The sequence below is a fragment of the Talpa europaea genome, assembly GCF_964194135.1.
Source record: "Talpa europaea genome assembly, chromosome: 13".
In the NCBI taxonomy this organism is placed as follows: domain Eukaryota; kingdom Metazoa; phylum Chordata; class Mammalia; order Eulipotyphla; family Talpidae; genus Talpa; species Talpa europaea.
This window is the reverse complement of record NC_140080.1, coordinates 12,704,399-12,776,487: the sequence shown is the minus strand read 5'-3', so window position 1 is coordinate 12,776,487 and position 72,089 is coordinate 12,704,399. Positions and strand designations below refer to the sequence as shown.

The 72,089-nt window shown below is 41.0% G+C and overlaps 1 protein-coding gene across 1 annotated transcript; it reads left to right on the top strand.

The window, feature by feature from the left end:
* Window positions 1–13,466: 13,466 nt before the first annotated feature.
* Window positions 13,467–44,836, top strand: QRFPR (pyroglutamylated RFamide peptide receptor; the record flags this gene model as incomplete). Its single annotated transcript, XM_084251727.1, has 6 exons — window positions 13,467–13,806; window positions 35,738–35,896; window positions 37,735–37,796; window positions 41,756–41,991; window positions 43,724–43,821; window positions 44,496–44,836. 6 exons carry the CDS (start codon window positions 13,467–13,469, stop codon window positions 44,834–44,836), a joined length of 1,236 nt encoding a protein of 411 aa, XP_084107853.1.
* Window positions 44,837–72,089: the final 27,253 nt, after the last annotated feature.

The window sequence follows — 72,089 nt, the reverse complement described above, 5'->3', positions numbered from 1 at the left end:
TCCTTCCTCCCTTTTCCTCCCCCTGTAGTGTGTCTCTGGTTTATAGTTGCTTGTTGATTTTGATTTTATTATAATTAGTCTTTTTCCTGGTCCCTTATTTAGGATTTCTAGATTCCTGCTATGAGTGAGACAATCTGGTATTTTACTTTTTCTTTCTGGCTTATTTCACTGAGCATGATCCCTTCCAGCTCCATCCCTGTTGCTGCAAATGGCATGAGTTTATCTTTTTTGATTGCTGAGTAATATTCCATTGTGTATATGTACCACATTGTCTTCATCCAGTCATCTGTTTTGGGGCATTTGGGTTGTTTCCATAGCTTAAACTATTGTAAATAGTGCTGTTGTAAACATAGGGGTGCAGGTGCCCTTTTGAATTAATGATTCTGTGTCCTTTGGGTAAATACACCCCACTGACTGGGAGAAAATATTTGCACACAACACTAATGATAAAGGACTGATCACAAAAATCTAGAAAGAGCTGAAGAGACTCAAAAAAAAAAAAAGTAAATAATCTAGTCAAAAATGGGCAGAAGAGCTAAAAAGGAACTTCTCCAAAGAGAAAATGCAAATGGCCAACAGACATATGAAAAAAAACATTCAACATCACTTGTAATCAGGGAAATGCAAATCAAAACTACAATGAGATACCATCTTACACCAGTGAGAATGGCACATATTAAAAAAAAAAAACTAGCTACAACAAATGTTGGTGAGGATGTGGAGAAAAAGGAACTTTACTGCACTTCTGGTGGGAGTGCAAACTGGTCCAACCACTATGGAAAGCTGTGTGGAGATTCCTCAACTTACTAAAGATGGAGCTTCCACACAATCCAGCAATTCCACTCTTAAAATATGTATTTGTAATTGAAATAATATTGCTTTATGGTGTTAGGTAAGTTTCAGGTATTCATCGTTGAGAACCAAAATCTGTACTACTACACTAAATTCATCACTAAAAGTGTAAATCTATCCTTCCCTTGATATTTTATATATATATATATATATATATATATATATATACAGAAAACCTACCCAGAGAAAACTGTTCCAAAGTTGTCATATAAGGTGTTTATCAATAGTGAAAATCGCTTACAGCAAAATAGTGAGCTATGAAGTTTAACCTTCATACATTCTTTTTTATGCAGTGCCCACTGATTTCCTTTTATCCCCATGCAGACCCCTTTTCTTGCAATTCATTGAAGTGGCTTTTCCCAGGCTGATAGCTACCTGCCTAAGAAACAGGGAAATCAGAAAAAGTTTAGACTTTAGAGGTAGATGGATATGGTTTAAATCCCGGCTATGTCACTCACTAGGATGTGACCTGGGCAGTTAATACACATTCTGACTTCTAGATGACAAGGAGATAACAACCATCAAGAGAGTGTGATAATAGGTGAGGCAATGACAGCTGCCTCAATCTGTGTGCATTCCTATTCTCTTCTCTTCTTGTGATGTCCACAGCTGTACCTTGAAGGGGGACAGTACAAAGTTCAGCAAACCTGGTTTTATATATGCAAACCTATTAGGAAATTCTTATGAATAGTGAAGTTTCTGAAGCCCTGACTTGGATTGGAGAATGAAAATAAAGGAACAACTACACGCAGATTTGTGATACATTGCGAGCTAGGTTAATGACCCACCATATCAGCAGTAAGAACTAGATAAGCCAGGGCTTCCCCGTGAAAGCGGCTGCACATGGTCTCAGTTTCTCTCAGATCTCCAAATGGTGGGTTAATGGCATCCAAACCTAAGTTGTTATTCCCTGCCTCCACAGTGACTCTCGTGTTCATCTTATGAAAAGGGAGAAGAGCAGATTGGAGTTCCTTACTGGAGTCCAGTCCCATGACATGTCCAGCTGCTCCCAGCTCACATGGTAAAAAGGATGATTTGGGGCCTCCCTGGTGGCACAATGGGTTAAGTCTCAACACTATGAAGTTGTCAGCAGCCCGGTCAGGGAGCTACCCAGATGATGCAGCAGACCTCTCCTGTCTCGCCCGCTGCTCCCCTCAGCAGTGTATTTCAGTAGATCTGCCTGTTCTGCTCCCCACTCTGTCTCTGGTGAATCCTCTCACCTCCCCACCTCTGGCCTACATCCCAGTTCTTATACGCATAAATAAAGAAAAGGAAAGAAAAACAGAAAAAGGCTGAGCTGTGCTCAGTTTTATGTAATCGATTTCGAGCCTGTATCCTGTGATGATGCTGTATATGTTTTTTGTGGCTTTAAGAAAATGATCAAATTCTTAACTTGCCTGATTTTTATCCCATTCTACCTCACTATCAAGCCCCACCACTTACTATATACTCAAATATTTCTTATTATAAGAATGAAATGAACTAAGTATTTGAAAGTACAAGCCTTGGATCTGGCACACTGAAGGAGTATTTGCTGGATTTAAAATTGAGTCTTCCTTTATTTTTTAGATACTCATACACACTATTCCTTGAATCACTATCTAGCAAATCAGGGCCAAATGCATCCTGAATTTCCACGCAGGTCATTTACCTTCACAGCCCCACTGAAAAGCTATCAGTGACACACACTTTGGGCTTCAGTCTCTAGGCCCCTGACCTGTGCTTAGCTGATGCTGAACAGTCACTGTTAGTTAATCACTAAGGCATTAAAAAACACTGCTAATCTGTGCTCCCTTTAGGGGTCTCTGATCTTAAGTGGTGAAAGGGAAGAACTTTTAATTGCTCTGCTTTATAGAACCCTCCTCTCAGGCCTGTGCCTTAGGTTAGTGGGTAGTGGGATGAACTAAAGATGAAAAAATAATAATAATCAATTCCAAACAGTAATGAGGTGCTAATTAGATGATAGCTGTTTTTGTTTTTGACAGGCAATAATATTGAAAACATTCTAAGTTTAAATTATTAACCTTAAGACTTCTTATTTTCCTGGAAAATATCTAAATATCTTCTCAGATCATATGGAGAGAGGAACAGGAATATGTAACTATTGCTATACTTACTGTAAAAACTAAGCAAAACCAAGGCATTGAAGCTGCTTTAACATGTTTTTATTAACTATTTAATTTAAAAAAATCCTTAAACAATGTATACCAGTGAATCAGGAAAAAAATAATGAACTTTTCACCAGTGTAGAAAACTGAATTAACATCCCAGCTATGCCCCCATTGGGCTTTAATCTCAATAGAAATTAGTTGATCATAATTATTCAGGGAAAACGGGTTTTAACAGGTTTCATTTAAATATTGCGTCTTTGGATTCTCAAAGTATGCCAAAAAATTAATCAAAAATTTATCAAACCTGAGCCCCTTGCATGAGAAAACTCAAAGATTATGTAATCACTGCAATTATATTCTTTCACCGAGAAGAGAGCACTGTATTTAATTCCACAGCTCCAAGTTACACTGGGGATACAAGTAGAACTCTGATTAATTAATCATTTAGGAATGAAATTTATTCACCCAAAAAGTTTGTTTAATAATAGTTCTATTCAAAAATAATAATTTAAGCAAAGCAAAAACCATAGACCTTAGTAGTCAAATCCCTACTCTAGATTTTAGAGGCCACTTCCAGCTGAACATTCACAAGTTTGAACCAGTCTGTCAGAAATTTTACATTTTATTTTCTACTTGTACATTTTCTTGACTTAAATATTTTAAAATGTTTTTTTTTTAATTTCCTCTACTTTCTATGGTAAAATAGGGAAGGTTCTGATATCATTCACTCAAAGACTGACCTTTATTTCCCTTCTATACCTTTAATTCTCATCCTATACAAAGTTGGACAATTGTAGGCAGTAGGGAGATATCTGGTGGCATAGTAAGAGTCAATGATTCACATTTGAACTGATAGAAATCACTTCCCAGGAAATGCAGGCAATAGAGGTGGGCACTTCCTTTGGTTTTGAAATTTACAGCTTTCCTTCACCACCATAGTCCTGGTCTTCTCTCTTTCTACATTTTCTCTCAGTCTCTTTCCACCTCACTTCTCAGTGGAGAGGCAGTGTGGTGAGGTAAAGGGAGCCTTTGGGCCCACACAAACCTGGACTTGAATCTACATCTTTGCTGGGTTATGGGACTTTATTTTCTGTGTTTAAAACAATTTTCCACTTCAGACAAAGGCATGTGTGTAAAGTCTCTGGCATGTTACGCAGGTTTCCCTCACTATCTGAAAGTAGGTCATTCCTATTTGCTATGATTTGATAGGTTATTTTTTGAGTCTGGGAATATTAAAAATATTTTTCATATAAATTACAGATACTCAATGAATATTCCAGGGATGCAAGACAGTTACATATGCAAATTAATCAACATTATACACCACAATTAAAAAATGAAGAATAAAGCTATACAATATAAAGGACATTTAACAAGTTTCAACACTCATTTATGAAAAAAAAATTGGGGGCCTCCCCTGGTGGCGCAGGCAGTTGAGCACAGTGCTGTGAAGCTGTCTGCAGCCTCTGCAGCCTCGGCCTGCTGGGGAGGGTCCCACATGGCGCGCAGACCTCTCCTGTCTCGCCCGCTGCTCCCCTCAGCAGTGTATTTCGTCAGTCTGCCTGTTTTGCTCCGCACTCTGTCTCTGGTGAATCCTCTCACCCTTCCATGCATCTGGACTGTACCCTGGTTCTTGTATAAATAAATAAATAAATCTTAAAAAAATTGGCATAGGAATACATTAGTATAATATAGGCCACATGTGACAAACAACAGCCAGCATGATGTTCAACAGTGAAAAACTGAAATCTTTTCCTTCAAGATAAGGAAATAGACTAGGATTCCCACTATCACCACTACTATTCAACATTAAATTCAAGTATCAGAAGTTATAGCCAGAACAATAAGTCAAGAAAAGGGTATAAAAGGCATCCAAATAGGAAAGGAAGACGTGAAGTTGTCACTATTTGCAGATGATATTATTTTATACACTGAACACTCCATGAAAAAAAAACCTATTTGAAATAATAAGCAGATACAGTAAAATTACAAGCCACAAAATCAATACACAATATACAATGCAATGATTAGTTGCATTTCTACACACAATGAACCATCAGAAAGAGAAGAAAAAAATCCTATATCCAATTGCACAAAAAAGAATAATATACCTAGAAATAAATTTAGCCAAGTTTGTGAAAGACCTGTGCACTGACAATTATAAGACACTACTGAAAGAAATTGAATACAAAAGACTGGAAAGATAGCACATCCTCATGGATTGGAAAGATTAATTTTGCTTAAAATGACCATTGCACATAAAGCAATATACAGATTTGATAAAATACCTACCAAAATACCAAAGGCATTTTCTGGAATGCTGAAATACTACAAAACCTCATGAACTTTATTTGAAACTACTTAAGTCACACATAGGAAAATGAATCCAGAGAAAAAGGCATAAAAATGGTACCAGAATTCAAACTATACACAAAGTAATATTAATCAAAACAGCATAGGATTGGAACAAAAACAGACACATAAATCAATGGAAGAGATCTGAGATAAAGCTCAACAACAGCAAAAAAAAACCCCTAAAAACTCAATTGAAAAATGGGCGGAGGATCTGAACAAACACTTCTCCAAGGAAGACATAGATATAACAAAAAAACACATGAAAAGATGCCCATTGTCACATATTATTAGGGAAATACAAGTCAAAACAACAATGAGCTATCACCTCATATCTGTGACAATGTCATTATCCAAAATAAAGGAAACAAGTGGTAGAGGTTCCAAAGAGAAACAAACCCTTATACATCACCGTTAAGGATGAAAATTGGTGTAGCCACTATGGATATCAGTATGGAGAGCCCTCAAAAAATTAATAATATCATGTAATCCCACTACCCCACATCTGGATATTTACCTGAATATGTTATCAAAAGGGTTAACTCCAAAAGAGAGATGCACCCTTACATTCACTGTGATACTAGTCACAAAATCCAAGAGTTGAAAATTAGCTAAATGTGTATTAATAGTTGACTAGATAAAGAAAGTGTCATAAATATGTGATGGAATACTATTAAGCTATAAAAAAGATGACACATGAATGGACATAGCGATTATTATGCTTAGTGAACTTAAGTCAGGCTAAGAGAGAGAAGGAATATATTATTTTATTTATATGTAGCACAAACAATAAAAATTAATAAAACAAACTCTTAGATTGTAATAAAATAGTGTTGGGGGGATGGTTGGATAAATCAGTTAAATATAGTGAAGGATGGAAAATATACTTGGGATAGTAAACATAATGTAGTATATAGAGATGTTGATTTATAAGGATGTTTGTCTTGCAGTTTCAGGCTGTGGTTGCGTTCGGGAACTATGGATTTACAGGAAGACTTTCAAAATGAAATAAAATGTAATTTTATAAACCTATGTTAAAATTTTATAAACTTCCCTGAGGTTAAGCCTGTCCTGTGTACGGTAGAGTTCCTAATACAAATCAGAGAGGTCTTCTCAACCTTTGTCTATTGTTGCAAATATGGCCTATAAGCAAGATGCAATGAATTTCTTCAGAAAATTTCCTTCCAAAAGATTGCACAGATTTTCTAGCTACCGGTCTTGCTCACCAACCTCAGGATTTCTGTACCTGCATAACACCCCATGTCTATTTGCAATTTTGTGACTGTGGCATCTCTGCAATCATCAGACTCTGCTGAGCTAATGGGTTATGCAAACATTCTAATCTCCCTTTGGCCAAAAGAACTATTTGTTGCTTAGACTCTGAATTGAAAACTGTTTTCCTATTTCAAGGCACTCTTGCATTTCCGGGGAAATGTAACATCAGTAACTGTTTTGGGAGAAGTGCCTCAGATGTAGCCTTGGGAGAGGATTTCTGTTTAAGCCGGTAGTATGTTGGCTGCACTATCACAGGAAAATCAGCAATTATATGTTACCCTCATCCCAAACCAACCCTCAGGAATAATAAAGGCTTCTGAGTAATACATCTTTCTGGGGAGAATGACTTGCCCCTTGTGACTCACTCAATAAGGCATCTGCTGAATTGATCCCTGGCTCCACCAATTTTGCAATTATATATTGTTTTGCAAGGTTTCTATGGTCATTCTCATTGTACAAAAAGCCATAAAATAAGTATTACAGACTCATTGCTGTCACCTTCCAAATTTGGGTCCCAAAGCTGAATCTTTCCACTGAGTTTCTATATCTGTAGTTAATCAGTTGTCACTAGTGGCTCGATCAGGCTCATTTAGATTTTATTATAAAAATGAATTCAATGAAACCATCACTTAAAATCAAGGGAGTCATTACTTACATTAGTGATTCTACATAATCACATGTTTGGCACATGTAGGGAGCTTTCACAGGATCTGACCCTGCATCCACACCAGTTCCTTCACCATCAGTATCTCAGGGGGTGGATCAGGTTGTCCTACTATTACAGGGCAGGGAGAGGGGCGGCCCAAACCCCGCAAACCTGCCTGCTCTAAATGGGTTCTGTCATTCGCTGCATCAACACAAAACATATGAGACTTTAATGGGAAGGAACCTTAATACAACTAGGAAGCAACACAGGAAAGGCAAAGAATATAGTTTCTAAATCAAGCACCCAAAGTTACCCATGCCCTCGTGGGTAAAACTCCATCCAAATGGGATTGGCCCAGAGCAAGGCCCCAAAGCCTGCCCAAGTCCAAAGCATCTTCCAGTGGGGACCCACAGAAAAGGGTCAGAAACAACCAGACAAGTCTGGAAGGAAAAGAGCAAAATCAAAACCAAGACAAAAACTGCCATGGTCACCTCACCAAGGATCTCTCACCCACTCTGTGTCACCCAGTCCATGACCCAAAGGCAAGTGTAGTTTCTTTATGTGTCTCTCGGCCCATGTGCCTCCTCCAGGTCTCCTTCTGGCTCCATCCTGCTTCCTTCCTTCCTCAGTCTCCTCTCAGCTTCTTCTCTCCCTACTCAGCTCCACCCTCCATTTGGGTAGGGCAGGGAACCTGGAACCTCCCCCTTTCCTGGGGACCACCCTGTTACACTACATCTTCAGGTTCCCTAGTGATTCCCCTGTGGCTGAGTTTGAGGACGATGGATTTACAGGAGGATTTTAAAAATGAAATTATTACTTAATAAGACATACCAGACTACGGAACACTGGTTATATTCTAGCTGCTGCCAGACACTGCTTGTAAGCATTTTATGACTATGAATTAATTTAATCCTCACTATGACCCTATGACATGATTATCTCCTAGTCACAATGGAAACTCAGGGACAGATGGAAATGAAGGACAGAAACTAAGCAACCTGCCCAAAGTCATAGTAAGTCATGCTCTGGCGTCCTTTTGACTCGTAACCTTTACATTATTCTGCCTCCTATTCAGTTTTTGTGTTTTAAATAGATTTGCTACAGCAGGTACTCACAGGCACACCTCTCCATGCTTTACAGACAGAAATGCATTGAGGATAACACCAAATTCCCCCAATAAATGGAAAGCTTAGCAGTAACTGCTTTGTGAAATTCTACTTTTATTGCTCTACTCATAATAAACCTGATGACCCAGGAAGCTCTCTGTTATGCTAGTTGCCTCCCTAACATTCCTACTTACCTTCTTTCAGCTCTCTCAATACAATTTCATCCCAGAAATGAACTACTCAAGAGCTGGCAAGACCCAGGAGTAGTATGGAACTTCTGTGGCTACAAGCAGAGGGGGATTCTCCTGGCTGTATGCTCCCAGAAGAGGGACCTTGGACTGCCTCCTTCTCCTTAGAATCTATTTCCATTTAGCTTGGGATGACCTCAGGGATCCCTGATATGATGTCCCCAAGCTCTGCAGCTGAAGCCACATGATAGCAGCTGCTGCCAACAGAGCCTGTGAGTCCAGACCGCCTTCCCTGAGGGGCGAGAAGCTGTCAATGTGCTTAGTGCCTACTTAGTCCTCAGTCACAGTCTGAGTTTTAGTTGGCTCTTTGGCTTTTAAAAAACAAGTTTTTATTAAAACTTGACATCATAATATCATGACATGACACATACATGTTATGACATAATATCATGATATCATAATATCACATAATTTGACATGACATGACATCATAATATCACATAATTTTCAGGTATGTGTCATCATAAATCAACATCTGCATCCACAACATTAAGTTCACCCCTTAAGGTCTGACTTATACCTGTAACCAAACCTTTCTTCATATCTTAGTTTTAAGGACTGTGTCTGTTCTTGTCTTCTTCACTCTAACTCACACATTCCAGTCTCTGAGACAGGTCTGCACCTGAGATCATGGTTCTTTCTTATTCCCTTTTGCCAATCTGGGGTCTGTAGTCCAAGCCCCTGATTCCAGTCCCGGGCCTGGACTGACAACTGTTCACCAGCAATTGCTGATGCCCATAGCGCCAGGCTTATTACCGGCCATTTCAGAATCCATTTCCCATCTCTCAGGATATTTTCTGCTTTACTATAGATGCTGGCACTTACTCTAGTAGCCTGCTCTGCTCCTGCATTTCTGGTGTGTTTCTGCAATTGGTCTTCTCTCACCTGACCAAGCTAGAATGACACAGGAACCTGAGGTGTGGCAGTTTTCTTTCCAGTGGAGCTGAAGTTTATAATCAATTATTTATATGCATATGAATTTTGTTTTTATTAAGTTGATGCACAGATGTCTAGCTGACTTTCCTCCCCTGTCTCAGGGTGGCTATTCCTATATTAAAGGCACCAGGTCCTTTTTGGTAAAATATTTAAGGCCACATTCAAACAGAGCACCCCAGTAAGTAGGCACACCACGTCTCCTTAGAGCATCATCCTTCCACGCACTCCCTGTCCATCACTGTTTTCACCTTCACCAAACAGCTTCCACCCCAGTCACCCATCCCCTCAACCCCCACACTGCCCCTCAGATCCCTCATCCATCAATTCTAATACCCATCCTTCAGATTGCAGCTGCATTTTAGCCCCCAACCCCAAACCACTTTCTAACTAAATCAGAATTTCCGCAGGTGGGGCCTGAGCACTGGTGGTGTTGAGAGCTCTTGGGAGGATTCCATTGTACCCCTGAGACCTAGAGCCTCTGACTCAGGAAAGTATAGACGTCAATTCTACCTCACTGATGATTTTATTCCCAATATATAACAAGGCACGTGGCATATCTGGGGAACACTGTGTTTGATGAAAAATGGATGGATATCCTGAAGCAGGTTCGTGGCTTTCCCTGAGGCTGTAAGTTAGGATTCTTATCTGTTAAGCTCACCAGACTCAAATTGTGAAAATGTAAAATATTAAACTTACTGGTCTAGAAATTGTAAAATGAATACAATCCTGCTTGGTTCATATCCAGTTACCAACAATCAAAATTTTGAAATTCCTGACCACTATGCTTTTTAAAATTTAAAATGTGGGCCTCCCCTGTGGCACAGTGAGTTGAGTGCCACACTATGAAGCTGTATGAAGCCTTGGCAGCGCTGGTTCGATCCCCAGCCAGGGAGATACCCACATGGCACAGCAGACCTCTCGTGTCTCGCCCGCTGCTCCCCTCAGCAGTATCTTTGGTCCGTCTGCCTGTTCTGCTCCCCAATCTGTCTCTAGTGAATTCTCTCACCCTCCCATGCCTCTGGCATGTACCCCAGCTCTTGTATAAATAAATAAATCTTAAAAAGAAAATTTCCCTTCTTTATAATATTCATTGTGGGAAAATATAGAAAATGCTAATAATTAAAAGAAACTGAGACATATTTGTATTTGCACCACCCGAAAGAACTACTTCTGAACCCTTTATTGTCTTTACATTCTTGATATAATAAATTGAATCATACCTTATTCATTCAGCAATACAGTCTGAAATCTTAGTCTTGTCAATGTATAATTTGTAGATAAGTCAGCTAACTAAATTGTAAACGTTCCCTGAGGGGACCCCAAGACTTTTCTAACCTTGAGCTACAATGTTGCCCTTGGCTGCTGTCATGGTCAAATCCTTCAGTAACATTTAGGTTTCAAAGAATGAACCTTAGAAAACTATGAAATATAGTTACTCTCTGGTGATGATTTATAGGAGCAAAAAAGGAATGTTAATGAAAATGGATGCTCTCCTCAGGGTTTTTCAGTCTGAAAGTCACAGCATTTTTTAAAGCAATACTTGCTTTTGGATTTTGACTGAAGAAAAATCACAGTAAGTCAACATATCACTGCTTTTTCTTTGGTACTGGCCTAAGCTTTTTGTTTTCTGCTTACAGCCGAATTGTAAACTTGGCATCACACTCTCTAGATTATAGTCAAGGAAACTGAGACAGGTTTAGAGACTCATCTTTCTTAGGCAATAAGTCACTATTAATAAGTGACGGAGCAGAGATTCATGGATTTAAGTAGGGTATTCCCTGAGCACAGAGTTAACAACATTTGAAAAAATGTAGTGCTTGACTCTTTCCAACTGGACTGGAGCAACAGGCATCTCTTGGGACATTTGGCATAAATGCCATAGGATGGGAAGGGTTGGGGGGAACAAGAGAAGCCAACTACAAGAAGCTAAAGCATGAGCGGGACCCCCACAGACATCCCCATGAATGGCCACGATACATACACAGAGTTTGCGTACGGGAAGGCGACAAGAATTCTGAGCCTGATATTGGACACGGGGAGCCTCTCCCTGGCATTCAATGTTGCACATGCAGATGAGCATTGCTGATGTCCACAACGCATCCAGCAACGAGCTGGTCCACACCAGGAACCTGCAGATGAACTGTGTCGTGCTCAGTGACAGCACACCGTGGGGACAGCAATAAGAGTCCCATAAAGTGCTGCCCCAGGCCTTAAGATGGGGGGCACACTGACTCCTGAGGGGAAGGAGACCTTAAACAATAAGCCATCAAAGGAAAATATGATGAAAGGAAAAGAAAACCAAAATGCACAGTCCTGTGGAGGGGCAGGTGCCGCTGGGCAAGCTTCTTGCAGCTTTCGGGACCAGGCCAGCACTGACTAACAGGTGACTGGGTTCATTTCCCACAAGACTGTCCCTGCCTCCCTGCCTCAGATGCCAACTGCAAGTCTCAAGATTGTCACTTGTTCTTCTGACCTACCTGCTATACATCAGGGTTTCCACAACCTCCTCCTTGGAGAAACAACCGAAGTGCCTACTACTGCTGAATGGTTAGACAACCATGGTGCCTCCTGGGTAATAAAGGAACTTCAGTGACAGACCTAACAGCTTGGGTGGATCTAAATGGCATTATACTGAATGAAAAAAAAAAATCAGTATCAAAATAGTATACAATAACACCCCTCCCCCCAGCAGAGGATATGCTTCAAGATTCCCCAATGGGGGTCTGAAACCATGACTAGTATCCAGCTATATACTGTCTATACTGCTTTTCCCCATGCATACATGCCTATGGTAAATGGTAAAGTATAAATTAGGCAGAGTAAGAGACTAGAAACAACTGAAACTAAAATAGAACAATTATACGAATATATTATAATAAAAGTTATGAGTGTGGTCTCAACCTCTCCTTCCTTCTCTCCCCCTCCTCTCAGAATATCTTAGTGTATCTATAATTTTCTGAACTCTGTTGACCAACGATAACTAAAATGGGAATTCAAAACTGCAAAAAAAAAAAAGTGGTACAATGTGATGACATTCCCCCACACACCATACACACACACACTCACACAGTATGTCTGTCAAATTCCTGTTTCTGGGGCCTCCCTGGTGGTGCAAGGGGTTAAGATGCAACCTATGAAGCTGTCTGCAACCACTGCAGCACGAGTTCGATCCCCAGCCCGGGAGCTACCCACATGGCGCGGCAGACCTCTCCTGCCTCGCCCGCTGCTCCCCTCAGCAGTGTATTTCAGTCAGTCTGCCTGTTCTGTCCCCTACTCTGTCTCTGTCTCTGGTGCGTCCTCTCACCCTCCCGCGCGCATCTGGCCTGTACCCCGGTTCTTGAATAAATAAATCTTTAAAAAAATAATAATAAAATAAATCCCATTCTGCACTGGCTAGTTGTGGCCAACACTTCCTAAGAGGAGAAACCGTGAGACTGAAAAATCTCAGCACTGTTTCTCACACAAGCGTGACCTAGTGCAAGAGAAAGTCTCCGGACACAAAGAGAGGCAGCCAGAGAGGGATTCCTGTCTCGCCCTGAGGTGCGCAAGGGGCGTCAGCGCCGCCGCTGGGAGGTGAGCCGCGCGCGCGCCCCACCTCCCGGCTCCAGGAGCAGACGGGTGCGGGTACCCCGCGGTCAGAAGACTGGGGAGCGCCCGCGACTGCCGCAGCACTTCGCCTTAGAGACAATCGCGAGAACTTTCTTTGAAGCGCGGACATTTGGGGATGGAGTCCCCCTGGCTTTGGCTTCCCTCCCCTTGAGTGAAGATTTGATCCCCGTGCGGTTTCAGCCTCCCGAACCTCCCGGGGTGCAGTCACCAGCCCTCGGGCGCACCTAGGTCGGGAGCAGCCGCCGGCCGGTCCCCTCGCAGCCGCGCCCCGGTGGTGAGCCGGGCACGGTGCCGGGCCAGGCGGGCGCAGGCGGTGCCCGGAGCGCGCGGCATGCAGTCGCTCAACATAACCCCGGAGCGGTTCTCCCGGCTGCTGCAGGACCACAACCTCACGCGGGAGCAGTTCATCGCTCTGTACCGCCTGCGGCCGCTGGTCTACACCCCGGAGCTGCCAGGGCGCGCCAAGCTGGCCTTCGTGCTCACCGGCATTCTCATCTTCCTCCTGGCGCTCTTTGGCAACGCGCTGGTGGTCTACGTGGTGACCCGCAGCAAGGCCATGCGCACCGTCACCAACATCTTCATCTGCTCGCTGGCGCTCAGCGACCTGCTCATCGCCTTTTTCTGCATCCCTGTCACTATGCTCCAGTACGTCTCCGACCACTGGCTGGGGGGTGAGTCTGTGCGCCCTCCTGCTGCCCCAAGCCCCGGGCTTCCAGGGTCCCGTGCGCGCTCTTTTCTCACTCCCTTATATTTCTCCCACCACTAAATGCATATATTGCCCTTTCTGAGAACTTCCTCACCGCACACACTTGGAAATAAGTTTGGGTTTTTTTGCGCCTTTAGGTTCCGACCAGCGATTTTTTTTTTTCCCCTTGTTGCTCAGAGTCACAGCTTAGGGAAATGCTTAGGAAAGGTCCGGAGCGTAAGGTGGGGCGTCGCAAGGTTTTCCAGGCACTTCAGCTCCCTTTTTCATAAAAGCAGGATTTCCCCCTGTTTTTGAAATGTAAGATAAAAATGTTTCAATGGATAACCTCACCAGCGCCCCCCCCCACCCCCCAGGCTCTCCCCAGCTGTCTCTGTAACTTCCAGATGAGGGTCTGTATCCCGGCACACATAAGGCTTCAAATTCTTCAGCAACAAATATAACACATTCATAGAGGGGAAATTATCTTTCTCTGGTCCCTTTTTAAAAACTGGACTGACAGAGTCATGGAGGAGAGGGACATAGAGAACACAGGTCCTCCTGACCGACAGTGGATTAGAGAATTTCTTTTCCTCTTATAGAAACTGGTGGATGTGGCAGCCAAGCCAGCTGGAGACACTGAGGTGGAGCAGTGTGGGACGCTGGGAAAGAGACACTGCGCTTCCCCAAAGGAGCCTGGTTTTTCCAAAACAGCAAAGAATTCCTTGTAATCTAGGTGGACTAGTGCCATGTATTTTCCCCAGCCCTTCTGGTGTCCCTTGGGAGGAGGCACTGCTTGTACCCCCATTTTGCTGGGTGGGTATTTTTTTGTGACCACATCAATATTCTTGGAAAGCAGTTGGAAATACAGAGAGAAGGAGAGAAATGGATCGTCAAGCTCTGCCATGGTCACTTCTTTGTATTCCTTTTAATCTCATGGAGAATGTTTCTTCCATCTCACCATTTCTGACTTGAGATCTTTAGAAAATTTCCCTGGCATTGCTTTGCTCCATGAATGTGCAGACTTTATTGTTAATGGTTCAAAATGTTAACAGCATAGATTCCCATTTCACCTATAACATCAATATTTCCAAAATGCATTAAACATTTGAGTACACAGCACTGACTTGGAAAGTGACACATAAAGAAAAAAGTTGCAGGCAGTTCTACACATTATAGATTTTCTTATCATTCTGATAAATAATTGTAACTAAAATAACTGATATTATAGAGTTGCCAGGTGCTACTAACTCCATAAAATTAATAGTAAAACTTTTGATCAACATATATAACCTTTTATTTTGAGAGAAAGTCAGGAATTTTCCATTCCAAATGCTTGTGAAGGCTTGTGCATGTTTGTATTGTGTAACTGGATCTCCATTTGTAAAGTGACCATAGTGAAGCAAAGTGGGATCTTATACTGGGAATCAAAGACCTGGGTTACTACTTTGGTTCTAAAACATCTTAATTTAAGGACCTCAGTTTTTTTTTTAAAAAAAAAATAGTAACAGTGATTATAGAAGGTTGGGGTGCAATGAGGTAGATCTGTCCTTGGAGAATGAAGCCCTGGAAAGCTTAGAAGTGACATTCCCCTGAGAACTTAGGTAGGTATTGCAAAAATTTTTCCCAAATTTTGTTTTTTTCCCTAATTCAATGAAAACATTCCATTTAGCTTCTAACTGCTGAAAAAAGGGTGATAATTACTTATATATTTTATAGGTTTAATGTGAGGATACAGCGTGTTCATAAAAGTGCTCTGAAAAAAATTGACCATGAAAATGTATTATTCTACTAAGGAATGTTTAGAGGGAGGTGGTCTATGTTTATCTGGAACCGGATTTGTAGAGATAAATATTCTTATGTAAATCGAGAAAGCAATAGCCAAAATTGCAGTTCCATGAAGAGAGTCAGCAAGAGGTACTAGAGATAGAGACAAACAGAGATCCCTGTACTTCAAGGATCAGATAAATAATTGCAAAACTCCCCTGGCAAATTAGCAAAAGAGAGTTCAATGGGATGCAATCTAACAGCTGAAAATTAATTCACAGTTTTTATTATTTCATGAAGCTCTCGTGGCCTTTCTTTAAGACAAACAGAGCATTTTACCTTGGGAACCCAAAAATAAATATAGCTCATATACGACTTTGTGGGTCTTAGAGAATAGGAAATATTCCCCAAATGAGCAATATTGGGTTTTACAAGAAGATCCACTCCGCTGTGGGGCATGGAAGGGTCAGGAACACTTTACCAAGACAGAGCTGTTGGAGTTGGATCTTGAAAAACAATTTGGACTGCTTCCAGAAGAGAACGGAAGATGGTGTGTGTTTTAGAACCAGGAATCAACCCTAAGTTTGGAAAAAAGAAAGAAGGTGAAATAGTTCAAAAAAACATATGTGAAGCATTTCAATAATATACCATTTATATGTAAAAACTGTTAGGAAATGACACTTGTAAAGGAGGTTAGTGTACCTGGAGAGAATTTATATTAAAAATTATGCAGACTCTAGAATATAAATACCCCTCAGATTCCTTCAGGGTAAGGCAGGAAATGAAAACAAGGCAGGGAGGAGCACCAGTAGGCCTCAGTGGCAGGAGGAAGACTTGGTGCCTCTCCTGCTGGGGGCAGGTTGCCTGCAGGCAGGGCTGGGTGCTGGTGGTATTGTCAGATCTGTTCTTGTGGTCATTGTCATTGCATTTGTTTTTTCAGTAGTTGTTACAGAAAGTTGGGAACACGAATGTTTAGGATGACATTTCATTTAAAATTTATAAATAGGCAATGAGGTGAAGGAAATGTCTCTGTGGGTTTGGCACAAATCATTCCTGGGCGTCAGTCTGTGACTTCTCTACAAAGCCTGTGTCAAACACTGTCACAGTGGTAGGGCTGCAACGACTAGGTTTCTCCTTTTAACACTCAGCTCCCCCTGAGGAAGACCACCACTAAGGAGTCAGAGCTCTCTGTCAGACTAGATTCCAGGTGATTCATTTACACATGAAATGCTGAAAGGCACCACTTCAAATAAAGGCTCCAGACCTGGCTGCACAGAGGATCTCCTGAGGAGCATTGACAAAGGCTCCCTGCCAGCCTTGTCCACAACAGTTACAGGGAACTGTCTGGAGTTGTGATGACCAGCAGGGGTGCTGACCAATGGTACCCACTGTGCACGTGGCTACCCAGGTCCTCATTCAGGGACATATTGGCTTGAAATTGGTCATGGTGGGAATATTTACACTGTGGAAATCAGCAGCTATAACTTGGGTCTTTTTTAAAGAGCCAAAAAAAAACCAAAAAAAAAACAAAAAAACAACCAACCAAACATAAAAAACAACAAAACAAAAAACAAACCTATTGTTTTCCGGCTTAGCACGGAGCATTGACATTGAGTTTCCTCTTGAACCGTGATGCACCATGAATGACAGGTGAGACAAAGTGTATTCAGGGACGTTCAGTTTAGTTTCACCATTACACTCTAGTCTGAAGGAGCCACTATCAGCATCAAGGGTTGCCAAGACCTGAGCATGGAGACCAGCTCAGGCTCCATCCCTTCTGAGGACCTCACATCACCAACCTGAGATGATCTGTTACAGGGCAGCATGAGGGGCACCCCAGGACCCCCAAACCTGCCTGCTCTAACTTGATCCTGCCATCTGTCATATAAAGACAAAACTTATACTCTAATGTATAAGACATTCAATGGAAAGGACCTTTAATACCATTAGTGTGCGATAGAGAGGAGAGAACAGAAAGGACAGAATAGTTTCCACACAAAACATCCAAAGTTACCCATCCCTCGTGAGTAAATGCCCAGACAAACAGGGTTGGCCCAAAGCTGGACCACTGAGGCCCCAAAGCTTGTGGCAGTACAAGGCACCTTCCAGGGGGCACCCATAGGAAAGGGGCAGAAGGGGCCGGGCAAGTCTGGGATGGAAGGAGCAAAATCAAAATCAAAATAAAGGCTGCCATCAACTTCCCCACAGCCTCACCCACATCCGTTTCAAGTGTCTCCTTCCATGTCCCCCAAGTCCCCAGTACAAGTCCAAGGCTGAGCAGCAGGCGCAGCTCCTTCACATGTCTCTCTGCTCCATGTGCCTCCTCCAGGTCTTCTTGATCTCCTTCCTCCGTTCTCCGAGTCTTGACACCAGCTTCTCCTCCCTGCTCAGTTCCACCCTTCCTTGGGTGGGGCAGGGAGACTGGAACCTCCCCTTTCCCTGAGGACTCCCCTGTTACACCTCTACCTTCACCCACCAGCTGACTCACTCCCACATGACTGCCAGAATTTCTTTGCAATATGGAGCTAGCAGGAGGGGGTTCTCTTTCCTCGAGTTTCAAAAATGGCATTTGCTTATGACTTTGCTTTTATTACTAACACAAAGATGGGTTGTATTGCCACAGCAGTTACAAGCCCTGCCTGGGTTCTGTCTGCAGTCTGCTCTCACCCGCTTGGCCATCCTTCAGCAGTGAACTGGCCCATTGAACTTTTGAGGCCATGGAATTGACCAGTCATTATAGCTGCAGCCTGTTTTTCTCAATTTGCCTTTCTTCCTTCTCCTTATTTAAAAAAAATCTCTTCCTCTGAGCCTCCCCTGGTGGCACAGGCGGTTGAACGCTGCACTGCGAAGCTGTCCTTAGCCTCTGCAGTGCAGGTTCAATCCCGGCCTGCTGGTGAGGGTCCCACATAGCGGGACAGACCTCTCCTGTCTTGCCCGCTGCTCCCCTCAGCAGTGTACTTCATCAGTCTGCCTGCTCTGCTCCCCGCTCTGTCTCGGGTGAATCTTCTCACCCTCCTGCGCATCTGGCCTGTACTCTGGTTCTTTTATAAAAATAAGTAAATCTTTTTAAAAAATAATAAAATAAAATCTCTTCCTCTAAACATATATAATGTTCCTCCAAATTCACTGGCTGAACACACCCTGGTGTTTTTTCCAGCTAAAGTCTTGCTTTAGCTGGTATAGTCTTGCTTCCGACCAATGCTCCCAAACACTCTGCCTTCCTCCCTATGTCTCCATAAATGTCTCTTTTCCTTCTTTCTGTTTCTCTCTGTCTCCTTCTTTACGGTCAGCTATTTCATGATTTTTTCACTTCCTCTTATTATTTGATGGTGTGTCTCCAGAAGCTTTGTACGCCGACTGTTTTCTTTCATCATTTATTTTGGCATAAAGGCTACAGACAGTACTCTCATCTCTCTGCTGAGGTTCCTAAAATTAGTATCTCATCATTATCGGAAGGCACCATCTCTCACCTGATCTGAAGATGAGGCATTTACACAGGGATTCTGATCAGCATGCAACAAACATTCCCTCACCCCATCTCAAAAAAAGAAAGAAGCTGCATCCTTGTAGAACAGCCAGGTATCACTTAGAGCAAGAAGGGGAGGAAAATATTCAAAAAAAAAAATAGAGAATGCAGGGGATTTTGTTGATGTCAGGGTTCCTGAGGCGCATGTAATGCAAGTGTTGGGGGATGGGGGTCTGAGTCATATTGGGGGACTGTTTGGGGTCTGGATTGGGCCCAGGCATGGGGGATATTCTAGCAGAATGGGACTGACACTGACTGAGGTAAATGGGGGGATTTATTCTGAAGACTTCCTGGGAAAAGGAGGGAAATCTGTTCTAATTCTAGCATTCATCGGGGGTGTTGGATGAGGAGTGGAGTGATGGCCTTGCTAATAGCCCAGAGGGAGAGGATGGTGTCCCCTGGTACACATAGAACTCTGTGACTCTCCCTGCAGTCCTGCTGTGGGCAGTGAAATGAATTTTCTAATGGTGCCTGGCAAATTGACTAAAAGTAATTCCAAAAAAAGAACTCCAGAAATACCCTAAGTAATGACAGCATCATTGGGAGAAGTGCACATATCACATGTTGACTGATTAAAGTCTCAGTGGTAGTTAGAATTTACTCGATAATCAAAGTGAAGATTCAAGCCCAGGAAATTGCCTGAAAGGTTTTTCTCTGCAAAAATTGTTCCAGCCGTCACAAGTTTATATAGACAGGGATAGTGAGTCGTAGGTGTCAAAAGGTTTAATTATCATTCATAAGGGGGCTTCTGGTTTTTTACCTATAGGCTTATATCTTCCAGTTTCTTAAGTGATCTTGACCTAAAGAAATGTTGATACTACACATGCTCAGAGACAGGACAAATGCTAGGGTTAAAGCACTTGTCTGATTTCCACAGGATGGATTGTGCAGATGTGTGTGTTGGGTCCTCATTGTTCAAAGTTTCTTGACCTGGCTCCTTGGTCTTTGGGGCAGGGTGGGTGGTGGTGGTGGAAAGGCTGCTGTAAGGCAGGCAGCGGACTCCCACATGGTCTTAAAGCCTATGCAGGTGGATTTGCTCTCTTACCTGTTAGGCCGGGGAAGAGGTACCCAGAACATTCATAATATGTTCACACACTTATATTTACCACATTGGAAGACTGATTGCTTAGGTAAGAAAATGTAACAAAATGGTCTGGCTGGTGGCACAAGGGGTTAAGTGTCAGCACTATGAAGCTATCAGCAGCTACTGCTGCATGAATTCAATCCTTCAATCCCCCCAGGGAGCTGACCCACCTGGTGCAGCAGACCTCTCCTGTCTCCTCCACTGCTCCCCTCAGCAGTGCATTTCAGTCAATCTCCCTGTTCTGCTCCCACTCTGTCTCTGGTGAATCCTCTCACCCTCCGCGCCTCTGGCCTGTACCCTAGCCCTTGTATGCATAAACAAATGAAATAAATCTTAAAAAAAAAAAAAATGTAACAATTTTCTCAGCAGCTGATTCGTCTCAGGAATGGGTCTCAATATTGGTAACATAAAGAAATCATCTGTGGGGTATTTTGAATGATGCTTTCTTTGTTTCTATATGCTAAGATACTAATTTGATTGATCTGAGTATAATACCCTGGTATTGGATTTTCAAAAGTTACTCATAGAAAAGATTATTTTCAGCCAAGCTAGAGATTCTCTGATGTTATATGAATGTTGACAGCACCAAGACTTGGGCTCTTACAGAGGCCAAGAGAATTAATAGATGTGGAAAGCTTAAATAGCACAGTTCCCATCATCTGTACCAGTAGAATACAGTTACATTTAAGAGATAGCAACTGGAGTCAGAATGCCTAAGAAATGCAGGATATATATAAAATGAGGCTCCACATGGAGCTTAGACAGAATTCTTTCATTGTGTAAAGCCAATTACATCTTTATTAAAGGCCATAAGGATGCAGTCTATTTGGGGGCTTTTCAAGATGGATTTGGAAAGAAGTAAAAAAATAACAAATGTTGGGATATGACAGATGAGTGGAATGGAATACTCACACACAATGTCATACTACTCCACTACATATTAAAAAAAGGGTGAAATCTTGTCGTTTGCAGCAACATGGATGGAGCTGGAGGGGACTGTGCTAAGCAGTGGAAGTCAAGAGAAATACAAATGATTTCACTTGTGGAGAACATAAGCAAGCAAATCAAAGGCCTGGACAAAATGGAACCATCCAAAGCCTAAAAATCTCACTGCAGAAATGAGTCTACCAGAGGGGCAGGAAAGTGATATCAAAGGGTGGAAGGGTGGGCCTCCCTGGTGGTGCAGGTGGTTGAGCCCCACACTGTGAAGCTGTCTGCAGCCTGTGCAGCGCGGGTTCGATACAGGCCGGACAGCAAGACTCCCACATGGCACGGCAGACCTCTCCTGTCGCACCCGCTGCTCCCCTCAGCAGTGTATTTCGTCAGTCTGCCTGTTCTGTTCCCCACTCTGTCTCCGTTGAATCCGCTCACCCTCCTGCACATCTGGCCTGTACCATGGTTCTTGTATAAATAAATAAATCTTAAAAAAAAAAAAGGGTGGAGGGGCCCAGCAGATTATGGTAGAGGATTGTGGCTGCTTAGGTGGTGGATGGTGACATGCATCTGAAGAGGTGTGAACCTGTACCCTAAATCATAGTGTTGTAAATCAATATTACCTCAATTTCAAAATGATACACTAAAACAAGAGATAAAAACATTGAGATATAAATAAGATATGCAAAGAAACAGTGACTTATTCTTTCTGGAGACTCGAACTGAACCACATACCAGCACACCACAATGAGATTTTCAGCCCTAGTTGTTGGTGTGGGTAGCTGACAAGAAGCAAGGCTCCCGAGCTTTTTTGAAACAGCTTCCTTTTCCTCCTTAACAGATAAAGTTTTGGATAAGATTTCTTATGAAAATATATACTGCATGAAAAACTGAGGTGTTTAAAGACTTCAAGCTGATACACTGTGAAGTATCCGGATTATTAATGGAAGTTGTTCTTTTTTTAAGATTTTTTTATTTATACAAGAACCGGGGTACAGGCCAGATGTACAGGAGGGTGAGAGGATTCACCAGAGACAGAGCGGGGAACAGAACGTGCAGACTGACGAAATACACTGCTGAGGGGAGCAGCAGGTGAGACAGGAGAGGTCTGCCGCGCCCTGTAGGATTCTAGCCGGCCAGCCTGGATCGAACCCGCGCTGCAGAGGCTGTGGACAGCTTCACAGTACTGCGCTCAACCCACTGTGCCACCAAGAAGGCCCCTAAAGGAAGTTGTTTAAATTGTATATTTGATGACAATGAAATAGGACAAACCTGGGGACCAGAGCTCACCTGTGTTCTTAGGGACACAGGATACAATCCAAAAACAGACACATAGGGAGAAACAGTAGCAGGATGAATTTATACAGGGAGTGAGAGGAGGCAGAGCTGAGAGACAGAATTTACAGACGGCCACTGTCTTAGCTCTCATAGTGTCCACTGAGCAGACACTGAGGTGGAAGCTGAGGCTGCACATGGCAAGTTGGTGGCTTCTTCACAGACACCCCCCAACACCCCCAGCACTGTCACATTTCCCTACCAGCCCCTGCTCAGGGGGTGGAGTGAGGATAGTTCCACCTTCTCTCATCCAGGTACCACTCAGTGACCTGGAAGTTGCTCCTCAGTGTTGCTCTGATAAAAAATTTCAAGTCTTTGGATGAGTTGAAAGCAAGTTCTTCGGGTCTGTTTTATCTATTTATTTTGACTATTGTTTAGAAAATATCACTCACACTTATGATAATAATTTTTCTTTTCTGTGATTTTTCAGAAACGTTAGCGTTCCCACAGGAATTTAAAAATGTGAAATTGCTGTAAAATTAAGAGTATTGTGGAGCTTTGTGAAAGCTGTTTAACAGGAATGGTTTAAACTCTTGATGAATAGCAAGCTCGTTAACGTAGAGACATATGAGAGATTACAGAAACAAATCCAAGGGAGAACAACAGCCACGGTGATGTGAAAGGAAGACAGAATACTATGCCGTGAGGCCAGCCACTGAGTGTTCTTTCCCAGAATCAACTATCTACACACTCTGAGAAATCGGTAAAATTGCTAAATTTTCTGAGGAGGTAGGAGGGTGGTAATGGTATTGCCTCTACTTAAGACAATAGCATTTTATAGTTAAATTTAAAATAGGGAAGGATTTAGCAATGAGAAAGTTAAAATTTTTTATTGTGCACTTTGGAGGCACATAAAAACCCTACTTTTATATAGTTATTTGATGTTTTTAGAATATAGCTCCATTTATAGTTATTTGACCAGTGCTGCTTTATTAAGATTCTTGCTTGCAAGGAGAAAGCACAACTTAAGCTAGCTTAAGAAAAAGAGGGATATTCTGTCTTCTGGAACTGAAAGGCTCGGAACTAGGGCTGAATTCAGGCATGCCTGGATCAAGGTGATCCAACCATGACTTCAGAGCTTTGTTATTCTCCCTCTCTGTGTTCAGTTTCATTTATTTCTATACTAGACTTTATTTCTTGGTTGTCCTGTGTCAGGTAGTGAGAAAGATTGACCCCGTGGCACAGGCACACATTTTCTTTAAAACTTAAGTGTCTATCCATAGATGAGTGGCTAGATAAATGTGGTATACATATACAATGGAACACTACTTGGCCATGAAAAGGAATGAAGTTCTGATACTAAGCATTATGCTAAATGAAATAAGCAGGCATGTTTTATATGACAGATTTTTACATGATTATGCTTACATAAACTATCTAAAATAGGCAGATTCATAGAGACTAAATAGCTTAAAGAGCTAGGTTTCTTTAAAAAAAAAAACAGATTTATGGGCCTCTCTGGTGGCACAGGGGGATAAACACCGCACAATGAAGTAATCCGCAGCCTCTGCAGCATGAGTTTGATCCCCGGCCAGCCAGGGAGCAACCCACATGATAAGGCAGACCTCTCCTGTCCCGCCCGCTGCTCCCCTCAGAGTGTATTTCAGTCAGTCTGCCTGTTCTGCTCCCCACTCTGTCTCTGGTGGATCCTTTCACCCCCCACATTTCTGGTCTGTACCCCAGCTCTTGTATGCATAAACAAATAAGTCTTTACAAAAAACAGATTTATTTATTTATGCATACAAGAGCTGGGGTACAGGCCAGAGATGCAGGGGGTGAGAGGACTCACTAGAGACAGAGTGGGGAGCAGAACAGGCAGACTGACTGAAATAGACTGCTGAGGGGAGCAGCGGGAGAGACAGGAGAGGTTTGCTGCACCATGTGGGTTGCTCCCTGGCCGGCCGGAGATCAAACTGCAGAGGCTGTGGATTGCTTCATAGTGCAGTGCTTAACCCCTTGCACCACCAGGAAGACCCACAAAAGAGCTAGATTTCTGTATGATGCAAATGTTCAGAATGGATAGTGGTGATGTCTTCACAACACTAGATATAATTTATGCCACTAAATTATATACTTGAAAATTACAACTTTTATGTTTCTATATATAGTATATATGTGTGTATGTGTTTGGGGGGGTGGGTGTGTGTATTCGCTCATGTTATTGCCCATGGTCTTCCTGTGGGACCAGGGACACAGGGACATGACACCATATAGGACGCCTTCTGTCATCTGTGTAGGTAATAAAACTCATTGGCTCCTCGCTGACTGAAACCCTGTGACAAGTGAACTCGACACCGCACCACAGTGGTGCTCGGGAATGCTACTGCTTAGCAGGAGTTCTGCAGGAAGGAGTGGGGGCGGAGCAGCATATTTCATAGAGTCACCCACACAGTCTGTTGGACATAGTTCCTCCAAGGAGGCTGCAAGCTCTGTGACATGTCCTCGCCTTGATTTCTCTGACATCCTCCCACAGGGCCAAGACTCTGGAGCTAGGTTTTTCAGGATCAAGCTGAACCATGATTCAGAATGACTTCTCAATGCCTGCCTCCCTGGCCTGGGATGGGTGCTGGCATCTCTCTCCTCTCCCACCAGGCTGACATATCCCTTCACAGATCAACCATGTGTTGCTCTTCCCTCTGCACTGCACAGTGACTGCCTTCTAAATGCTCAGCCATGACTGAAAGGCTGGTGGATGGGGCCTGGAAACTTCATCTCAGCAGTTCTCTTTTGGTCTGTGTCACTGAAAATATTTAACAGAAGCTCAATCTCTTGTTTTCTTTCCTATCTTAAAATTAAGGTTTGCTAAGATTAGTTCTGAGGTACCCAAGTAAATGTTTATTGTTTTTAGCTAGCTATGCAAAACTATATTTGTTCTTTCTGTGGCTGAGTTTCTAAGAAAGACATCACCTGGTGTATCAGAAAACTGCAAATTATTAAGGACAAATGGAAATCTCCTTGAAAGATAATATGTTCTCACATTCTGGGAGAAATAGAAGCAATAGAGAGACAGCTTGATGTAGTAAAAATGAACATGTACTTTAGAGTCAGTCAGTTTTGGGTTCTATCAATAATTACTGTCTGTCATCTAAGAGTTACTGTATTAAGTAACAGTTATATTTCCTAGCATTATATCTGCCCCTATGGGGAAAGCAAGCAGAGGTTATAAAAAATGGACCATGATTCTCCCCAGTGGTCAGCAGAAAAGCCAATAAAGATGCAAGTTACACATCATGCTGTATTTCAACAAAAATGCTAACATAATGCCGTTCTTCTATTTTTCCATTGGATTATAATATGAAGCATATAAGAGATACATATTCTTACTTATAAAGCATTTAACCTATAAAACTGGAAAGTTTCTTGTAAAATATGTGTGAAAAATTTACAAAGCTTTTTCCTTGTCAAAATGAATTAACTGCCAATGTTATAGGCTGGCAAACAAGGTGTCCGATGCTGGGATAAATATTTAATTGTGCTTTGTAACCGATTCCTTGTCTGTGAGTTTGGAAAAACCTAGTCCACCTTTCAAACTGCTGTGAGGATGGGTGAGATCATGAGTAACAGGCCTGGCATGATGAAGGCACCAGGAAAGGGAAGCTGATGTGGGATCACAGGGCAAAGTGTTACTATTGAAAATGTTAACTACATTCATGTGTAGAATAAATTGTATAGCTAATAAGGGTGACAGAGTTTTTAAAAACTGTGATAGCAATATTAATAATATCTCAAATATACACAGTATGCATTTATACAGAAGAGTATAAATAGTTCTGTCCATTTATGGCTTGCTTTTGTCCAGGAAATCTTGAATAATTACCAGGAAAATATTTGCCAGTTTAGTTTTGATGGCTAATTGGTATGCGGCATGGTTGTAAATTTTTGGATTACAGTTTAAATTCTGTAGCCATCAGTGTGAAGAGTAATGAATGTATCATCAAACCTATCAGGAAAAAATTTTTTTTTTGAAAAATAAAAGAGCAAGTACATCATGTCCTCAGATTCAAAGAATGGAAAACAGATCGTGCCATTTGATGAGAGAATTGGAAAGCAGTTGGAAGGGGGAGGCATCTTGCTGACAGTGAGGGGAGAAATTTGTAGCCCCATTAAACAAAAACTATTGCATTTAATAAAAAGCCCAAGCTCTTGGATTAGGAAGTGCTGGGGCCAGCATTTGAGCCCGGGAAAACCACATCAGTGCTGGGGTTTTTCACCACAGTGGGTGTTCTGGAAAGGGTGCAACTTCTTTTTTCTTCAATGCATGGTGCTTTATCACTGGCTTCTGCACCAACTGCTGCCTGCAGGGTCAACCTCAAGGTGTCAGCCACAACTTGAGGACCTGGGGACAAATCTCTGAAATGAAAAAGTTGCCATGGCCTTTTCTTCAGAAGACTTCATGAAAATAGACTCTTGCAAATTGACAGTCAGTGGCACTGCCCATCATTCCACTACCACTTGGACCCCTAATTCTGTACAGATTCAGAGAAACCCAGACCACTGAGGTATAGAAGTACCTGTCAACATGTTCCTCAGATTAAATGATGCACCTGGCTTTTCAAACTTCCCTTTACTGCAATAACCACAAACAATAAAGGACTTACTATGAAGAGAATGAATTTTATTGCAACAAAATCTAATCTTAGTCTTAATATGAACTTGATTCAAGCAGTCATGTTCCAGTAGGTTCTGAGGAAGAAACAATGGTAATGCATTTTAAAAGAACAGCCTATTGAATGGGAGGCAATATTTGCACATTATTATACATCTTAAAAGGAACTGAAGGCGCAAGGGGTTAAGATGCAATGTATGAAGCTGTCCACAGCCATTGCAGCACGAGTTCGATCCCTGGCCAGGGAGCTACCCACGTGATGAGGAAGACCTCTCCTGTCTCGCCCGCTGCTCCCCTCAGCAGTGGATTTCAGTCAATCTGCCTGTTCTGTTCCCGTTCTGCCTCTGGTGAATCCTCTCACCCCCCGCATCTCTGGCCTGTACCCCAGCTCTTGTATGCATAAATAAACAAATCTTTAAAATAAAAGGGGGGATACTGAGTCCAAGATCTACAAAGAATTCATATGATGCAACAAAAAGAAAACAAACAATCCAATTAAGCACTGGGCAGAAGGTCTGAATATATGCTTTTCCAAAGAAGACATACAGATGACTGACAGACACATGAAAAATGCTTATCATCAGTCATTATAGGGGAAATGTGAGTCGCACCTATGAAAATGGCCCTTATCAAAAAGGCCAGAAAGAACATGTGTTTGAGAGGATGTGGAGAAACAGGAACCCTCCTATACTGTTGCTGGCAAAGCAAAGTGGCCCAACCTCTGTGGAAAACAGTATGGAGGTTTCTCAAAATATTAGAATTAAATCTACCATATGATCCAGCCACCCCACTCCTAGGCATCAACCCAAAGAAAACAAAACTATTCATTTGAAGGGATAGATGCATTCCTATGCTCATTATAGCACTATTTACAATAGCTAAGTTATGGAAACAGCAGAAGAACTGATGAATAGATTAGGAAAATGTGGTATATAAACACAGCGGAAGAGTACTCAGCCATTAAAAAAAAAAAAGATGAAATTTTACCATTTGGGACAAGATGGCTGGAACTGGAGGAGATTATGCCAAGCAACACATCAGGAGAAAGACAAATGCTGGATGATTTCTCATATATGGAACATAGAAAAACAAGAGAAAGGAACTAACAAAACTATACCGAAACGAACACTACAAATCTACTGCAGAATTGAGGCTCCCTGAGAGCGAGGTTGGGAAGGGGTAGGAGGCCCAAAGGTCCATGTTGGAGGAAGTTGTTCTTTTTTTAAGATTTATGAATCACATACAGTGCTGTCAACCAACATTACCTCAATAAAAATGAACACAATAAGTTTTATTTTTTTAAAGAGATTTGGAAATTATCACAGGTCTACTGCTTAAAACAATTAAATTTTTTCCTTTTCTCATTCTTCACCATTCTCCCTATTTTCTCTCTCTCCTCTCCACGCCCCTCCTTCTCCCTCTCTTTAAATCTCAATTTTATTCATGTAAATCCCCAATCTTAATATCTACATCTAGAGAGTGAAACAGTCCAAAGAAGTAAATACCTTGCAAGCATAGTTAAGGAATGAAGGCTTGGGGGAGAAAGAAACTAGGAACACTCACCCATTAATAAATTTTATCTCAGTTTTATTGGTTTGTCTTCATGTTTCCCAGTTTCTCATAAGCCCTACAGCCCTCACTCTTAATGACTTTTCTCCATAACCTCTGGCTTCACCTCCCATTGAACACTTAGTCATTTCCTTATTCTTAGCCCTAAAAGAAGGAATCCAATTAGCTTAGACTTTGGGTCCAATATGATCCAAGCAGCAAAAATAGCAGAAAGCGAAGGAATCTGATTGGCTAAGATTTGGGGTCCACATGGTCCAGGAAGCAAAGGGCCACGGGGAGTGGGAGGTCACCCCTTCCCCTAGCAGGCCTGGCATATGAAGTAGGTACAGTTTGGGCCTTCCTTTACAATATATCCCTAGAGGTTGCAAAATCCACCAGGCATGCAAGGACTCAGAAAGGTTAGTTAAGTAATCCATTTTTTCAAAATTTATCGATGAAATTCTCAAGATTTTAGAAGAACAGCTCTCTGTGATAGAGTGGCAAAATTATTTCATTAACAATGATGGGAACTTCATGTTAAATAAGTATGAACGTTGCTTAGTAATATATACTGAATTTGGTTTTTATCTTAACTTCATTTGAAATGGTCTTGTAGAAAATAAGCCAAAGAAAAACTTTCTGTGCAGGTAAAGCAACTCTGCCATGTCCCCATTTTTCAGTCTTCTTAGAGAAGGGTACAAAGTAAAAAACAAAAACAAAAACTAAAACAACTTTAAAATGGAAGAGAATCGGGAAACTCCCTAGTTTTCTATTATTGTCAGAATATTTTGATTTCAGATGTTACTGACAGATGGAAAGAAGACTCTATGAGGATAGAATTTGACAATTCTCCATTTACAACCTTATGAAAATCTCTAGCAGAAAAAATTATCATTGGGCCTCCCCTGGTGGCGCAGCGGTTGAGCGCTGGGCTGCGAAGCTGCCCGCAGCCTCTGCAGCACCGGTTCGAAGCGGCGAGGGTCCCACATGGCGCAGCAGACCTCTCCTGCTGCGCCCGCTGCGCCCCTCCACAGTGTATTTCGTCAGTCTGCCTGTTCTGTTCCCCGCTCTGGCTCTGGTGAATTCTCTCACCCTCCCGTGCTTCTGACTGTACCCAGTGCTTGTATAAATAAATAAATCAATCTTAAAAAAAAAAAAGAAAAAATTATTAAGTGAAAGCCAAAACTGTATACTAATCTATCTAGTTCTACATGGTTTTTAGCCATCTTTCAACGTGTTTCAATTGGAGGTAATGGCAATGTAAAGTATTGCTGACAAGCGAAGTTATTTTTTCCTTAAGGTTCCCGAGGTAAAGAAGTAAATGAAATTTAGCTGCTCCACTGGTAACTATAAGGTGCTTTATTTTGAAGCAAATAGTATTGGTGCCTTTTAATTTGAAAAAGGAGCTGCTACTTTGCTAAAACAGTTCTTCCAGCACTAAAGGCCTGTGGGTCATTTAGGACTAACTGGTGGCCCAGTTACCTTGGTAATGTGAATATATAATATCAGCAAATAATATTCTCTTGGAACATGGTGGAAACACTTCAATGTTTTGTGCTCTTTCCTTGCTGCTAATGACTGGCCTTGGGACCTGCAGCATCAGTTTACTTGCAATATTGTTTGAAGCACAGACTTCAGGACCCCATCCCAGACAGACTGAATCAGAATTTGTATTTTAACCAAAAAAACCCCAGCTGGTCCATACACACAAGGACGTGTGAGATCCTCTGGTGTATAATATACTGGTGCTTCTGAAGAAGATGGGATTCTCATCAATGAGAGTCTCAGCAATTAGACTGGCTAATTATTTCTCTCCAACTCTCCATCTGCTCTACTGCAGAGGCAATTACATCAGTAACCAGGACTTAGACCATTCGAGCTTCTATTTTCTAAGTCATCTTTATGTCAAAGATGGAGCAGAATACAAAATCTGAAGAGGTATGAACCTGTACCTCTGAATCATATACAGTGTTACAAACCAACATTACCTCAATAAAAAAAAAAAATGCAATCAACTTTACTTGTTCATTTGCTTTGTTGATGATCAAATTCAGGTGATGTGAATTAAATGGGTGAAAATTTCTTCAGAGTAAATAAGTTTTTATGCAACTGTCTACTCTCATTTTAAGGAATTACAATTTTCCTTATAGTCTTCTGGATTATCAATTGCTTTTTTCTTCTTTCTGTAAACTATGCCTGGATTTTCAGAGTGAAATCTATGGGACATTATTGTCAAAGTACATTACTTGAATATATTTTGATAGTATTTTAAAAAATTTGTTTATTCATTATTTACTTATTCAGTTAATATTTATTATAAAGCTAGTATATGCTTGGCACTGTGTCAAACTCAAGATTCAGGGATGAACAGTACATTTTGTATAAAAGTCTTGAGAGATGTCAGATCTCCAAGAAAATGTAAGTAGTTCTCTATGCCCTGATTTTAACCTGCAGGGGAAAGTAAGAGATGAAGCTAGAGAGAAAAGGAAGATTAAGTACAAGAGTCAGATTAAGATTTCATGTGGGGGCACAGTCATCAATACTCTGAGGGAGTGAACTTCAAACTAGGCCTTCCTACCTGTAAATGATTCTGAACTTTATTTGATGAGGTAGGATTAGCAGTGTAAAAGCAACAGAAAGATAATAGAGTAGGAAATATCAAAAAGCATTAATACTGCAATATTTTGGGTTGTGCACACACGTGTATATATACACTTATTTATACAAGCACAAAGAATTATCTTTAAATTATGTGCGCATGCGCGTACATGTGCGTGTGCTTGTGCGTGTGTGTAATGTAAAGGTATTTCATATTGGGGGTCATGATCAAAACCAGTTCTATAGGAGGAGTTTAGTTAGAACAAGCACAGTGGACCATAAGCAAATTAAACCCTTCAGAAGTCGGCAGTTCTGTGATTCTGGTCCATAGCTACAGAGACAGTGGCAATACTTTGTCTCACAACTCTTAGATTTGGGTGACTAAACTGCAGGAATTGATGATGTGATTTATAAGGAACTCAAAAGTTGAAAAAGTGATTAACCTGCCATTCATTACTAATAAAGTAGAAGTTTTTAATCCATCTTGCAATGGGTGGTTATGAATGGGACTGTGGCAATTGCCAACATCTCGATTATGTTAACAGGCCTAAATGGCTGAGTGAAGAATGACTATTTTATACTTGATTTTCAGCTAGGATCCCTAGTTCTCTGTTTTTGTGACTTCAGTGGAAACAGAATTGTTATTGGAGGGAAAATGCATCTTGTTGTCTTTTGGATAATATACATTTTTTGGACTGTGTTTTAACTACAGAGCTTACTAACCTGTAACTTCATCTCTCAAAGAAATTGCTTGTGAAGAAATTCTGATTTTGACTATATTTAATTTGTTTTCCCCAATCTCCTCCTATAGGATGTGGTTGAGGTGAATAAGGTAAGATCCAGGATGCAGTAAGTTTGCTCACTTGTAGCTGCTTAAGAAACATGTTGGACCAAAAAAATAGAAACTTATAGACTGCATATCAATTGCATGAAGAACAATTTTGTTTTGGTGTAGGAAATTAAGGCAATAATACATCAGATTGTTTGAACAACCATTATTCTACAATTTGGTTGATAAAGGATTCTTTCCTTTATAAAGCTGAAAATATCTATTCATGTTTCTTTTTTTTTTTTTTTTGACCAACCTTGGCATAAATACTTCAGAGTGGTTATCATCATTAGATACTTTCAAGCAATTACAGCTCATTAGACCATTTTCTAAATTAAAGAATGTTTAAATTTTTTTTTGACACATGAATTCCCTGTTTCTTTCACTAAGTCCTTTCTACAAGGATTTTTTTTTTTTTAAAGTCACTATTACAACACAGTGACAGCAAATAATGGTCAAATTGTTCTCAATTTTCAAGTTCCATTTTTTTTTTTTATAGAGGCATGCTTTATTTATTTGTTTGCTGGTTTGTTTGTTTGTTTTGTTTATACATGCACTGGGTACAGTCAGAAGCGCGGGAGGGTGAGAGAATTCACCAGAGCCAGAGCGGGGAGCAGAGCAGGCAGAAGGACCGAAGTACACTGCTGAGGGAAGCAGCGGGCGGCAGGAGAGGTCTGCGCGCCATGTGGGACCCTCCTCCGATGGCCGGGGAGCAGCCGGGGATCGAACCGGCGCCGCAGAGGCCGCGGGCAGCTTCGCAACCCAGCGCTCAACCGCTGCGCCACCGGGGAGGCCCTCAAGTTCCATTTTTAAAGATAAAGATGTCTTGTCTTTATATGAATCATTGAGATCTACACTGTATAACAGGGGTGAGGGTGATGGCAGATATGGGTAACTGAGAGAGTGGGGCCCATTCATGTCCAGAACAGTGAGCTCATATTCTAGATAATAAAGTTGTATAAATAAGTTAAAGATAAAAATGGAAAGCAATAAAATAATTACAACAAAGCATTTGTTCCTAACCCAGTAGGCAGAGAATTACTATAGTTTTTTTATGCCAGAATCAGATGTAATAGAAATGGAAACAGCAGTGGTAGCAAATTGTAATAGTAGGGTTTGGATTGTGTTATCCTAGAGTTAACACACACAGAAGGAATGCTGACCTTAGTATTCTGTTTTAGAAATCCACCCTCTGGAGAAAGGTAACAAAAGAGAAGTATTATCAAATAAGTTTACTTGGTTAGACGCAATAGCTGATTGATAGGTAGCTTGAGAAGGTAAGGTATCTGAAGGAAGTTGGGGGCTCAGAGGATTGGTGTGACGCTGGAAGGATAGAACTGCAACATGTAGGGCCCACATCCAGAGACGTGCATCAGTAACTGAACAGTGGTCTGTTAACACTGGTGGCCTGGTGACTGCATGACCTAATCTGGTGAGCACGTGACTGTACCACCTCAAGCCGCCCTTCCACCTTCATTGCACTCTTAACATTGGAGAGGAGCACAGACAGGTTTCTGCTATCCCTTCCCTATTAGGAGCTCTTACCTAACCTAACATGGGGGAGAGTTTATGCACCAGAGGAGATTGTGTTTCTATTTGGGAATGCAGGTGGATGGTGGACAATCAAAATATGACAGCCATTCTAGGCAGGTTCTGAGAAACTCAATTCTGATATTAAAAATCATGTACTCTCATTAGGGCAAAAGGGAAGCACATCCCAAGAAAACAGTATAGAATTCCCTATACAGGGAATTTTGGGATTATCTCAGTTTCCTGTTGCCATTTATGGGAAGAAGTGTCCCAAAGGACACGTTCTTGCAAAATAGCTGAGACCTCTACAGTTCACAGAGGGCAGGCTCTCATAAAAGGAGCCACCTGAAGAGTTCAACAGAGAGATTACCAGAACAGAGTGGTGAAAAAGAATGGTGGAGTTCTTGACAGACATTCATTGAAGGGCAGAGAAAAAGCAAACTCTTCAATGTCTACTTTGCTTCAGGCTTCTAGACCTTGAAAAATGACCTCAAATTACAAGGGGCAAAGATAGTCAAATGTAAATAAGATCTAAGATAAATGAACAGCTAGCACAAGAGCATCTACCTATTTTTAAAAGAACTCAAATCTTCAGCCTAGACAAATGACATGCCATAATATTGAAGAATATTGGAGACATGATCAAGGAAACACGGAGAGTGATGTCCAGAGAGCTGGCTGGAGAAATGTCAGAAGGGATGAGTAATTGGCATATGCTACTGGATTCATTAAAAGGCTAAGGTGACATGTAACGGAACTACAGCTTGGTGCAAAAGTCTCAGGTGGATTATTACACAGATGATTTGTGAGCATGTGGACAAGAAAACTGCCACATCGTGCATTGAGATAAGTAAGGGTGATGTAGTGGGAAGAACTGAGTCAGTGACGCTGTGTAGACCTGAGCAAATCACCTAGATCGTCTGAGCTATAGTAGCTCTAGCTGGGAAATAAGTTTAGAGAACTGGATGTCCTTTAGTGGGCTGTTTAGCCACAAAAAAAATCTATAGGAACAAATGTACCAAATTTAGCTCAATTCTTTTAATCAGACTGTCTGATGAAAATAGCTGCCAATACGAAACTATACCTTCTGTGGTTAGTAGTTCAGCAACACTCACATCAATCTCTGACTGATGGGTTGGGATTGATCCATTTTTTACACATGATGAAATTGAAGTTCACAGTGGCTAATAAATGAGATCAATCAGGATCACGGTGTAGATCCTGACTGATATCAGGGAATAAGCTGGCAAATCTCCCATACTATTATGATGGACAAGATGATTTCTTGTCTTTAGAAGAGAGAACACTACAACGGGTTAACACTAAATGGGATAACAATACAAAACCCAGGACAGAGAAGGTGAGGAGAGGATTCTGCTTTTAGAGAGCACTTGCAATGGCTTGTATTCCCTGAGCTTATGATTCTGTGATAGTTTAGAGTAATTAATTTTGGGGGAAAATAATTTGGCAGTAATGAGCAAGATGGATTCAAGAGCCGAGATGTCACAACAGGGGTTATAAATACAAATGGCCAAGGGCCAGAAGAGAGTACAAACATTTTTAATATTGGCAATGCATTCAAATATTTTAAAACATTATGTAAACCAAAGGCAGCTTGTTTGCAGGCCAATTTTTGCCTAGGGGGTACCAGTTGGAGATCTCTGTCGTACCGAAAGTGAATCAGTTAAGAATGTGGGGAGTTTTGGACAGGACATCAGAGGTAGATAAAAGATAAAAGAGGACATCTGGAAGTCTTTGATGAGAATCATCCTTCTGCTGTGATTTGACAGGCGACCAAAAGGGAAGGCAGGGGGAGAAAAATTACTCATTTAGAACCTAGGAGATTACTTTACATTGACTTTGCTCTTTTTCAAGCAAGGTCACACTTACTTTTTTTTTTTCCTATTATCATCAGTCAGAGACTTACTTGCTCTCTCATTGTCTTATTATGCATAATTATATATGATTTAGGAATTTCGTATCCATTTCCAGAGAGAAAATACCAGCCCAGGCAACCTCTCTCAATTATGTTGTATTTATTACATAATTATAGTCCTAAGACTTTTGAACAGAAGCCCAGAATTACCCCCAATAATTATGACAAAGAGACAGCTCCAACCCGAATTCTCTTTTGCTGGCTAAGAGCTCCTGTTTCCTGCTCTAGGTGCCTTCGTTTGCAAGCTGGTGCCATTCGTGCAGTCCACCGCTATCGTGACTGAGATTCTCACCATGACCTGCATCGCCGTGGAGAGGCACCAGGGACTTGTGCATCCCTTTAAAATGAAGCGTCAATACACCCACCGAAGAGCCTTCACCATGCTCGGTGAGGCCACTGGCGAGACCACAGTGCTGATGCCATCCTTCAATGCAACACAAAGAGAATTTCTTCCCAAAGTACCAGATTTATTCACTAGAGGAGTAGATTCTCACGTAGCTCCTCGGCACTAGGGTGTAATGTGAAGGTTTCAGGCCTCTCCCTTTGTCACCCTCTGCGCATCTCTCCTTTAGGCCTATCTCAGTACAGAGTCTCTCACTGCAGGCTAACCTCTGCAGCTGAAGTCTTATCCTCTCAGGCATTACTTCAATAGATCTGAGGCAAGCTCTCATGGCAATGCCATCCTAACAGTCATTAGATTAATAAATTCATCCTGAGGGAGGAAGTCTAGAAGCTCTGATGTCCTTGTTAGGGCAGGGACAGTCTGATAGCAGGCAGGAAAGATGTTTGGAAGGTGGAGTGCACAACAGCAGAGACCAGTAACCCATGAGGACAGTGGGTACCATGTGTTGGAGATGCCTGGGAAAGATACGTTCCACCCATTTCATGGCTGTGCCTCAGGCAGTCCCAAATCCTCAGCCTGCTCTCGCTTTTCCTGAGCGAGTGATGAGGAGCAGACGTCTAGAGACAAACAGTAGACTTGAAGCCATGTCCCTAAGTCTAGCACAGTCTACCAGAAGTGTTTCTCCTTCCCAGCATAGTGAGGAAGCCATGACAACCTCATGTGCAACACGGTGGTTTGGATGTAGTGCGGCTAAGAAATCAGAGGCACAGGAGCCCCCCCCCCCAGTGGGATAATCAAAGAGCAAAACTGACTGATGTCCCATTTGAGTGGAATGAGCAAATATTTATTCCTGCAGAAAGAATTTAGCCAGCCAGGGATAGAATCATCGAATGAACCCCTGAAGGCTTTGCCATGCCAAACTCATTTTAAATAGTTTGAAATAAATCAATAGGGGAAAAGAAAAAACTTCATTAGATTCAGTTAGTTAGTTTCAAATTTATGTCATATCCTCCCCACAATGAATTCAAAGACTTCCCAGCTTTTAATAATTGATAACACTCTAACATCTGAATAGCTGAACTGAGCGTTTGAGTGTGGAAGAGGGGAGAGCAAGGAATACACAGAGGAGAGGAGTTATCAAAAAGGAACGAGAAGTAGAAGGAGTCTCAACCTTTGAAAGCAAAGTTAAAGAAGGTTTTAAATCAAGGAGGTTCATCTCCCCATGGGGATTCAAGCACTGTTGCCTAAAGCCTCTCCCCCTAGTTCTGGGACACTGGGAACCGCTGTGCCCACATGCCCTGGGCCTCCTCCTGGCTGAGACTGCCTTGCGCTAGACCTCGGCCTTCTAGAATTCCTGCCGGAAGCGGCCACAGATTATAGTGGTAATGTACACCTAATCCCCATGTTGCTATCCCCAAACAGGCAGTGGATCTAGGAGGCCTGGCAATGAATTAAGTCAATCAGATGCGATTTCTCCAAAATTTCTATGAAAGATTGGAGAAGTGATTGGATGTAAGACAACAACTGGATGATAACGAGGTGGGGGCAGGGAGAACTTACTCATGAATCCTAGCACTCCCTTGAAACACTGAATTGTAAGGACCTCATGGATCAGGTAAAGTGATTTGGGTTTTTATTTTTCAGAAATAGAACCGCAGTAAAGAGTCTTAAACACTTAAAATGTGTTTTGGGAAGACTATTCAGCAGCGACTACGACGATAGTGATGGGCTAGAAGGGAGATCATGTGAGGGGCCACCGCACTGCCCCTGGGCAGAGACGACACTGTGCATTCAGCACAGGGAGTCTTGCTGGGGACATGATTGAGCATGGGTGTACTGTGCAGCACTGAGTTGAATGCTGATGATTTTAATGTGCTTCCAGGTGTGGTCTGGCTGGTGGCAATCATCGTAGGCTCACCTATGTGGCATGTACAACGACTTGAGGTACTTTTGGGATGGGGATTGATAATCATATTGTTGAAATGTCTTTCCAACTCTCTTCGTTATAGTAATTTCCTTCCTGCAGAAGCATTACAGCATATTTGTACCATTTCAGTTATTTCACTGAGATTTGCAAGTACTATACAGGATTTTGTTTTAGATTATTTCCTGTTTTATCTAGCACTTTCTTTTTTTAATATTTTATTTTATATAATTCTTACATCATTTTTCATTTTTGCACAATGCATGCATTTTCATTTGGTTATATTCCCCATACAATTGCACCCCACCCTTATTTTGACCCTAATTCTTTCTCTCCCTGCCACTCCCCACCCCATAGTGTGTCTCTGGTTTATAGTTGCTTGTTGCTTGTTGATTTTTACTTTGTATTAATTAGTCTTTTTCCTGGTCCCTTATTTAGGTTTTCTAAATTCCTGCTATGAGTGAGACCATCCGGTATTTTTCTTTTTCTTTCTGACTTATTTCGCCAAACATGATCCCTTCTAGCTCCATCCATGTTGCTGCAAACTCATCTAGCACTTTTTTAATCTTATATTACGACTTAACGATTAAAGTATCAGGTTTACTTTCCACACTTTCTGCCAGTGAACATGACTTTTCCTAGTATCCTCGGGGGTCTTGTTATGATTTAAGGTTCCAGTGGCTGTTCCAGAATTTTATTTTTAGACTCATAAAATAAAAACTGTAGTTGACTATCTACTTATTAGTTGAGTCTCTCATTTAGGTTCTTTCTTAACTTTCTATTAATCAGTAAATTAAAATTCCAATTGTAAACACATGAGGGGCTCGTGTCACCCAGCCCAGCTTCTCACACCTTTCTCAAGGGGCACAGCCCACTTCACTGACCCGCAGTGATGGGACTGTGCATTTCAATGACCTGGTTCCCCACATGGGCACGTGTGAACATGTCTTGCAGAGGAGATGATGCCTAGACAGCAGTCTCCAAAGACAGTTGGGTTGGGGGGTGCTTACACACCACCTGTGATAATTTTTAAAACCATATATCCTTTTTATACCTTTTAAAAATGACAAAGGCAAGTGCAAAACTACTGCCATTCAATGTCCATTGGCAAGGCTGTCCAGTGAACCCCGAGGCGAGGCCACATTCAGAAAGTGGCTGACTTTTTGGCTGCTGCTATATTGAATGGGCTGCACTGCAGATCAGAGCAGACAGTGACTCCATTCTATCCTGTTCTACCTATAAAAATGCAATCTGAATACTTCCCAGTCCTCTGATGACATCCTTTGGATGAAGTCTTGAATGGGCCTCCACCAGTCATTCAGATAATAAAATTCATCTGGTCACATTCAGTCACAAGAACAGTACTAGGGATGCCATTGCCAGCTGCTGCAACATGAGTTCGATCCCCAGCCAGGGAGCTACCCACGTGGTGCAGCAGACCTCCCCTGACTCACCCGCTGCTCCCCTCAGCAGTGTATTTCAGTCAGTCTGCCTGTTCTGTTCCCCTCTCTGTCTCTGTAAATCCTCTGAGTCCCCTCCCCACCACATACCTCTGGTCTATACCCCCATTCTTGTACGCATAAATAAATGAATCTTTAAAAAAATTAGAACAGTATTAGTTCCATTATTAAAATGTCCAGTCCAGCATCACAACCCCATACATCAATAATCCCAATTTAAAACATCCCTTTCCCCAGGTTATGACATCTGTAGATCTAGAATCCTACAATGCAGAGGGGGCACATGACCCTCTTACCTCTGCCTCCTTGCCTTGGGATGCTCTCATGCCTGATCAGTTGGCTGTCTCTGACTCAGTTGCCCTCTCTGACTGATGTCATCAGACTCATTCTTTACCTTAAGGGTTTTCCAAAGACATCAATACTACCATGAAAGCTTCCAACTGCTACTCCCTTCACCTGCCTCTCATGCAGGTCCTTTAGGATCCAGAAACAACTGCCGGTGGCCAGCAACTTTTTCTGAGGGCCTCTTACCTCCAGCAGGAAACCCGTACTCAGGGACCCCTTTCCTAAGGACCCAACACAGTTTCAACTTATCGGGTCCACTTTTGTTTGTCATAGAACACAAGGAGATTTGTCTATTTTTAAAAATAAATGTATTTTATCATATGCTCTGAATATATTTTAAATATTTAACTTGCTTAGTTTGTAGAAAATGCACATAATCTAATTGGCAAAGCCCATTGTAAATTAGACAGACCAGCCAAATCAGATCTGCTTTTTAGGTAAGATTTCATTTTTGAAATCAAGTGAATACAGTGATACGTATTCCATGCCACCTTCCCTCACTTAAATTCTATTAGCGAGAGTGTATACCACGGTCTGAGTTTATCACCTGGATGACACCACCGTTTCTCACTAATGTTCTCCTTTGTTCTCACTGGGCTCTTTCTCAGAAGTGATATATTTTACAATTTTCAGGGAATCGAAGCAATGAGACAGTTAAACCAGTCATCACTTCTGCCTCTCACTGTTTGAAAAATGTGCATTCAGAACATCTCAACATCTGTCAAAATACCTTTCTTTTTTTAATGCCAAGCTTTGCCCTGGATGGCAGTACACGTAATATAATGAAAAGCACAAAGTCCTATCGTGGAGTGGGTGTGTTGATCAGGGGCTTTGCTAACATCAGAACTTGAATCATCTCTTTTTCTGGTGCCCATAGTAAGAGTTGAGTTGGGTGAGGGGTGGGATTTGTGTCCAGTAGGCAGGGATCATGAAAAAGGACCAAGGAATGGGGCCAAGCATTACACCTGAACCTCTGGCATCCTTTTAGGCAGTGGAAGTTCGGAGACATGCACATTTGGAAAGAGAAGGGCTAAACTCAGCTTCCATCAAACCATCCAAACATGCCCTCAGGAAGCCTCAGCTTGTCCCCAAAGCAAGTTGAACCCTCCTGGGGGCTACCAGGCTAGCTCTGTGCTCTAGGACATGCCCATATATGGCCCTGTGGTTGTCTTGCAAGCTTTATGACACAGTCTAAATGACATTGATGTCTTGTCCTCAGACTTGAATATTCATACCTTTGATGAATATATTAAAAAAGTTCTCACCCACTCCCCCCCCCCATGCCATTGGTCTTGAAGATTGGTGATAAAATTTTCCAGGAACGAAGACAGAAATATGTCTATGAGCTAACAATGCTTCATCCAGAAAGCTCTAGAACAACTAAAGTGACAATTGTTTTCATAAATTATCTATTTTTTATTGATACTATTCAGATAAATAAAATTTTAAATATATTTTAAATGTTTGGTTTCTTATCAGCTTTTTCTATTAACATTATTATTAAATATTTGAATTCATGAGTCTGTCAGAAAGAATATTAATAAGTAGACATTGGCTTGCTGTAAAATGTGTAACTGCAAGGTTTAGAACTGAGCTTGGAAATGTAGATTGGCAAAAATTTAAATCATAATTTCTCCTTAGTTTCAGAATCTAAAAGTTACCAACCAGCTGCGTTTTAAAAATCTTTGCAGTAGTCTGATTGCACTTGGCAATATCTGGAACAAAATACAGGTTTTCAGGACTTATCAGGTAGAAGAAGTCTGATGCCTTGTCAAAATTTGTCTCCTCAGCAACTGAGGAAGCAAAATAATGTAATACTAAACTAACTGGCTGGCTTATGATACAAAACTTTTTTTTTTCATTGCTCATTTTTTGGGTCCTGGTTCCAATTGAGAATTTATGATGCTATGTAAAAAGTTGAGAAAGACAAAAAATGAAAATAGGCTACAGACCTTAATTCCATTTAAAATAGAAAAGAAATTATGCAACAAATTTAAGCAGTGAAGTAGAAAAACCACATTTTGCAACAGAATAACGATTACATTGTATCTGACTTAAACTATGTAACCATATTAAATATGTAAGAATTTGAAAAATGGTGCATTACTTGGAAGTTTTCTGGTCTTTTCATGCTGACTACGGGCTCTTCTAACTGAATTATTTTTATTTTAAAGATTAAGTATGACTTCTTATATGAAAAAGAACATATCTGCTGCTTGGAAGAATGGACCAGCCCCGTGCACCAGAAAATCTACACCACCTGCATCCTTGTCATCCTCTTCCTCCTGCCTCTAACGTTGATGCTTATCCTGTACAGTAAAATCGGTTATGAACTCTGGATAAAGAAAAGAGTGGGAGATGGTTCGGTGCTTCGAGCTATTCACGGAAAAGAAATGTCAAAAATAACCAGGTTGGTTTAATGAATTATTCACTTCTGTGGGTTTTTTTTTTTTTAAGATTTGTTTATTTATGCATACAAGAACTGGGGTGCAGGCCAGAGCTGGAGGTTGAGAGGATTCACCAGAGACATGATGGGGAGCAGAACAGGCAGACTGACTGAAATACACTGCTGAGGGGAGCAGTGGGCGAGTCAGGAGAGGTCTGCTGAGCCATGTGGGTAGCTCCCTGGCCAGGGATCAAACTCGTGCTGCAGTGGCTGCAGACAGCTTCATAGGTTGTGTCTTAACCCCTCGCGCCACCAGGTAGGCCCATTTACTTCTGTTTAAACTAGTGTTAATTACTTGTGCTGGCAGGGACATTTGCCGGGGATCTCAGAATTCCTGGACAATTAAGTCAGTGTCATGTGAAATTCACATTTAGGCTATGGGCTGGCTTTAAACTTCTGAGCTTTTATGCGTGGACAGGAAGAAAGAGCAAGACCACCAGCTTCCAAATGAAAGGGGAGCCATTAAGAAACTTACTGGGCATTTGGAAAATGGTTACGTCTTTGTGTGTCTGACAGCCACAGAAGGAAGAGGAGGGATGCCTTCCTCTCCCCGACACTCACTAGCTAGACAAGGTGGGCAAGACTCCTTTCTCCCAAGGCCTCAGCTTTCCTCATGTGTACCAGAGATGTAATAACCTTCGTCTTCACTTCCTTTCAGCCGTGCATGATGCTAAACTATGTGGGGTGGCACGTAGGAAGAGCCTCTGGAAACTACAGCATGCTGTTTAAATTATATTATCGATATGTTTATTTTGATCTAAGTGTTTTAATTTCTGATCAGTGTATTATTAGATATTTTAAAACACAGTTTCCTGCTATGCTATTCGTTTTTATAATCTGCACTGAATAGCTATTAAAAACAAAACCAAAAAAATCTTACAAGAATTCTAATGGCTTCATCATTTCTTTAAGTATGCAGTGACCTCTAGTGCCCAGTTTGGATAAATAAATCATTGCTCTGAACTTCTAGGTGCGGGACTGTCCTCCAGCATCTTTGGACATGTTGGTTTAGCTCTTCCACTTCCTTGGATGAAAGGGTTACTAGGGTGAAATAAGAAATAATGAATAGGACTTTTTTTTTTTACTCAACTTAAAGCACCATGCAAGTGTGTAGATCTTCTGCAGATGTCCATCTTCTTTAGAGGAGTTTCTGGAGAAAACAAATTTGATTCCTGAGCTAATGGCATTATTTAGATACATAAGAAAAGATCACATTTAATTCTATCCTTAGGGTTTACATGGTTCTTAAATATTGATATTTTTCCATCAAAGGCATGAGTGTGCTTCAGTATAAAATGAGTAAGAGCTTAGGCACTGAAGTTAGACTCCTAAGTTTAAGTCCAAACGAGCCCTTATGAATTCAATCTTACTAGCCATCTGACTTGCAAGTTACTTAATGTTCTCAGTGCCTCAGTTTCTGCATCTGTCAAATGGTCCATAGGGAATATTAGTGACATAATCCTTGCTAAGCAGATGGCAGAGTGCTGAACACGCCTTGTTTATGAGCAATACAGGGTGTTACAGCAGAGAATAGCAATAAGGAAGGATGAGAAACAGACAATAACTAACCTATCATGAGCTTCATTAACATTTGAAAAATTATGGTTGAAAGGCTCAAATTCTATCGAACAACTTTGTTATTGATGCTACACATTTGCCGAGTAGCAAGCTAATGCAGTGTGTCCTGACGGTGCAGGAAGAAGCAGCGTGCTGTCATTATGATGGTGACGGTGGTGGCCCTCTTTGCCGTGTGCTGGGCACCTTTCCACATTGTTCACATGATGATTGAATACAGTGAGTACCTGCAGCTCTCGTTGGATGGAAGTTCTAGTTCATTTCCTGCTACAATGGACTCTGAGTCATTGACATTTGTTAATGTTCTCTTGGGAACAAATAGCAAAACACCCAATCATAGATGGCTATGGTTAGATTTTCAATAATAACAGAAGGTAATGACATGCTTTTGAGATCCTAGTCCATGTGATGCCTTCTGTTAAGCCACTTAAACTTGGGGAGGGCTCACATGCCATAAGTGTTTCCTGCTTGCAACTCTGATTGGACCTACTTGAATTTCATAATGAGGATGGTTTCAGCTAAAATGTTGGTGTATTCTCTCTGGTAATCTCAGACGTAGCATGACACTCAAATGACTGTGTTTGTTTTCATTTGAGTGAACCTTTATAGGACAATTCCTGCTTCCAGTTTACACAAAGCTTGGATTCAAGTTGAAATACAACAAGCCCCTAATATGAGCTATGCCTATAATCATATCTTCTCTAAGAATGGAGACATCTTTTTTCACCCCACATGTCAATGACTCTTCCCAAAATGGTATTGAGATTTTTTCACACCTTAAACACTCGTACAAGTGTGAGCATTTTTGGTAAAGATTGTTCAGAAACAGAAATTTTTACTTTTTTGCTCAATGAAAACATGTATGCATTCTAAAGTACTGTTTTCTATCTCAGGTAATTTTGAAAAGAAATATGATGATGTCACAATCAAGATGATCTTCGCAATAGTGCAAATAATTGGATTCTCCAATTCCATCTGTAATCCCATTGTTTATGCATTTCTGAATGAAAACTTCAAAAAAAACTTTTTATCTGCAGTTTGTTACTGCCTAGTCAAAGAAACAGTGTCTCCAACACGACAGCATGGAAACTCAGGAATTTCAATGATGCAGAAGAAAAGAGAATTTTCCCGGAGAGAAAACCGGATAGAGGAGACCAAAGGAGAAACATTCAGTGATGGCAACATTGAAGTCAAATTGTGTGAGCCACCAGTGGAGAGAAAACACCTCAAATGACATCCTGACCCATTTAATTCTGAACTTTCTACAAAGTGGATTCTAATTTACCAGTGTCTTCATTATCACCACACATATATCAATTGTAAGAGAGAATTATTTTAAACAAAGATGACATTTTATCATTTAAAATGATGAAGAAAAGAAACCTTAAATCATTTTCCATAAAAATATGACATCACACACAAAAACACATTATTGAAAACTTAGTAAGCCATCCTTGTAGATTATAAAAGTGGATTTGGAAAAAAATCTCACATATAAATAAATGTTTTGGGCCTCTGGTTTTTATTCCTAAATGGCCACAGTAATGTGACATTCTGTATACTGCTGAATTGGGAGGAGATGAAAAAATAACTTTCAAAAAATTGTATTTCCTTGCAGAGACTGAGTCCTAGGCCTTGCAAATCTTTTCTCCTCTCCTTCCTGGCCCAAGGCCAATCCTGTAACCATACTCCTCAAAGTTCTCCATCTGGCCAAGAAGCATTCTAGCTTGGTAACCCTCTTTGCATTTATTGGAGCTGGAGGCGCTGGAACATCACTTTGTGTCATACACCTGGCTTTGTTCAGTTCACATGGCATTTAGGACATAAAGAATAACCTAGAACCCTGGAACAAACAGGGTCCCAATAATCAATATCAGTTCTACTCAGTGAACTATACTGGATTCCTTGGCTGCTGTTACATTTACAAAACTGTGTTAACTCAGCAAAACCTAAGTGTAAACTATTTTCCAAATTACTATTTAATGAACTGGAAAAAGCAATTAAAAAAAGAGATTTCAAGGTAAAAGAGTATTTAAGAAGTCTAAAAGTATATCTTGTCTCCAAAAAGAATAGGCATTTCAAATACAATAGTTTTTCACTAAATTCCACCAATCTGAATGTGTTCACAAATAACTATGGAATAATTTCTTGTTTAAAGTATTAACATTTTTCCCCTCCCTGCTGCAATCCTATTAGAATAAAAGAATAACAAAATATATAAACACACAGTAGTGATGAAAGAGGGTAGTCACAGCGGATGAGAAATTTCAATAAATTTCTTGAAAATGAAATCTAGATGGTGCTTATCAGCATTATAATCATATAAAAAAACAGCATAGCAAGTCACAGGTAGAAGGAGGGAATTACTCTTTTCAACAGAATTCCAGAGATTCAGGATCTTTTAGATACTCTCTGAATCAGAGAGGAAGAGAAAGTGATGCCCACAAAAGAGAAAGAATTACTGATGATTTCTCTACAGAACACTTAGTCAACTCTAGGACACTGCATCATTCACTTTGTAAACAATGACCCTTGGAAAGTTTACCTCTCAGTCCTTAACACTTCCTCCCTCCAGACACAGGTTTCCTCTTGAAGAGATAGACACTTCTCCAAAGAAGATATACAGATGGCCAACAGGCACATGAAAAAAATGTACATCCACTCTTATTATCAGAGAAATATGCATCAAAACCAAAATAAGATACCATATTACACCAGAGACAATGGTCCATATCAGAAAGATCAGAAAGTTTTGGAGAGGATGTGGAGAAAAATGTACCTAATGCATGCTGCTGGTATGAATGTAGACTGGTCCAGACCCCACAGTAGACAGTATGGAAGTTTCTCAAAATATTAAAAATACATCTGTCCTCTGATCCAGCATTTCTACTCTTATGTGTAAGAGTAGAAATTCTGCCAAAAGAATGAAAAAACACTAATTGGAAGGGATATTTGCATGCCTATGTTCACTGCAGCGCGATTTCTAATACCAACATATGGAAACAATGTAAGTGCCCAAGGACAGATGAGTGGATTAAGAAGTGGTATGTATACACAATAGAATACTGCTCGGTGAAGGAAAATGAAATAATGTCACTTGCAAAACATGAAGAGAATTGGAGGGGATTGTGCTAAAGTAAAATAAAAGTCACAAGGAGGAAGACAAATTTTACTTATATGTGGAATATAAAAGACAAAGCAAAGGAACAAATAGACAAAAACACAGTCTTGAAATGTGAGTACAGAACTGAGTCTCCCAGAAAATGAGGGGTTTGGGGGTGGTATTGTGGTGGAGGACTGTGGGTGCTTTGGTGGTGGGTGCATTGTAGTAACATATACCTGAAGAGGTGTGAACTTGTACCCCTAAATCAAATGCAGTATCAAAAATTAGCATTGCCTTAGTAAACATACTTTTAAAATAATAATTTAGAAATTTTTTAAAAAAAAATTTAAGAACTACATCATTTAGAATGACCACTGGCAGAAACCTGAGTGTTCTAGAATGCCAGAGTGCCCAACTGTGATGACCCATCACCCCAAATCAACCACTTACTACCCTTAGCCCCTGTTCACAGAGCTCTTGGTCAGTTTCCCATTTTTGCATTCTTGAAGGACTCTTTAGACATTTTACAAAACCCTGAAAAATGAAGGTACAAGACTAAGAAAATGAGGTAGATTATTATGCCCTAGAGTAGTAACTAATTCAAGGGAACAAAAGAGCACTTAGAATTGAATTTAATTCATATTCTCCAAGAGATTTAAGATGTTGTTTTTGTAAATTCATAAATAAAGCATGCTACGAAAGGAACAATTAATCTCTGGGAAATTAAAAATAGCTGAAATTAAGAAAAGGTAATTTACTCATCCTTATTTTCCATATAATTAGTAGGAGAAACAATAAAACTTCCTTCAAAAATGCTCTCTGAAGTATGTTTTATGACAAACTTCTTGAGGCTGTGTTTATAATTCAGAGTGCTGTCTGGAGACAGATGGAACATTCAAACTCAGTAATTTGAGGCAAGATGAACAAAGGAACCATTAACAAAGATGTGAGCAGGGTATAGAAAAATGAAAGGGTTAGTGTAGTTCCAGCTGCTGATAGAAAGAAGGCTCTCTTCTCATCCCTGGGCCTGAAGATGAAAGAGGAAGAACAGGAGAAGGAGAAAAACAAGTAATTGAGAGTGAGCAGGCCAGGTTGAGCTTGCTACAGAACAGGAGCCATGATCTTGGGTAGACCAGGTAGCCAGTCCAAACTCCCCCTCAGCAAGGGTGCTATGGTCATAACTACACAGACTTGACTCTTCCTCCTCTCATGTGTCTGTGGTTTGGATCCCCAAATGCAAGGAGCCCCATAGTGTAGGAATGGGCCAGAGAAATGGTTCTGGGTGAGCAAATGTAGAGTATCCAGAGCACGTATGTATGATTAGTTGTGCCCTCATGTTTTGACATGGGTTTACCTGAATAGAAAAGCCTTAAGTTCTAAGTCCATGTCCTAAAATACATCTACGTCTGTAGTTTTCTTTTATGATACCAATGTGGCTGTTTAGGATTTTGATGTCGGGCTGAGATATCTTATTTCTCTCTTAAAATTTGTTCTTTGTCTTAGAGCCTATAAAACTTTACTAACCTGTGTTTAGATAAGTATTTTCTTTCCTTTTGGTACTCTTGGACTATTTTTTTTTAAAGATCTATTTTATTGATACAAGAACTGGGGTACAGGCCAGATGCGAGGGAGGGTGAGAGGATTCACCAGAGACGGAGCAGGGAGCAGAACAGGCAGACTGACGAAATACGCTGCTGAGGGGAGCAGCAGGCAAGACAGGAGAGGTCTGCTTGCCATGTGGGTTGCTCCAAGGCCGGTGGGGATTGAACCGGAACTGCAGAGGCTGCGGACAGCTTCACAGCAGTGTGCTCAACCACCTGCACCACCAGGGAGGCCCCACTCTTAGACTATTTTTAACAGGAGGTTTATATTCTTTATTTTTAGAAAGCTCTTAAATTATTATTTCTTTAAGAATTTTCTGCCTTCTAATTTTTATTTTTCTTTCCAAGATCTCTAGTCCATGGATAAAACATAAAATTCCTACTCTCCATTTCACTTTATTTCTTATTGGTGACCTTTTTCATTTTTTAAAACTTCCTTGATAGCTTCTGGAAGAATTCTGTTATCTGATATCCTTGTTCAGTAATTTTCAGCTTTGATGCTGCCTTTTCATCTCAATATTTGTATTTCAAATTTCATATTTTTCACGCTGAGTATCTCCCCTTGATTTCTTATTGTAAATCTAAGCTTCTTCAGAATCTTAACATTTCTTGAAGGATATTTAATACACTTAAATTTTCCTCATTCTGTTTATTTTGCGTGACTACATTGATTGCTTAGTCTACCACCTTCTTTAATAGCAGCTGTGTTCTTCAGATGTCTCACTCACTTAGCCACTCAAAGTCCTAGAAATCTTGGCTAGTAAAACACAGGAGGGAGGTCTAACAGTGCCTGGTTCCAGGTGCTGGCTTGTGGACTCCAGAAGAGTTTATTGAGAGGGGGGCTGTCTCTCAAGGGGCAGAGTTGCCAGCACCCCAGTTTAGATAACACCATTTTCGTTTGCTTTCTCCCTCAGGCAACACTGACCACCTTAATGCACTGTCAGCTGAACTCCCTTTTTAAATGAAGATGAACTCACCCACACTTTACCTTATCTGGGCATCTATGTATGCCTTATTATTTGTTGAATGATTTCTAGATGCTAGATTTTTCTCTGCAAGACAGTCAACTCTAGGTATTAATGAATTTAGTCCAAAGATTCTGCCACATTCTTGGAGAAAACTAACTGATCATCTCAAAAACAGACACACACTTATAATTTTCTTAATAGCCATTTCCTAAACTTTCTTTTTGTAAAATTTTTTAAGATTTATTTATTTTTTATACAAGCACTGGGGTACAGTCAGAAGCGCGGGAGGGTGAGAGAATTCACCAGAGCCAGAGCGGAGAGCAGAAGAGGCAGACTGACGAAGTGCACTGTGAGAGGAGCAGCGGGCGGCAGGAGAGGTCTGCGCGCCATGTGGGACCCTTGCCTGGTGGCTGGGGTTTCAACAGGTGCTGCAGAGGCTGCAGGCAGCTTTGAAACCCAGCGCTCAATTGCTGCGCCACTAGGGAGGCCCCATTTCCTAAACTTTCAAGTACATAACACCAAAGAATTTATAAAATGTGCAAAGAATAAAATATGCATGCAAAACAATAATTTATACTTTAAAAATCAGCTTTATTAACTGAAAATGTTAAGAAATTACACTACAAATCATGTTAAGATTTCTGCTTTTGATTTCTATCATTAGTCAAGGAGGCAGAATATGCATATAAAATAACTAACACTAGGTAGCAAAAGATGCATCAAATGAGAGATACAGATATTACTTTGGAAATTTAGAGAAGGTCATGTCTCCTGTCAAGGAGACAATAAGGAAATGAGAACTGAAATTTGAATGGTCAGAGGGAACAAAGAACGTCCTCTACAAGGACAGTAGTGCAGATAAAGATTCCTAGAGGTAGTCAGGGAGAGTCTATAGAAATTTAACTAGGACAGTTTTAAAGTAAAGACATCTAGGGCCTCCCCTGGTGGTGCAGTGGTTGGTTGCTGGGCTGCGAATCTGTCTGCAGCCTCTGCAGCGCCGGTTCGATCCCTGGCCCCAGGGCGAGGGTCCCACATGGCACGCAGACCTCTCCTGCTGCCCGCTGCTTCCCTCAGCAGTGTATTTCGTCACTCTGCCTGTTCTGTTCCCTGCTTTGGCTCCGGTGAATTCTCTCATCCTCCGGCACTTCTGACTGTACCCAGTGCTTGCATAAATAAATAAATCTTTAAAAAAAAAAGAAAAAGAAACAAAGATACTAAGTAGAACAAAAAGAAAGAAAGAAAGAAAGAAAGAAAGAAAGAAAGAAAGAAAGAAAGAAAGAAAGAAAGAAAGAAAGAAAGAAAGAAAGAAAGAAAGAAAGACATCTACTATGAGTGGGAACTGAGTTTGAAGAGTTAGAGTGTGTAGAAATACTTCAGAACAGTCAGCTATGGGTCTGCTTCTAGAGAAGATGAATGAAAGGTATCTGTGTAAGCAGGTAGGCCATCTTAAAGTGAGATTTCACAAGTGACTGGTTAACTAAGGCATGGTTTTGTGTCATTTTCTCACAATGGCAAAGAGTAAATGGAATCACCTCGGAATTCATGTCAGCAAAGAAAGTGAACACAAAAAAGAACACTCTTATACCAGGTGTTTTCCTAAAAATGTAAGTTTTTCTATTTTAATAATGGAAAAAATAATATGGAAATAAATACTAAGGAGGAAGAGAACTGATTTGAAGCAGGTAAATGGAGATGTAGGGCTACCCCTCTGTCCTCAGGCATAGATAAAAGAGCAGGAAGAGGCCAGTGGTGTGAATGTGGCACAGATACCATTGGTAGGCAGAGACTACATGGGATTGAGGGTTGTCTGATATCATTGTTCCAGGTGAAAACATAAAGTGGAGGAACCTCTGGACATCACCCTTTCCTCATCAAGCCCTGGGAGCCGAAAGAGGACAATGTCTCTCCCCTTTGAAAGGGGCCATGCTGATTTTAATATTCTTGGAAAATGGACTATCGCTCGGGCTTTCAAAATTCAGTAGGAGAAATGTTAGTTCCTAAAACTGTCCCAGAACTGATGAAAGCTTTGTGCATTCATGGTGACAGATAACATCCTTATCCTAAGCTCGTTTTTCTTTGTCACAAGAGAGAGAGGGTAAAAATACACAGCTGAATCACTTGCAAGATGTTCCATTTACTAGGGAGAAGGTCGAGAGAAAAGCAAGTAAAAGCACCTATTTTATATTCCTGCACCATCTTCCCCTGCTTTTCTTTGTGAAGAGCGTGGACAGAATTGATCTCTCTCCCAACTCTTTGGGCACTTTTGCCCACAGCACCTTCGCTGGCAACTAGTCTTGTTCTGCCTTCTGTCGTTGTCTTAAATCCTATTAGCTTTTGTGTCCTCACATCACGCATATTTTCATATATTCACAGATTTCTGCAAATGTTAAGTGGTGGATGAGCTGCTCACCTGGTCTGGCCCACTTGAACCCCAGAATCAGAATGTCCATGAGTATGTGAACACACGTGGTGGTATTTTTCAACAAGCCATCCCATTTCCTGTGCAGGAAGCCCCAAGGTGGGAAAGAAAAGAACCATCCTGTGTTATGCCATGTTGCTCAACCTCACGGTCTAGCGTGCTGAGGCTTTTTAGTCTGGTTTTGAGACCCTTGTTTCTAGGTTTGGGCACTGTTTCATTTTATTTGCTCTCAATACTTAGTTCTACATTTTACTGCCTTTACTCTGACCCTGCTACGTGGACCATTGAAAGACTGGTATTGCTACGGTTCTTTCTCTTACCTGGCCACACTATTTCCACAAGATTTATGTAACCATCAGTATTTTTCTGCCTGGGGGCAGCAGTAATTGAAACAGTTAAAGCTCTGTATGGGTATCTGTTGTTTGCTGTCTTTGCCATTCCTGAAACTTTCATGTTTTTTCATGGTAGGGACTTCCCTTAGGAAACCCACCCTTCCCCAATTTAAATGACAGCACTTAACTGACATTAGTCCTACGCCTCACTCTGGGAATGTTCTATGGTTAGTCTAAGCCACGGCGACTGATGGGCACTTGGTCCAGGTGTGACCAGTGACAATGAAGTTCCGGGACACCTATGCCAATTGCAGAAGAGATACTTGTCCTGCTGGACTCAGGACTAGAGCTAAGGCCATCTTGTGAATAATGCCCAATGAGGATTTAAGAAAAAACTCTCTACCGAAGAAATGAGGCACACAATGGAAACGGAGAAACCATTCCTTGGATCAAGCTTCACTAAGGTAAATCAGCCCCAAAATATATGTCAATCAATGCAGTCATTCAAAACTTTGTCACTTGCAACTGAGAAATAACTAAGCCATGGAATGAATAAACATCTGTGTGCAGCTCTGTGTGGACACACGTCTTCAAATCATTGAATGAGTATGTTACTGAATGCCTGAAATACACAATGAAAGTGTCCGGCACTGAACAAGAAAACACTACAACACAGATGCACACGGCTGCTGATCATTCTAAATTTTCTTCAAAATTCCCATACTTATTCCTCAAAAAATTATATTTATTTATGTTTTCTATTATTAACCTACTTTATAATGCTGTCACCTGTGTCTACATTGTTGTTTTTATCTTGGAAGTATAGGATCACCCCCCCCTTCCAGTGATGTCACCCTAGTGCTCCCTCCAGCAAAGCACCCACAGTTTTTGACCATCCTCCTGTTCCCCTCTGAATGCATCAGTTCTACAGCCCACTTTCAAGGGCTAGTTTTGAGTTTGGCTTTACCTGACCCTTTGCTGGTCTCTCTTCTATTCCACCTGTAAGTGACACCATCCAGTATGTGTCTTCCTCCTTCTGACTTATCTCACTTAGCATAATCCCTTCCAGCTCCACCCATGTGGCTGCAAATGGCTTGACACCCAACACTGATGTGTGAGGAGCTGGGAGCTAAGCTCCATTGTGGCTCCAGTACCACACAGTGACTCCTGCTGCCATCCAAGCAGGAGATCAGATTACCCATGTTTGTGGCTAAACGCTGGAGAACAGACCTCTATAGTAGCTGCCACAGAAAAGTAAAGGCCTCCCTGACTGTCTTCACAGGTAGCAGCCTGGTTTTTACCCATCCTAGTGCCACTCAAGGTGGCACTGTCGGACACACTCAGGATCTTCAATGCTTTCATTATGGATTTTAGTCACCATAATTTAAGCCACTCTGAAATGTAAACAATCTAGGAAAATAACCATCTCCAGTGGTATCTTTTTAAATGTGTTCTTTATTTCTTTCAGCTTTTATATATTTTACTACTCTTTGTGTTTATATAACTGCTGGTGTTTACATATTTTGCTCCCCGAGTCAAAGTTTACTTCAAATCCCTCACTACATCATCATTACATATTTCTGAGATGAAAAAGCCTTATAGTTTCCAAGAATCTGAAAGAAGAAAACCTACATTTAAAACCTCTGTGATTATGATATAATGGTACAGAAATAAATATTTACTTGATGCCAGAAAGAAAAGAAACAAATTACATGACAAGGGTGAAAAACCATAACCGAAAAACTACAATCTTCACTCAAATCAGTGGGGTTTCAAATAGCCAACTGAGAACCCTGAATGAAGAGTGATTTTACATCAATTTTGCATTGTTCTCTCAACTTAAATCCATTTGTGTTATGGCATAAAAGACTCTTGGGTTTAAAATATAATACTCTGCATCAAGATTCCCAGAACAGGGCCTCCCTAGTGGCGCAGCGGTTGAGCGCTGGGTTGCGAAGCTGCCCGCAGCCTCCCAGTGCAGGTTCGATTCCCGGCTGCTCCCCGGCCACCGGAGGAGGGTCCCGCATGGCGCGCAGACCTCTCCTGCCACCCGCTGCTCCCCTCAGCAGTGTACTTCGGTCCTTCTGCCTGCTCTGCTCCCTGCTCTGGCTCTGGTGAATTCTCTCACCCTCCCGCGCTTCTGACTGTACCCAGTGCATGTATAAACAAAACAAACAAACAATCAAACAAATAAATAAATAAAACATGCCTCTAAAAAAAAAAAAAAAAGATTCCCAGAACACAGTTGAACGAATCTTTTTCTTGTTCTGTTCATTCTAACTGAATACCTACTCTGCTTATCTTATCCCTCTTGTAATACACCTATGTCCAAGTTTAATTAAATGAAATGTTTGGCATTTATGTCTTTTTATTATAACCTTTTCATTGGAATATAATATACATAGAGAAAAGTACACAAATCATCAGCACAGAGCTCAAAGAATGAAAGTGATTGTATTCTTTTTATGCCAATGACCATGATAATTTATTATGGTCATTCTTTCTTAATGAGGGAACTTCCAACACATCCCACTGAAAATGATCATCAAGTAACTCATATATTTAAATATATTGAAACTTAATCCTGTCTAAATCTCGAGAAAGATTAATTACTATTTGAGAACCTTGGAAAAATTAGAAAATATCTGCATTTCAGAGCCACGGAGTGACTGACCTGGCAAGCATTTACGTTGTGCTGGGTCTGAATCCTTCTGCACAGGTAGAGGCTGAAGACTAGTGAGTCAGCTAGGACAGGTAGCCCTGACTTCAAGCCTGCACTCTCTCTATACATCAAGATGCTCAGCAGTTCCTGAATTTGCAGGAATTACATAGAAGAGTTGTGATATGCAGTTGAACATTTTAAAATTTAAACTTCATGTATTAATGTTAATAAGTTCTAAAAAATACTGGGTATATCAAGCTTATGGTTTCTAAGATAAACTTAGGAAAATATTTAGGTTAAAATATTCATTAGCTCTTTTAAAATATTGATGAATATTAGGCTTGACTGCGGCATAAGAATGAGAGAAGCTTGGAAAACACTGCACTACCAGCTACCCTTACTGACCAAAACTGTCACGGAAAATGAAAACAAGGAGAAGAGCAAGGAGGTGAATCACAGAAAGAAGTCTTAGGCTGATATTTTGTGAGGCTGAAGACTGGCTCACTACCCACTCATGTGGCATGGACCTCACTGTACATGATGCAGACACACCACAGAGAAATTGTGGGTTTGGTTCCAGACCACCACAAAAAAACTGAGGACTGCATTAAAGTGAGTCACAATTTTTTGGTTTCTCAGTGCATATAAAAGATATGTTTTCACTATACTGTAGTTTATTCCATGTGTAATAGCATTATGCCCAAAATTAGCACAGACTTTATTTTAAAAATACTTTATTGCTAAAAAAATGCTAAGCATTTGTTGGAGAAAAGCAGAGTCGCCACAATCCCTCAATTTGTAAAAAGAGCAACATCTGCAAGGCACAAAAAAATGAGGCCGATTCACAGAGTGGAAGCTGATGGCTTTAAAGGCTACATTTCCCAGACACCTTCAGAGGTCAGGCTCTGTCGGGATCCAGCGTCGCTTGGGATCTATAGACACATGTACTGTACTTACCTATCCACATCGATACCTGTTGTTCTTTTTTTTTTTTTAAGATCGATTTATTTATTTATTTATTTATTTATTTATTTATTTATTTATGCATACAAGAACTGGGGTATAGGTCAGAGGTGAGGGGGGTAAGAGGATTCACCAGAGACAGAGCGGGGAACTGAACAGGCAGACTGACAAAGTTCACTGCTGAGGGGAACAGAGGGCACAGAAGGAGAGGTCTAAGCACTGTGTGGGACCCTCGCCGGTAGCCGGGGATCCAACCAGCGCTGTAGAGGGCAGCTTTGCAGCCCAGTGCTCAGCCGCTGTGCCACCAGGAAGGCCCAAGTTTCTCTGTAACCATTTAAGGACATGCATGGAACCGTGAGCAGGGCTCCTGTTGCTGCCGGTGCTGTCTCTGCAGAGCAGCCCAGCTTTGTTGGCATTTGCTTTTTGCGGCAGCTGCAGCTGGAGTCAGGAGCCACTCCTCTCCCCCATCAGTAACCTACTTCACTTCTGTGTTATCCTGTCGAGTTAGGGTTAGGTTAAAGGTAGTAAAAACCCTCTAGTCACAGTAGGTGAAAAGAGGCAGTAGTGGGTTGACACCCAGAATTTTTGGAAGGGTTAGAAGAGAGGGCTTTAGGGATTAGGAATAAGGTCTAAATGGCCTGATGATAAGTTTCTTTCTCTGCTGCAATCTGGAAGATGGCCAATCAGGAGGCCACCACCACACCTGCCCGTTCCAGAACCCATCCCGCTTTGTCACCATACATGCCCTATAATAGAGTGTTTCATCTATTATAAATTTCTTTTTTTATTCTGTTTTATATTCCTTCTTTCCCCAGAATTAAATAAAATTGACTATTAATAGTTAAAAAAACACACAAAACAATAGTCCACCTGTTGCATACAGAAACACATATACACAAACACAAAAAAACACATTTCAGGTCAGCCCCATTTTCACACGTTGTTCTGTAGGTGGCGCTATTGCTGCACAGTGGCAGGGCAGAAGCAGCATTGCCTTTAGGAGGACTCGGGGCAGGGTAATTTTAAAGATCATCTGGAAACTCTGGCACATGGTTGGGTCAGAGCTAAGGCTCTTCAAGTTTGCTCTGTGGTGACATGTTGGAGAACTGCCTCTTTGTCCGGAAAGTAAAGGTAAAAACACGTCTGGAGATCGTGGGCCACAAGAGCACGTGTCCCCAAGAGAGAAGCCCTGGGCTTTAACACTTGTGGGGGTTGCTCTTCACTACCCAGTCAGTGCACAACGGTTTGCTCCCTTCAGGGATCACCTGGGATGAGAGAAAAACTTGACAGCCTGCTCAAGACTTAGTCAGCCTGTGGGAACTGGGCGAGAGTTGCCTGGGAGAGAATGACAAGATGCTTTCTCTTTCGCTTTCCCAGATGCCCTTTTACGACCTCCGTAAGAAAACACTGGTTTAGTCTTTCTGACTTTTGCTTTATGGAATAAATCATTCCCTCAAAACTTTCATTTTGAAGAAAAATTAAAGAAGATATGAAAGTAAGCAACAAAGTCAAACAAAATAAAGATAAATTTGGAGACCCAATAACCTAGTCAGAAGCTGACAATGTCCCTGAAGAAAACAGGCTACTGTGCATTCATTCCTTTTAACTCCTGAAATCTTCCAGCAAATCTGAAAATTTCGAAAATCGGTGGAAGACTAGTAATTCTCAGGAAACCCCAGTAACTTAGACATAACACCTATTGTGAAAGTGTGCAATTTCAGTGGTAACACACAAAATTTGGATAATCAGTGGAAGACTAGTAATTCTCAGAAAACCCCAGTAACTTAGACATAACACCTATTGTGAAAGTGTGCAGTAGCACTGGTAACACACTCAGATTGATAAACGGTCCCATCCAACAACATGCTCAGGACATCCACCCAACCACCACCATGGGGGTCGGGTAGGGGTCGCTGACTTTCCAATGCCAGGATCATCTAGCACTTCAAAGAAAGTTTGTGGGGCCTGAGTACATTTTTCAGTAGGTAGAAATTTTCATTCGTTTGTACTTAAAAAAAAAAAAAAGTAGCACAGCCTGAAAGAGTGGTTTTCTGTATTTTAAAACAAAAACTTGACGAGCCCAATCCTGCAGATATGATGATGCAGTTAGGTCTGAAGACTTGACCACCTGTATTTCCTGACATGGAAATGAGTAAGTTTGGAAGTCTGACCGATAGAGAAGGAGTAAGAAAACTGATGTAAGGAAGCTAAAAGAATATGGCTACCCTCACAAGACTTTGATACAATTTTAAAACAGTTGTATTGATAAAATTGGAGATTAACTGAAGGGTGAATTGAAGGTGAGAAATGGAGAGATCTGGATTTTGAAACTCTGGAATCTAAATCCCTTTACTGGTTTCTGATGACACCTTGATAACACTATTTTCTCACGTTCTTTTACAGATCTTAAGAATACCATCATGTTCACCTCCTGGCAACATCTAGTAGAGGAATGGGTGAGGCTTTGGGAGAAAAATAATAATCTTTGTGCTGGCATAATTCTTTATGAGCTGGTCTCTTCGGGTATTGCACATGCTGCAGATTTATATCCATGTCTTGGTGGTGTAAACTTTGCGATAAATTGTGTCATGTGAAATGAGACAGCTATGGGATCTTACACACACCAGAGTAATTTAGTTTTTACAATTTAAATTGACATATAAAGAACAACAATTCCAAGTCATGGTACTGTTATGATAGTGGGAAATAAAGTGGAAATTGCCATAAAGCAGATGTTACATCTAATAGGATATTAAAATAACATGAAAAGCCCAAATTGAAGGTCTGAGTCAAATATTGATAATTCAAGCTTGTATTAAGTAAAAGTCAGTCGATAATCCTTTTATTCTTTACTAAGGATCCTACTTCTTTTGCATCACTAAGTCATACCTTATTAGTGGATTTTGTTTGCTCTATTAGCTTCTTCTGTTATTAATGTTTCTATCATTATTTCAGAGGCAACTCTAGAAATTATAAAATGTGACTGTGACAGCAGTCTATTTTTACTATTTCCCAAATACACTAAGGAGATTATAATTCACCCTTTACTATCTTTTTCACATTGTTGTCTCACCTGCACAAGTTATGAGCTCTTCTTGAGCTTCTGTTCTTATGCCTTTGTTTTCTCATCTAGGACGATTATGAGGAATCCCTTTCAATACACCCTGCATTGATGTTTTACTAGCAATAATTCTCTCAGCTTTGGGTATCTAAAAATATCTGTTTCTTCAATCTTTTGAAGGATATCTTCATTATATATAGAATGTTGGGTTGGAAGATTTTGTTTGGTTTTTCTCTCTCAGTTCTTTAATAATGTCTTTAGCATATAGTTTTGATCAGTGCTGTTTTACTATTTTTTTCCCCTCAAGGTAATGTGGATCCCCCACCCCCAGTTTTAATTTTTCTTTTGTTAGTTTTTAAAATAAGAGCTGAAGGGCCTCCCTGGTGGCGCAGTGGTTGAACGCTGGGCTGCGAAGCCGCCCACAGCCTCTGCAGCACCAGTTCGATTCCTGGCCGCTGGGCGAGGGTCCCACATGGTGTGCAGACCTCTCCTGCCGCCCGCTGCTCCCCTCAGCAGTGTACTTCGTCAGTCTGCCTGTTCTGCTCCCTGCTCTGGCTCTGGTGGATTCTCTCACCCTCCCACGCTTCTGACTGTACCCAATACTTGTATAAATAAATAAATAAATCTTTAAAAAATCAAAAATAAATAAAATAAGAGCTGAAGCTTTATCAGGCTTGAGGTTCATGAAATTCATAAATCAGTAGGCTGTTTTTCGATTTTTCAAAGTTTTGAAAAGCTTTGGTTATTATTTTTTAAAATCATCCTCTTGTTCTAATCTCCTTCCCCTCCTTCAGGACCCAGATAAATAAGTATGTTAGACACTTTAATCATGTCTCACAGCTCTTACATGTTTTGTTTTGTTACTTCCATTTCTGCTTTTTTTCTGTTTCTTGAATATTTCCTATTTACCCATTTTGAGTCTATAGTTTTATCTCATTTGTTCAACCTGCTTTTAAAACTGTTGAAAGATATTTAATTTCAGATTCTGGAGTTTGCATTTCTAGAATGTTTGCTTGATTCTTTTTTATAGACTCTAGCTCTTTATTGTGACCATCCATCTTTTCATCTATTTTGTCCAAATTTCCCTCCACTTTCTTTAACTTACTAATCATGGTCAAATTCTTACCTACTTATCTACTACTTCTGGATCATCTCCAAGTTCGTACCTCCAGGCTACCTTACCTCGTGTCTCTTTTGTCTCCAACACTTTATTGGGCTTTTGAATAATATTTCAGACTTTCTTCTGTTTTCTACACCCTTTATTTTTTGTGAGGTCTGTATTAGAATAAAGCTTTTCCTAGCACTATAATTTTTAATATCAATTTCAGAGAATTAAAAATTATTTCTGTATGCAAACTGCATGTAAACACTAAGACTAGTGTTTTGTGAAACTGCATTTCTATGTTCTGGCCACTACGTGAAAGCACACATGGAACTTAACAATTGTTCTTGCCTAATATTAGTCTGAAAAATGCTGCCTGCAGTGTGTCAGGAGTAGCTTCATTGATTCGTGCCTATATCTCTCTCTGTGAGATTGCTATTATTATTACTAATGCCAAGAAGAGTATCTTCTTTACAGTCCACTTTCAAAATCGGCAAGAAAAGTTTCTAAACTTGTTCTAAAAAAAAAAAAAAAGTTTCTGTTTTAGAAAACTCTAGCTGACACAGAATTCATTTCCTTCTCTAATTCATCAATTCCTCTTCTCTGGTTCCAAGCATTGTCAATTTTTATTATTTAACCACCTTATAGACTAAGGTCAGAATAGTTTTATTTAGCTATGAACTATATTTCCTTCTGAAAAGTAAATATGTTACATGTGTCTTATCCTTAAAGGGCCTCAACCAAACATTGTTTGAAATCCATTTAATTCTACAGCCAAAAAGGGAGATAAATGAAGGACATTTTAGAAAATGCAATCCCTTATTCCATTTTACACTAGCTTCCTATTTTTTTTTAAGTAGGCTCATTTTCTTAGTTTTCTATCAGATTTTTTGAAACCTTTAGGATCAGGAATGACTCATAAAAAAATAAGTTTTTACCATGCAGACACCTGTAATCTACTGGGATCACTATGAACTTTAAGTATTCTTTTGAACCTCCAGAAGAAGATAGTTTTATTTGATCTTTATGACCCTTTCAGTGTTCATATAATAATATAAATTTGGTATAGACGGTGAGCCTGTTAGATTATTAGTAACTGAAAAAGGTGCCTTTTGTGATGTGAGGGCTGGTAAAATCCCAGCCTTTATAGAGCAGATGGACTATTACTCCTATTCTAGAGATAAGGGGATGAAAAAGTTATCTGCCAAATTTTCTCTGCATCAAAATCACCACCACAGATGAAAGGATGAATACATCTTAAATGAAAAAAAAATGGAGGGTGCACTTGAGAAAAAGTACAGACCTTGGTTAAAGACCTGGCTTTGCAAGTTAATTTTCTCTCAAGCTTCAGATTTCTCTTATTAAAATAGGAGTGATAATTTTTTTATATTAAATTGGAATAGAACTGTGAGAAATTCATAAAATATCTCTACCATTGCTCCTTAAGGATTTTTTTCCCTAGAACTTAGTCGAGGCTGGACCCCATAATAAAAATGGATTGGGGTTGTAAGTTTGCTCAGTTGCTTCATTACATCCTCTTCTCATTCCTTTTCCATGTCCCCTTGAACCCAGAGGAATGCAATAAAGTCAGCAGTTTTGTGATTTGCTGAAGAAATGAGTATGGCAATCTCAGTAAATGACAGAACGTTCTTGGGATTTCAGGGTAGAAGTTTTCAATAGACTCTTTCAATTTGAATGTTGCTTAGAACATTCAGACACTCAGTTGGGGGCATTCAGATTGTAGGAAGGTAGCAGCTGAAAGTATCTACTTCTCCAGACCCTCAGGCTAGGACAAGGGTTCCACACTTCTATCTGGCCTATGGGAGATAGGCCATTAATTTAGAGACTGCAAAATTTGGGATCCCTCCCCATTGTGGGTTCCATTTGTAGCTGATCCTTTTTACAACCATACTTTAGAAAAATGTGGGACATCAAGGGGTCTAGGGGCTAGTCAAAAAGTTTGATTCTCCTTTTATTGCTCTGTCAAATGTAATGCCATGCAAATGCACAAGGGGAGAACACTTGTTCTTGATGTCAACACTTCTGAGACCTTAGGTTGTAACACTCACTTGTCAATAGATGAGAGCTCAGATGCTTCATCCCATCAATGACAGAGGCCAATCCATTGTGGGGATAACTGGGTACTGTTCCTCCAAATGGCTGGAATTACAGTTTTTGGTTATCTTTAATAACTTTAGCACTCGGTGAAGCCAGAGCAATACCCCACACAATTTTTCTGTCATATTTGGACTACACAGAGAAAAAAATCAACTTTTTGATTATATGTATATATATGATATATGTATACATTTATATATGATTATGCATGTGCACATGTGTGTGTATGTACATATATATATATATACACACACACACACACATAAAATTTGGGGCAACATTTAAATAAATTTTAAGGAGATTTGCAGGAATTATTTGTTCATGCCCTGCAGGTAATATAAAAAGATTGGTTTGGTTTGGTTTGTTCTGCTTTGCTCTTGAAAAAGCATGGATACCATTGGTACACCTTGTCTGACAACAGATAAAAGTCTGTTGACCCCAACGTTAGAAGGAAAAATGTGATGGCCTTGTAAGAAAGCCTCAGAGCCATGCAGGGGATTTTTCTGAGGGTTTCCAGTACTACCCACACACCGTATTAAACTCTGGTCCCATGCCTTCACATAAAATTCTCACTTAATTCTACACACAATTTTCTTCTGATTAATATTTCCATCATCAGATTTAGACAGACAAAATTTTTAATTAGTAACTTACCTCTCTGCTATCATCTTACAGGGTTTATAGGGAGAGCATTTTACAGCTCCTACTTCCTATCACTCCGCGTATCTACTTTGTGACTAAAATAAGTAATGTGTAATTTCCACATGCAGCAATCCACACTCATAAAGAACATGAACACTGAAGCAGAGACTCATAAGAGTATGTCATTGGAAAACTCACCAAAAAATGCTTAGAACTTATTGGTAGGTAGATGGAGATCTCCCACAAAACTGGTCTCACAATCTCCTTCAGCATGTCTGATGCAGGGTGGCTGTGAGATGAAGTAAGGCATTGCCGATGAAGTGGTTAAGGTAATACCCTCCATTCAGGAAAAGAAAATCAAATTTTGCAACTATTTAGTTACTGTTATCATTATTAATATTAGAGGGCAGAGCTTTTCCAGCACAATGCATAGCCCTATAGCTCTTGATGACACTATAAAGTAGAATTCCTTTGTAAATAAAACATGAGCCATTACTGAAAGGCCATCTCTTCCTAACAATGAATGAATGGTACACAATTACTCAATGACATCAGTTAAGCAAAATCTGTACTCTTATGAATATTTAACTAACATTTTGTTTAGCTGGCATCTATATTCATCATTATATTAAAATAGGCCAAGTGTTTACCTTATGGATCAGTATGCAGTGGCTTGATTGACTATGAAGAGCTACCTGTCAGCCTGCCAGAACACTGCAGGTAAACTGCTCAGTGTTTGTGTGTATGTGTGTGTGTGTGTGTGTGTGTGTGTGTAAGCACGTGAGTGTGTGCACAGTAAAGTGGGGAATAGAGCACGCCACATTGGCATTATTTTATAAAGAAACACCCTTTTCTTATTTTTCTATAAGAAATGAAAGAAATTCAGCAAGACTCAATTCATCAACTCCCTTCTGTCATAAGCCAGATGTGTGCTAGAAATGTGAATGGCCATGACATTCATCCAACAGGTAATGACATGGTCACTTTACAGAGGCATGGAGAGGTAAGGTAGTTGGATTTTTGCCACACAAGTATAGATCATTTACTCGGGACCCAAAACTAGGAAGCCTGTGTAAGTTATTATCTAAATCAGGACACTTTAGAGAGAAAATGAGGCTCTAATCATAAAGACAACAGGAGCACAGCATGATGTGGGACAGTGCCCTGTAATTGGGGTGTAGGGTCACTGCAGTCATAACCCTGCACAGGAGCTTGGGAAAGTGTTGGAGAACAGGCAATGCATTCCATTTCCTTGTAACAGGTCTCATCTAATATTTAGGTGATAATCAATGACATTAGCTGGATATGTACATTCTACTACACAGATAGTAAACCTTACAGAGTAGCAGCCAAACTTGGCTTCTTCTCAAGATGTCCTCATGAAAAACCCTAGCAGGAGTCCCGAGATTCCAGATGACTTCTCTAGGACATGAGTTCATCATCAATTCAGAAATACCAGTTTTCTCCATAAACTAAGCCTTCCTAATGCCAGCTCTTGTCTCTCTGAGTGGCAGGTGGCTGAGCATGGATCCTCAACAATAGGCAGATCCAAGACTCAGGTCCCCTCACTTGACACGTGAGGCCAAGGCTAGTAAGTTGTTGAACAGTTGGTCGGGGCAGAACTAGTATGAAAATTCAGTTCTCTTGGCTTCTGCTCAACACGGCGGAGGAGGTTGAGTGAGAAGTGTGTTAGCGAACATTTGCAATTTCAAAAGTGGGAAATGGTGAGATGCATAAAGAAAAAAAATGGTTTTTCAAATTTGGAAAATGAAGTTACAGGAAGGCTTAGAAGTAGAAGAAGAAGAAAGCATGTAATTAGAAAGGACAAGGACCTTGGCTGGATGGGGCAGGGAGGGGTGGAAATTAGGGGGACAAATTGAGGAAAAGCTCTACAGGCTACCACCCTGTGTCTCTTGCCACCAGTTGGGGTAATTCTTGCCAGACATCCTGGTCACCTGGATTATTTCTTTGACAACGGTATTTTAAAGGAACTTTTCTGACTCTCTTCACTTCTCCACATCTACAATGTTTTCTTTTGTGAAATCTTAGATATGTTTCAGACCAAGGCAGGCCAGTTAGCGCCAATGGTTGGAGCCTGGTGCTAATGTCTTGCAGTTTAGTCAAAATGATTTGTCTCGGTATTTATTAATGAGGGCGTGGGGTTACAGTGTAAATTCCCATCTACTTCTGAACTGCATGTGTAAATTACCCTGAACGAAAATTTCTGGTTTGTGGACACAGATGGCACTTCATGCAGGCAAGCGTGTTGCTTACATAGGTTTCACCTGTAATGAGATATTAGCAATATCTCATTTGGCTGTAATGAGATATTAGCAATAGTCCTCTGTTTTTCTGGAATAGTCTCTTACTTACACTGAACCCTTTGAAGGCTGGAGTTAGACTTTATTAACCTCTGCAGGTACATTATCTATCACAGGTCTGAGTGCTCAGGAAAAGTTTTCTAATCCAGTAGCAATAAGTGAGTGAAGAGCAATCACTAATGGCAAAGTGATGTTGCATTGCCTGGAGCATCGGGATGAAAGGAGAACTCGGTACTTATTGGAATGAGGAAGGCAAAGAAATATGGCATATAAAGTTTGACACATACAAGAAGTCCTGACAAAGTGTGATAACTAGGCAATTACTGGGACATTTCTGCCCCACCAAATAATTTTCCAAACCTGTGAGCTTCTCTCATGACTCAACTCCTCGATAATTTGTAAAAACCAAATACAGAAATGAAAACAATATAGGTCTGTATTTAATCTATTTCCTTGGCCTTGTTTCACTCTTCGACCAACCAAAGTCATATGAAAACTACATGAAGGAGGTAAAAATTTAATAAAACAAAATTTTAGATAAAAATCTAAAAGGAAAACATACCCTGATAATGTAACTAAGTTGACTGGGGTTTCTATTTTCATAATGCATAGGTCAAAAGTTGTAGCAACAGGGAACATGTCACTAAACAGGAATTAAACCACAGCCCTGAAAGTTCCCCAAGTCCCAGACCTGGGGACTTGGGGCGGACTGCACGCAGTGTGACGTCAGGGCCGGGAACCCAGCTCCATCACTCCAACAGGCATCTCCTAACCACAGGCTCAGCCCCATAAATGATAGCTGGAACACTGGCTCCTACCAGAGACTTCTGAAAGGCTTTGCATTGTTTTAATTGACTTCACAACAGTAGTAGTAACAATGGTGTTCTCCCGGATACAGCTAACTCCTTTACAAAAAAGGGGTTGCAATTGTATGGAGAATATAAAAATAAAATTTATTTTAAAAAATAAATTAAAAAAAAACAAATTAGATCAGATTATTGCAAATGCTAGTTTAAAAAATTTACTGTACAGAAAAATGTTTGTTTCAGCTAAAAACTAAACTGGTTTTAAATTCTATTAATATGTTGTATTATGTTTTCAAAGCTTGGCTGTTATCTGTGAAACTTGAGAATAATAACACAGACAAGTTGGTGATAACAAAAAAAAAGGATGCATCTGGGAGGGAGGGAAGGAAATGCAGAGATCAAGAAATGAGAACAGTCAATCATGAGGGACCCCCCACTACCTTCAGTGGGGGCACAACAATCCCCTCCAGCAGGTAGAGGTTTTCTGAGATCGATTCCATTACTGCAAAGAATCATTCACTTTAAGAAAGCATAGGAAATGCCCTGTGGGTATTTTCAGAAAAGAACTATAGAAACACAGGTTTACTTGGATGTTTCATCAAAACTTAGTTTCTACCTTTTCCAGAACTCATCTGACCTTCCTTCTGAACTCTGACCCATCTGGGCCATGGAGAAAATCACTCCAACTAGGTACACCAAGTTGGTATTGTAACTATTACACAGCAGTTACTACGAACACAAATACCCTCTGAGTAATACTTGGTCTTTCAGAAAATGCCTCCTCTCCAACCCCAGTGACGTCAGAGATGTCACCGACAGGCAAACTCCCCTCACTGTAAGCTGGGAACACAGAGCTTGCATCACCTTAGAGCAACAGAGAAGTGGGGTTACTGGAGTCTCTGCACAGGTCCTTGTAGACCCCTTAGCAGTTCTGGTTTCCACACAGCATCTCATTCTCCTGAGTCCTGCACAACCTTCTGGCACCAAATTTAACTTTGAGAGAAAACTGTTCTCAGGTCCCCTCCAAGCTCACTTGGTTCTACCTTGGGTCTTACTGATTCCATATCTGTTCCTGAGGCTAAACACAGCTCCTAATTGACACTGTCTGTGGTCCTGGATCCAGGGGCATTTTGCCTGCACTGTTGTGGCCCTCCTTTGACAACGAGGTGGGCCTAGATGCGGTCTACTTTCCACGTCCAGAGGGAATGTGAGATGTTTTGAAAAACATTTATATCACACAGAATTTGAGGGGGACTCTGAAAATTATATTCAGACCCCCTCAACTCTAACCTTGTGGCCACCCAGGGCTATGGGTCCCCAAGCAAGAAAGATACAAAAGTCTCTCTGCTTCTTGTTGCTGGTGGTGATGGTTGTGGTGGTGACAGAGATGATGGTGGTGATGGTTGTGGTGTGGTGGCAGTGTGGTGGTGTGTGTGTGTAGTGCATTGTTCTCAAATTATTTAGACTGCTTTCTACATCCAGGACTGTTGCTCGGGACGGGGCATCTGAAGGTGGTGTATCCCTAACTGTTTCCAGTTTTCTACGCCCATCTTCTCTCCCAAATCAGCAAAACGGGAAGAGGTGGGTTTTCCTATTTTTCTTCCTCTCAGCTAAGGGATGTTCCTACAGAAAACTTAAGGTTCAGGGCCTCCCTGGGGGCATAGCGGTTAAGCGCTGGGTTGCGAAGCTGCCCACAGCCTCTGCAGCACCGGTTCGACATGGCGTGCAGACCTCTCTTGCTGCCCGCTGCTCCCCTCAGCAGTGTACTTCGTCAGTCTGCCTATTCTGCTCTCCGCTCTGGCTCTGGTGAATTCCCTCACCCTCCGGCGCTTCTGACTGTACCCAGTGCATGTATAAATAAAAAATATCTTAAAAATAATTAAAATAAAATAAAATTATTTTAAAAAAGTAAAAAAAAAAGTAAAAAAAAAAGAAAACTTAAGGTTCAGCTCTATCAAGTCAGAATTTTGTTATGTCTAATACAGAAGTAAGAATTTTGATGAAGAATTGCTTCAGCACTCTTGTCTTGCTATAGCCTGAAGAAAACCATCTTTAAGATGCAAGAGAGCTCTCAGATTCTTGGAGGACCAGCTCTTTCCTTCCCCTGCAAACCTCAGAACTCAGCTTAGGGGGTAGGAGGCTTCAGAGGGAGCAGGAAGTGAAATGCATCAGTCTATTTACCCAAACACATGGTCGCCATCCTAGGATATGAGGTGGCTGCCAGGGTCTGTTCTGTTCCCTCTTCTATGGCCCAGGCCATGTGCTGTGCTGTTTCTAAAGCCTGCAGACTACCTCCTCTTTTCCTGCTTTCCCAGGGAGTCTGGCAGACTTCCATAAAACCTAACCTCATCGTTGGGTGAGGAGATAAACATGGGACTGGAAGAATCAATGATTATGCCATTTTCCAGAGACAACTCAGAAGCATGTACCTGTGACTAACCTGGGGAAGGCACACACCACAGTTCTCACAGCGCTTCCTCCACAGGGGGGCAAGCTCATGCTTTGTCTTGTATGCAAGTGAAAACAGTCCTCAGACGTTTCTTATCTTCTTCAACAACCCAGGAGTATGATACTGTAAACTCATTTCTCATGTTCAGAAATTCCAGTGTCTCTCTGCAGCTTGACAGAGGCAAGCGGTATATAAATGACAAAAATATTAATAGTCATTCTTCTAACTAACTGTGGGGAAGGTGGTTCAGTGTCTGCTGGTGAAGCGCTGAATGTCGGACCCTCCCGTGTGACGAGCCGTTTGACACAGAATCCTGGTTCTATATATTTTTCCCACAACAGCTTTACCATGTATCTCATGACTAATATAAAATCCATAATTGAGACAAAAACTGCATTTAAATGTCATGCCTTTAAAATTGGAACAGTCCCTGCTAGGTATGGCTGGCTTGTCCTCATGGGATTTTATCTATTGCTTTCTGGCATTTTCTAGTCTGAGTCTTGTGCGATTGTGATGCATTAAAGTCTAAATGAGAAAATACGAGAAAGAATCACAACCAACAGGCCTTTTAAAAGGAGGTCTAGATGAGGAGGTCTAGCAGCCACCAATCGCCTTGTACCTCCAGTCTGTCAGGTCACCTTAGGGAGCGCACAGAGGGAGGGTTGCCAGAAGGGAGAGTTGAGAATATGCTGAATGGCCAAGACACGTAACTTTCCCTTGACCTATGAATCAGATTCAGAGAGTCTTTTGATTTTAAGTCATCTGGTTTGTTTGGTTATGTTTTGCTTTTTGGAGATGTGGCTCACCATCTGGGGTGTGGGGTTTAAAGAAGGGGTAGAATCATTTGCATAAGGACATTTCCTGGAAGGAAAGGAGAGAGACCCATTCCCCAGCCTCTAGCCCCTGCAATCATAGAAAAAGTCTATGGTGAAATGAGGAAGCCCTACCTGGAACCTGAACTCAGAAAACCTGAACCAGTTTTAGTATTTAAAAGGAAGCAGGAAAAATCTGAGTGCCCAAAAGGTGGGTTTGGGGACTGATTCTGGAATAGCTCAAGGCTTGTCTAAGATGGGCAGCCCCTCTGGACTTTGTCAGAGCAGAGAGCTTGAGAACAATGCCTGGGGATGAGGGAGTCCAGCACGGCTGCCCTGAGGGTGGACAGAAGCTGTTGCCAAACCAGAACCACAGAGAAGCAGGAAGCGAATAGTTAAGACCATTAATTCTAGGACCTCAAATTGCTGGAAAACAAAGGGTTAAGGTGCCTCATTACTGACTTTGACAAGGTAGTTAGAATTTTAATTGATTTACTTAAAAGCAGAACAACCTAGTTAAACCATATAGTTCAGTCTGTAAAGACAGTAAGATTCAAACCACCTCGTCTGACTTAAACAATCCATTGGCCATAAAGCCATAAACAACCCAGAGCATGCTTATTTCTTTCCTTTGTAACCTGAAGTTCACATCAGTCTCATTATCATCCTATAATTGCAGCTCAGGGGAAGAGCTGAGCCGCCATTTTCTGAACATGCAAGGTACGTGGAAGCAGGAACCCCACCTGAGCAATCCCTCGAGCAGCAACACCCAATACTTCCAACATCCAATCACCAAAAACTCTTTTATCTCCAGTTTGCCCGCATTCTCCTTAAACACCCTTCCCAGCTGTTACCCAGGGAGACAGTCTGTGGAGAAATTCACATTCTTTGTCACCATTATCTGCATATAATAAACTTCCCTTTCTTTGATAAACTTTTTGGGGCATGTCCAGGTGACAAACCTATTGATTAACACAGACACCGCTGTGTGCAAGATCCACAGGCAGCAGCCACTGCCTGGGGCTCGGACGTGCAGCCGACTCTTCCTGGAACATGCAACTTCCCAAGGCGAACAGAAGGGCTTTGATTAAGTCTTAATCATTAAGAGGCATGAACATATTAGCATCCTGAGTTAGTGAATGAGAACAGTCAGGTTCCATGTCAAACCCTAATGATGTCACACCCACACTGGTCATGGCTATCTTCTCACTTCTGCTTACGTGGTAAGAACAGCAGGGTGGGCTTGCAACAATGAAACAAAAATACCCCTACCCATTGTAAGCAAGGAAAAAAAACCAATCTTGTGTAAGTTGACAAGTTGTGTGTCAGAGCTCAAGCCCAGAACAGTGCTCATTGCCCTCAAGATGACATCTCTCTGCCTAGACCAAAAATAGCACAGAAGACGGAACCAAAATGCCTGATACATGGTGACATGGACAACATTTAGAAGGAAGGAGGAGGGGCTCAGCCTATGGTATTTTTGGATCCAAACTTGGGCTACATCATGACTGTGCAAAAAGCAATATATAGAAACTTGAATTTTCTATACATGTTCTTCAGTCACATAAATACTGCCTAGAGTTCCATTGCCAGGGAGAATGACTTGAGGGTCCTGCCTCCAGTCTCCTGCCAGGCAACCTCATATTAAACTGGTTCTCTTCTCCAAAGCCAGTGGCAGTCTTCTTTTGCCACTGGGTATCGGGCCCACGTTTGGCAACAGTTATCTGAATTTTATGAACTACCCCACCACTTGCCCTGGTCTAGGTGCTTTTAGGAGTGTAAGGAAGTTTAGAACAGGGTGCCTGTCCACAGGAGTTACTGTTTAATATAAGAGAGAGAGTAAAACAACAAGATGGTCTAATATAGTATAAAGAATAACACAGTAGTGAAAGAATAAGAAAGCATGCTGAAGACATTGATGCTGCATAAATGATAACAACACATACACAGTGCTTATAAGTACGAGATCCTGCTCTTAGTGCTTTATATCTAGTAAGTCACTGAAATTTCACAATAATCCCATGAACTCCACTTCATAGGCTGAAGTACAGAGAAGTTAAGTAACCTTCCAATGATCACACAGCAGTAAGTGGAGGAGGTAAGTTTTAAATCCTCGGCCTGGTTCCAGAGTCTGTGCCTGTAACTGTGCCACATGGTCAGCATGATTAAGGACCACCGAGTTTAGAGTAGACAGCAGCAGAATGCAGATACAGTGGATAGAGGCGTGTGACTTGGGTAACATCTACAATTAAGGCAAAAATTACATTTTACAGAGGAGCAAACAAAAGAAAGAGATGTATTAAGAGCAGCTTACTATGTGTGTTGTTTAAGCAAAGGTGGACTGACTTTGTTAAGCTACCCTGTGTAAGAGGGAAGAAAAAGAAGCTTCTCCAAGTCATCAAGACATTGAGCAGTATCTTCTCGGAGGATAACAAGAGGAGCTAACTTACTTTTCAGACATCTAGCTTTTTACGAATCTTTTGATTCTAGCCTCATGTTTATGTTCACTCAACAAATATTTAAGAAGTGAAAGAGAGTCAACAAAAAATAAGTTACCTCCTTTTCTTCAAGGAAGTTACAGACTGCAAGACAAGAAGGATACAAAAACATTTCAGCAAAGCACAAAAGTGGTGCAAAGGGGCAAATGCAGAGAGCTGTGAGCATCCACACTGGGCATGGCGTGGGCTTCAAACAAAAAACAGTTAAACAACAAAATGGACTTATTTGGAAACCACAGACAAGAGAGTGGGATGCACAATGCATCCGCAGCAAGATCCACATGAACTACTCAAACCTGTGGCCAGCCCTGGAGGGCCTCCCCCTCAGTTCCAAGGAAGGAGGAAACAGCATCACTTCCCGTGGGTTTCAGATCCTGAGTTTGCTGACTTATGACCTCTTTTTCTAGCCTCCAGACCTCATTTAAATAGGGTTTCTGTGTATTACTGTCCATAGCTTCTAACTCCTGAATGGGAGTCAGGCAGGGGTACAGTGGCGGCAATATTTGTGGTCCTATGGGGAGGAGAGGTTTGTGCAGGAGAAAAGAAAGAACATGCTTTAAGTCCTGGCAAGAGAAAGTACCACATATCTTAGAAAATGGAAGCCATTCAGTATGTCTGGAGAAGTCAATT